The sequence below is a fragment of the Schistocerca piceifrons genome, chromosome 9 (assembly GCF_021461385.2).
Source record: "Schistocerca piceifrons isolate TAMUIC-IGC-003096 chromosome 9, iqSchPice1.1, whole genome shotgun sequence".
Taxonomy (NCBI): domain Eukaryota; kingdom Metazoa; phylum Arthropoda; class Insecta; order Orthoptera; family Acrididae; genus Schistocerca; species Schistocerca piceifrons.
This window is the reverse complement of record NC_060146.1, coordinates 156,687,978-156,760,066: the sequence shown is the minus strand read 5'-3', so window position 1 is coordinate 156,760,066 and position 72,089 is coordinate 156,687,978. Positions and strand designations below refer to the sequence as shown.

The following is a 72,089-nucleotide window of genomic DNA, read 5'->3' as shown; positions in this document are numbered from 1 at the left end:
CGCAGTGCGCATGCACTACAGCTTCAGTGGCTTTTGTAGACCAGCTTGAGGCTGTTTCCCAACTTGATAGTCCCCTATGTCAAATAATTCCTCTCAATTTCCGCTACATCACTGTGGTATATTGTAGACAGATAAGACCGGTTCACACTAGTGGTCACGACACCATCACAAAAAAATGGCTCTGAGCACTATGGGACTTAACATCTGAGGTTATCAGTCCCCTAGAACTTAGAACTACTTAAACCTAACTAACCTAAGGACATCACACGCATCCATGCCCAAGGCAGGATTCGAACCTGCGACCTTAGCGGTCACGCGGCTCCAGACTAAAGCGCCTAGAACCGCTCGGCTACAACGGCCGCCTGACTGACACCATCACATCACGGCACCATAACGTCAGTGTGTACTCATCCTGTCCATCATGCCATGTCAATCCGCTGAAAGTTTGATCATGGGTTACCATCCGTGAAACAAAAAGTTGGAATATAGTACCAGAATTGAGAAACTAACAACGATAAAGTGTATTAATGGCCAAAGCAAACTTCACGACATATGTTCTTTACCAGTTTTGGGGTCTAGCGAAGCAGGTGATGCAACTTGTCGGCTTTGACCAGTGACGTCTGAATTGGCCAAAAGATTACTGGACTAATTCGACTGCATAGAATTCTTTCAGGGAACTTATAAATAGTACTCAATAGTGCGACTGGGCGGTAGTTCCTAGGCTGGTCTGGCGCCTTGCCGGGCTTGAGTATTACTATGATTTTTGATTGCTTCCTTTTTGTGGACCTGAACCAGGCATGATAATATCAGAGAAGAAATCCGCCAGCCATCTTTTTGCGTAGTTCCCATTGTGCAGAAGAAATTCTGGGTGGATTCCGTCACTTCCCGGTGCCTTTCCGGATTTTAGAGTTTTAAGAAAAGAAGAAATTTCAGGTACAGAGAAAGTTCTCGAGAAGTCGGGTTGTTCCTTTGTGGGTCTTTTTTTTTTTTTAGCAATGTATCTTGTATGAGTTTTGTCCCTTGGTGCTCTTGATGAGGACAGATGTGAAGCAATCCTGTTAGCTGATATTTGAGTGTTGTTCCTTACTTTGTTTCCATCCAACTTCCTTAGTAATGACCATGCTTTTCTACTTATGTTTGAAAATTGAGTGAATCAACAGTCTCTGTTCACCTAATTCGTCTGGATGTGTTGAGGTTATGAAATAGGTTATCCGCTACTTCCGGGTCCCCGCTTCTTAGAAATTCATCATACTGTTTCTCAGTAGTTTCATTCCAGCCTGGAATGCATTGATTCTGGCAGCCCCTAGTGATTGCCTTCTTTGCTGCCCCTATCATGGCTCCAACAAGTCTCTCATAGTTTTTTGCTTTTGGTGGAATCCAACCAAGATATTTGTCTAGATTTTTAGCAAGTACATCCCACTTTGCTTTGCGGTAGTTCCATCTAGGTCTTGGAAAGGATGAAACGAGTGGGATATTTGTCCCTATTTCAATTAAGAGTAGACGGTGTTGGCTGTGTGGGAAATCTTGTAATATGAACCGCGAACTTTGGAGACGTAATTTATTTTCATTAGTTGTTACAAAGCATAGATCGGGATTATACTCCTGGCTCCAAGCTGCCGAAACGAACATCAAATACCAAACATAAGCTATTGTCTTCTGTCCAATTTACAATGGCTTCACCATTTTCATCACTTTCTTTACACCTCCATTGAGTATGATGGCTGTTAAAATCCCCGAGATATGTTGCAATACCGAATGACCTGTTGAGGCCAAGAGATAGTTAGGGGTTTGTATACATTAATTACTGTCAGTTATCCTATTTTTACGGTAACTTCGTGGATGTCATTGAGATCGGATACAGAGCATAGACGTGCATTGTTGATTGAAGATCGTACGTATGTTTCCACTCCGTAAACACAGTGGTGTGCATCTCCTAGTAATTCAAAGCGAGGAATTTTTCCACTCTGATTCATTTGCTCTTCATTTTCAGTATGAATTCCCTGAACAACTACAATATCGATTTTTTTGTTTCGATAAAATCTTCTGTAAAGCTTGGCATTTGGATTTACTTATGCCTTGAATGTTGATTTGACATATCCTGACGACCGGTCCAAACCACAACTGTACCATGGAATGCTTACATTCAAAATTAATCCCCACCTGTCGTAATACATTTATCTCAATGGGAGACGAGTCGATCAGTTCTGTTTCGCATAATCCGGTCGGCTGCTGGCAGATCCACGACGGAACCCATCTTGCACTTCGTCGTCCGTCTGAAACTGGCGTTCACACATACCAGAGACATGAAAATCACAAGGCGGAAGATGCGGGCTGAGTGGAGGATCTGCAGAGTCTCCGATGCAAATTGCCGTAGCTTCGTACGATTGTTAGTATGGGGGCAGTCATTATCGTGCAAATTACCAGACCTTATGTGAACAACTTTGTATATCTGTGGCGGGGATGATGTGGAATGTTTCCACTGGTGGCTTTCGAGCGTCGAACCACAATCAATGCACAGCGCTATGAAGAAGACACTTTGCAGAAACTGCGACACGCCATAAAATCAGGACGCCCAGGAACCAGGAATGAATCATCCTGTTACACTACAATGCCCCTCCCCACATTGCCAATCGGACGAAGCGATTTGGTTGGAAAACATTGCAACAACCACCATACAGCCCTGATATTTCACCGCGTGATTTGGCAATCGGTTTCAATTGGACGAGGGGAGTGCAAGAGTGGGTGCGGTTGTGGATCCGCCAGCGGCCGACCCCGTTCTGTGAAACAAGAATTGGTCTCGTCTCCGAGGGGGATACATGTCTTAAACACGTGTGGCCATTACTTTTGAATGGAACCACTCCATGTTCCTGTGGAGCGAGTATTCCTTTTTCATCTGCTCGCTCCTCACAGTATAACTAATGTCAGTATGGTATTTATCCTAGTTTTCATATTCCTCAATGTCAAATTATCAATTTTTTGTCTCTTGCATGAGTCAGTGCTTCCAATAATGACACTTCCTTTTTACTTCGCAGGCAGATTTTGTGATATTTTCGCTATTGTGTGTACTCGTACATGTAATTTTAATTAAACTTGTATATAACATGGTTATTGGCAGGAAGGGGTGAGGGGTCGGCATTGGTGAAGGTAGATCGATCGACTTTGGAACTAACGAACGATCTGAAACCTTTAGAGTGGGATAGATTGGATACAGTGATCATTGAGTGGAAAGCCAGTGGACGAGAGAAAAATATACGTTAGTACTTACGGCATCAACAGGATTAGTTATTTCGTTATTCCAAATCATGATTTGTTGTCCTCAGATAAAAAAAGTACAGTTAACATTACTGATTACAGGCACTAAGCCACTTAGAAGGCTCTTAACAAAACTAGCACGATTTCTTTAATTCCTTCAACGCACTAGCCACACATTAAAAAAGAACAATGTAATAATAACATACAATGACAGCTTGACCTAAAGCCAATGGGTACAGCTTCAGATTTGCGAAATGGCCACCCGCTGCCCTATCTTCAACCTAAGACAAAACAAACAGCCCTTAGTGCACGCGTCTAGATAACAAGTATGAACTACAACGTTGCACAACGCCAGACAGCAGCCCCTTTAAAACTTATTATTTAACTGTGCGAAATCTGTGGTCTACCAAACACAGGGACTAGCCCCTTCGGTAAGGCACAGGAAATTTAAAGACAATTTGCTTACGACTAATAAAATTCTTACACCAAAACTGCATTCCACATGGACACTAGTCGTTGGGAATTAAGGACCTAAAATTTTAATTTCAAATTTAGAAAGTTTTCCAAAATGTCCTGAGATCTAACCCTTTTAAAATTACAAGACATATGACCAATACTGAACCAAGACAGATTACAACACACATTTTTAGATACGGACTGTAAATGACTTAAACTTCCGGTACTAGCCCTCGTTTACAATTTCCCCAAAGCAGCTCAAATCTACGGAAAAATGTGGTTATTCAAACTCCGGCACTAAACAGTTTGAAGTACAGGTTAATAGGCCAATTTTTCTTAAGCGCTATCACGTAAATAAAGAGAGTAAAGATAATTTCACTCCGATATGACAACCACAACTTGAAATGTAACTATTAAATCGATGCTATGAGTTTTTTGTCATTAAAGAGAATGCTCTCCTAGTTTGAGCTCAACAATCCTGTTAAGCAACACGACAACTGTTTGCTCCTTTTAAAATTTTAGCAATTAAGTTTGAACTTAACGTACCCGTTATAGAGGAGAATAAGCCACAACTTTACTCTTAGAAATGATGAAAGTAGAATACGTAGTCACTTACGGTACCCCGGGCCGACAGCCACCTTTTCAGCACTTGGGTATCAAACTTATTTGATTTTGATTCCCGAATGCAGACTGTTTACCAGCGCGTTTTGCTGTAAGCATGGAAACCAGCCGTCAGTAAGCACAAGCCATCAGCTGATAACGTTTAGCAAACACCACACACAGGGCGTTTCGTCGCTTACATATAAGCCTTCCTGCTTTTACAACAGGTAACAGAAAGAAACGTTAGTCCACACTGGAGCACGAAAGACAGCACTCGCCACACGTCTCAAGGCACTAGCGAACAAAATTTTCAACATGCAGTTAATGTGGTGGATCGAAGTAGAACACAGTAGCAACTCAGACACTCGTGGTGCACCCGCAGTCCAACACAGCCACCCCACTGGCCCGCTTCGGCCGCTCTCCGGCACATCAAAACAACTGCCGAGGCGCGGCCGCGTCCGTAGCAGGCGATTCCGTCAAAACCACCTAACAGGGAACCTCTCCCTTTGATGTCTCGCAGCTCGCTGTTCGCGCACAGGGCCAGAGGGCTTTTACTATGCTCGGAACTTTAGCCACATCGATACAACTACACGGCCGATTGACAGGTCCAATCGATACGCACTGTAAAGGAATTGTATAATTTTTTTTTATGAATATGTAGACACTAGTTCAACAACCAGAGATCAATGCGTAAAGCCTTTGCTGAACAAAAGAAGCTTTACGCTCTTCCTTTACTAGTTATAGAATAAGTTACCTTTCGCTGTTATCCTGTCGTAGTGTTAAGACGTGTTGTGCCATTTCTTAATGATAAAATTGGGTTAAATAATGAAAGTGATATTGAAGCAGAGTGATTTCGTCTTTTGTGATACCACGGCTCCCAGCTCCTGAAATTCTGGAAAATTATTACTATTATTTTAATTTTATGCAGAGAATTTAGATGGAGGCGACGATTTTCACGACGACGCTGCTCAACAATAGAGGTACGTGAATGTGCTCATCTTCTTCCTCTCGTGGCCGCTACCGTCAATTTCAATATATTTGCCGCGACATTCAGAACCTGCAGTCTTTCTTTTCATTTAATTTCGAAGTCGACGCATTTACGATCTAAAACGAATAAACACATTTAACTGTAATTCTTTTTATCCAGGCCACGAGGGATGATTGCACTAAAAATGTACGTGGCTCCATCCCGTTCGTATGTTCGCATACATTTGAGTGTGTACAAGCGTAACTATGTTTTCTTTTTTTTTTTTTTTTTTGGTCATCAGTCTACTGACTGGTTTGGTGCGGCCCGCCACGAATTCCTTTCCTGTGCTAACCTCTTCATCTCAGAGTAGCACTTGCAACCTACGTCCTCAATTATTTGCTTGACATATTCCAATCTCTGTCTTCCTTACAGTTCTTGCCCTCTACAGCTCCCTCTAGTACCATGGAAGTCATTCCCTCATGTCTTAGCAGATGTCCTATCATCCTGTCCCTTCTCCTTATCAGTGTTTTCCACATATTCCTTTCCTCTCCGATTCTGCGTAGAACCTCCTCATTCATTACCTTATCAGTCCACCTAATTTTCAACATTCGTCTATAGCACCACATCTCAAATGCTTCGATTCTCTTCTGTTCCGGATTTCCCACAGTCCATGTTTTACTACCATACAATGCTGTACTCCAGACGTACATCTTCAGAAATTTCTTCCTCAAATTAAGGCCGGTATTTGATATTAGTAGACTTCTCTTGGCCAGAAATGCCTTTTTTGCCATAGCGAGTCTGCTTTTGATATCCTCCTTGCTCCGTCCGTCATTGGTTATTTTACTGCCTAGGTAGCAGAATTCCTTAACTTCATTGACTTCGTGACCATCAATCCTGATGTTAAATTTCTCGCTGTTCTCATTTCTACTACTTCTCATTACCTTCGTCTTTCTCCGATTTACTCTCAAACCATACTGTGTACTCATTAGACTGTTCATTCCGTTCAGCAGATCATTTAATTCTTCTTCACTTTCACTTAAGATACAATGTCATCAGCGAATCGTATCATTGATATCCTTTCACCTTGTATTTTAATTCCACTCCTGAACCTTTCTTTTATTTCCATCATTGCTTCCTCGATGTACAGATTGAAGAGTAGGGGCGAAAGGCTACAGCCTTGTCTTACACCCTTCTTAATACGAGCACTTCGTTCTTGATCGTCCGCTCTTATTATTCCCTCTTGGTTGTTGTACATATTGCATATGGCCCGTCTCTCCCTATAGCTTACTCCTACTTTTTTCAGAATCTCGAACAGCTTGCACCATTTTATATTGTCGAACGCTTTTTCCAGGTCGACAAATCCTATGAAAGTGGCTTGATTTTTCTTTAGCCTTGCTTCTATTATTAGCCGTAACGTCAGAATTGCCTCTCTCGTCCCTTTACTTTTCTAAAGCCAAACTGATCGTCACCTAGCGCATTCTCAATTTTCTTTTGCAGTCTTCTGTACATTATTCTCATTCGATGCATGAGCTGTTAAGCTGATTGTGCGATAATTCTCGCACTTGTCAGCTCTTGCCGTCTTCGGAATTTTGTGGATGATGCTTTTCCGAAAGTCAGATGGTATGTCGCCAGACTCATATATTCTACACACCAACGTGAATAGTCGTTTTGTTGCCACTTCCCCCAATGATTTTAGAAATTCTGATGGAATGTTATGTATCCCTTCTGCCTTATTTGACCGTAAGTCCTCCAAAGCTCTTTTAAATTCCGATTCTAATACTGGATTCCCTTATCTCTTCTAAATCGACTCCTGTTTCTTCTTCTATCACATCAGACAAATCTTCATCCTCATGGAGGCTTTCAATGTATTCTTTCCACCTATCCGCTCTCTCCTCTGCATTTAACAGTGGAATTCCCGTTGCATTCTTAATGTTACCACCGTTGCTTTTAATGTTACCAAAGGTTGTTTTGACTTTCCTGTATGCTGAGTCTGTTCTTCCGTCAATCATATCTTTTTCAATGTCTTCACATTTTTCCTGCAGCCATTTCGTCTTAGCTTCCCTGCACTTCCTATTTATTTCATTCCTCAGCGACTTGTATTTCTGTATTCCTGATTTTCCCGGAACGTGTTTGTACCTATGTTTTCCTTCCCAACTTCTGTGATGACCCTTTTTAGAGATGTCCATTCCTCTTCAACTGTACTGCCTACTGCGCTATTCCTTATGCTGTATCTATAGCGTTAGAGAACTTCAAACGTATCTCGTCATTCCTTAGTACTTCCGTATCCCACTTCTTGGCGTATTGATTCTCCCTGACTAATGTCTTGAACTTCAGCCTACTCTTCATCACTACTATATTGTGATCTGAGTCTATATCTGCTCCTGGGTACGCCTTACAATCCAGTATCTGATTTCGGAATCTCTGTCTGACCATGATGTAATCTAATTGAAATCTTCCCGTACCTCCCGGCCTTTTTCAAGTATACCTCCTCCTCTTGTGATTCTTGAACAGGGTATTCACTATTACTAGCTGAAACTTGTTACAGAACTCAATTAGTCTTTCTCCTCTTTCATTCCTTGTCCCAAGCCTATATTCTCCTGTAACCTTTTCTTCTACTGCTTCCCCTACAATTGCATTCCAGTCGCCATGACTATTAGATTTTCGTCCCCCTTTACATACTGCATTACCCTTTCAATATCCTCATACACTTTCTGTATCTGTTCATCTTCAGCTTGCGACGTCGGCATGTATACCTGATCTATCGTTGTCGGTGTTGGTCTGCTGTCGATTCTGATTAGAACAACCCGGTCACTGAACTGTTCACAGTAACACACCCTCTGCCCTACCTTCCTATTCATAACGAATCCTACACCTGTTATACCATTTTCTGCTGCTGTTGATATTACCCGATACTCATCTGACAAAAATCCTTATCCTCCTTCCACTTCACTTCACTGACCCCTACTATATCTAAATTGAGCCTTTGCATTTCCCTTTTCAGATTTTCTAGTTTCCCTACCACGTTCAAGCTTCTGACATTCCACGCCCCGACTCGTAGGACGTTATCCTTTCGTTGATTATTGAATCTTTTTCTCATGGTAACCTCCCCCTTGGCAGTCCCCTCCCGGAGATCCGAATGGGGGACTATTCCGGAATCTTTTGCCAATGGAGAGATCATCATGACACTTCTTCAGTTACAGGCCGCATGTCCTGTGGATACACGTTACGTGTCTTTCCATTGCCTTCTGCATTCCTCATGTCGTTGATCATTGCTGATTATTCCGCCTTTAGGGGCAATTTCCCACCCCTAGGACAAGAGAGTGCCCTGAACCTCTATCCGCTCCTCCGCCCTCTTTGACAAGGCCGTTGGCAGAATGAGGCTGACTTCTTATGCCGGAAGTCTTCGGCCGCCAATGCCGATTATTTATCAAAATTTAGGCAGTGGCGGGGATCGAACCTGGGACCGAAGACATTTTGATTAATCAAAGGCGCTACCCCTAGACCACGAGCCCCACACTATTAACGTTTTGTCTTTTGGCCACTCATTCGCGAATGTACGTCCCCTCTTATTTGATGTAGTCAGTCGGCCGTATTCTTTAATAACATTATTTGTAATATTCAGTGGCTTAGTTTCCACAGTTGATCTTTGCCTGTGTCGCAACAGCGCTTCACGCGAAATATTTAATACGCGACATCCTCAATAACTTTTACACTCCTGGAAATGGAAAAAAGAACACATTGACACCGGTGTGTCAGACCCACCATACTTGCTCCGGACACTGCTACAGGGCTGTACAAGCAATGATCACACGCACGGCACAGCGGACACACCAGGAACCGCGGTGTTGGCCGTCGAATGGCGCTAGCTGCGCAGCATTTGTGCACCGCCGCCGTCAGTGTCAGCCAGTTGGCCGTGGCATACGGAGCTCCATCGCAGTCTTTAACACTGGTAGCATGCCGCGACAGCGTGGACGTGAACCGTATGTGCAGTTGACGGACTTTGAGCGAGGGCGTATAGTGGGCATGCGGGAGGCCGGGTGGACGTACCGCCGAATTGCTCAACACGTGGGGCGTGAGGTCTCCACAGTACATCGATGTTGTCGCCAGTGGTCGGCGGAAGGTGCACGTGCCCGTCGACCTGGGACCGGACCGCAGCGACGCACGGATGCACGCCAAGACCGTAGGATCCTACGCAGTGCCGTAGGGGACCGCACCGCCACTTCCCAGCAAATTAGGGACACTGTTGCTCCTGGGGTATCGGCGAGGACCATTCGCAACCGTCTCCATGAAGCTGGGCTATGGTCCCGCACACCGTTAGGCCGTCTTCCGCTCACGCCCCAACATCGTGCAGCCCGCCTCCAGTGGTGTCGCGACAGGCGTGAATGGAGGGACGAATGGAGACGTGTCGTCTTCAGCGATGAGAGTCGCTTCTGCCTTGGTGCCAATGATGGTCGTATGCGTGTTTGGCGCCGTGCAGGTGAGCTCCACAATCAGGACTGCATACGACCGAGGCACACAGGGCCAACACCCGGCATCATGGTGTGGGGAGCGATCTCCTACACTGTCCGTACACCACTGGTGATCGTCGAAGGGACACTGAATAGTGCACGGTACATCCAAACCGTCATCGAACCCATCGTTCTACCATTCCTAGACCGGCAAGGGAACTTGCTGTTCCAACAGGACAATGCACGTCCGCATGTATCCCGTGCCACCCAACGTGCTCTAGAAGGTGTAAATCAACTACCCTGGCCAGCAAGATCTCCGGATCTGTCCCCCATTGAGCATGTTTGGGACTGGATGAAGCGTCGTCTCACGCGGTCTGCACGTCCAGCGCGAACGCTGGTCCAACTGAGGCGCCAGGTGGAAATGGCATGGCAAGCCGTTCCACAGGACTACATCCAGCATCTCTACGATCGTCTCCATGGGAGAATAGCAGCCTGCATTGCTGCGAAAGGTGGATATACACTGTACTAGTGCCGACATTGTGCATGCTCTGTTGCCTGTGTCTATGTGCCTGTGGTTCTGTCAGTGTGATCATGTGATGTATCTGACCCCAGGAATGTGTCAATAAAGTTTCCCCTTCCTGGGACAATGAATTCACGGTGTTCTTATTTCAATTTCCAGGAGTGTATTTCAAAATTTCGACGACCGACTCAATAAAAATTTTTCTAACGATAACAATAGCAAAACATAATAGTATAAAAGGACGCGTTACAGCACGGATCACTTATTTCTTAACAATTCTTTTGTCTGGGATACAAGTTCTTACTTACAAATATGTCCCAGTATCTTCTACTGGAAAAGGCGCTTTAAATGAAAAACAATTTTTCTATATTCTGTTATATACAATAACAATACATTTAATTGCACGTTCTTTCAAAAGTCACGTAAATTACACTGAAGCGCCAAAGAAACTGGTATAGGCATGCGTATTCAAATACAGAGATATGTAAACAGGCAGAATACAGCGCTGCGGCCGGCAACGCCTACACAAGACAACAAGTGTCTGGCCCAGTTGTTAGATCGGTTATTGGTGGTACAATGCCAGGTTATCAAGATTTAAGTGAGTTTGAACGTGGTGTTATAGTCGGCGCAGGAGCGATGGGACACAGCATCTCCGAGGTGGCGATGAAGTGAGGAGTTTCTGGTACGACCATTTGACGAGTGTACCGTGGGTATCAGGAATCCGGTAAAACATCAGATCTCCGACATCGCTGCGGGCGGAGAAGATCCTGCAAGAACGGGATCAACAACGATTGAAGAGAATCGTTCAACGTAACAAAATTGCAACCCTTCCGCAAATTGCTGCATATGTCAATGCTGCGCCATCAACCAGCGTCAGCTTGCGAACCATTAAACGAAACATCATCGGTATGGGCTTTCGTGGCTGAAGGCTCACTCGTGTACCCTTGATGACTGCACGAAACAAAGCATTACGCCTCAACTGGGCCCATGAACACCGAAATTGGGCTGTTGATGATTGGATACAGGTTACCTGTTCGGACGAGTCTCGTTTCAAATTGTATCGAGCAGATGGACGAGTACGGTTATGGAGACAACCTCACGAATCCATGGACCCTGCATGTTAGCAGGGGACTGTTCAAGCTGGTGGAGGCTCTGTAATGCTGTGGGGTGTGTGCAGTTGGAGTGATATGGGACCCTTGATACGTCTAGATACGATCCTGACAGGTGACACGTACGTAAGCAATCTGATCACAAGCATCCATTCATGTCCATTGTGCATTCCGACGACTTGGGCAATTCCAGCAGCACAATGCGAGAAACCACACGTCCCGAATTGCTACAGAGTAGCTCCAGGAACACTGGATTGGATTGTTTGGGGGCATGAGACCAAACAGCGAGGTCATCGTTCTCATCGGATTAGGGAAGGAAGTCGGTCGTCCCCTTTCAAAGGAACCATCCCGGCATTTTCCTGGAGCGATTTAGGGAAATCACGGAAAACCTAAATCAGGATGGCCGGATGTGGGATTGAACCGTCGTCCAGGAATACTCTTCTGAGTTTAAACACTTCCGCTGGCCACCAAACGCCCCAGACATGAACATTATCGAGCATATCTGGGATGCCTTGCAAATTACTGTTCAGGAGAGATCTCCATCGCCTTGTACTCTTACAGTTTGTGGATAGCCCTGCAAAATTCATGGTGTCTCTTCCCTAGAGCACTACTTCAGACGTTAGTCGAGTCCATGCCACGTCGTGTTCCGGCATTTCTGCGTGCTCGCGCGGCAGGTTTACCAGTGTCTTTGGCTCTTCAGTGTATATGGTAAGGGCTATCGTGTGCCCTGTATTTGTGTTTCTAATCTTTTCTTATTTACGACTTCTGCAACCCACAGTCAGGTTGTATAGCGTTGTCAAAAAGTGCCGAGTCACTTCTAAGAAATAATTGAAGCAGTTATGTGATTATGATCCATTTCTATGATAACGTTGGTTTTTGTTTTTTTGCTTTTCAGATAATCACCAAGAACGGTTACGAAAGAGCACATGTGTCTGTTGTAAGTCTGCGATCGTCCACTTTATCTTATCTGGGCGTGCTACAGGAGTTCACTCGGAAGTTTCGCAAGCCAGTAGTAACAAGAGGAAACGTGCGCTTACCTGTCAATAATTGCCAATGAATCACGCTCCATGCGATCTCCAGAACCACAAGAGACTGTTCAGCGAATCAGAGAAGCAGTCTAATGAAATCCGAATGCGTCAATTCTTCGCTTAAGCAAACAGTTAGACGTGCCAAAATCAGTGATCTCGAAACGTTTACACATTCAGGTGCTTCACAAATTAGACCGCTAAGATTACGCAGCTCGCCAGAGTGTGTGCTGAAATTTGATTGAAGCTACACACAATAGCTCGTGTATCACATTCCGTTCACTGATGGGCCCACATTCCACTTCTGCATAAAATAAGCGTAACTGCGATGTATAGGGTAACGAGCCACCTGGCAGTGAATGGCAAACGAACACACAAAAAGGTGAATTTTCTTCTTGGACTCAGAAAGTCTACAATTTATGGACCATCATTTTTACCGAAGAGGCAATTACAGGGCACTTTTGCCTCGATCCGGTGGAGCAATTCATGGAACTACGGCTTCAGCAAGAAGGCACTGCTAACAATGTTGTGTTCCAAGGTCGTGGACCACCCCTCATTCTGCTCCCACAGTACGGCAGTGGCAACGTTAAAGATTCACTAACGGATGGATAAGCGGTGGTTTAGCAAGACTTCGCTTGGGTGTCCAGAAGTGAAGGATATGCAAACCAAAGGAATGGCATATCTATGATCCAAAAGCTCTAACCCGGTATGCTGCGTCGCCTATTTCACAGGAGATGCTTCAGAAAGTATTCCTGTCTTCTCTTCAGCGATGGGAGCAATGCTTCGAATCGGTCAGAGCTCATGTTCAGGTATGATGGTTGTTTGGTTGATTTGGGGAAGCGGACCAAACAGCGAGGTCATCGGTCCCATCGGATTAGGGGAGGATGAGGAAGGAAGTCGGTCGTGCCCTTTCAAAGGAACCACCCCGGCATTTACCTATGGCGATTTGGGGAAATCACGGAAAACCTAAATCAGGATGGCTGGAGGCTGGTTTGAACCGTCGACCTACCGAATGCGAGTCCAGTGTGCTAACCACTGCGCCACCTCGCTCGGGCAAGTGTGATGAAAATGCACATTATGAAAGTGAACATAGTACTTTGTAGAAAGAGACTGGGACTTTATGAACACCCCGTTTTTTGTGTTTGCCTGGCTGTGTCATTTATGTCATAGAGTGTCACACATATAAACCATGATAATGTCTTTAGGTGATATGCTTCCGCCATCTGGAGATAAATTATATTTCCATCCTGTTTCCAGCGACAGTTCATTCCAACTGGCATTCGGTCTAGGTACACCACACGAATTCAAGATTTTTCATCAGACAGTTTATTTTGAGCTGACCGAATCTCTGTAGTTGTTCCATTTTATGTTGCTAAGTAATTTGTTATCTCACGTTGCTTGATTTCAGGTTATGTAATATGCAATGCTATTTATACCACATAGTCTGAGACATGGTTACTACTGAAATGTTTAACAAATGAAAAAAAATGTTTTCAGTGCAGTCCTTAGAAGCACTTGGTGGCGAATACAAGTCAGAAAGCAGTTGTACAGGCTGTGAGAATCCTGAAACACTTTCGAATTGCAAGTAATCATAGACTCAGAGGGCAGAGAGTAAAAATAGATGCGAAACTAAAAGGAAACAGTCTCAGACTCAGAGATAGGAAACAAATGTCAATTACACTTTATTTAAGAACAGTGGTGCAGCTCGCCATTCTTCAAAATATTATTGAGTTAATACGGCTGAGTGTGTGAAGGGACTGGAGGGATCTTAGGTTTACGAAGATTTTATATGTTTTATGTAGGTGGGCGGAGGGGACAGATGCTTTCCGACACCACTCATCGATACTTATACAGATGACAATAAGAATTAAAGACATGAAGGTAGAAAATAAAACCACTTATGGAAGAGAAAGTAGAGAGAAGGAGAGAAATTCAAGTTAATGTTAATAGGAACATAATAAATTTAATGCTAAGTTAACGCATCTATTTGGAATCATCTTTGAGTGGATATAAGGATACAATGATAAGAAAGAGTAATGTTATTTCGGTACCCAACATATGCCAGCAACGAATATCGATGGTGGATAGTAACGGCTCAGAAGAAACCGAAGAACACTACCTACTTAGGGAATGAGAGATTGGAAATAGTGGCCCTCGGCGAATATGTTTAGATCGTGGAGAAGTGTTGAAACGTGCTAGGCAGCACGACTTATCTCAGAAAACAGACTAAAGAAAGGCAAATGTGCATTTTAAAATTTCTAGATTTAGACAAAGTTTCTTTACGCTATTGAGTGGTGCAGGATGACAATTATTTAACTGTATCGAAAAAACCTAAATAAATGGCGTAGAGGAATAGCGACATTCTGCATGATCCGCTGAAGTGTCGGAAATCGATGCTGTCGATGACGCCTTGAATGGCTGTTTTCAGCTCAGCAATGGTATTGGGGTCATTGCTGTACACCTTGTCTTGCATATACCCCACAAAAAGGAATCGCATGTATTCTGATGCGGAGAATATGGCGGCCAATCGAGGCCCATGACAGTGGCCTCTGGGTGCCTCAGAGCCAGAATGCAGTCCCCAAAGTACTCCTCCAGGACATCAAACACTCTCCTGCTTCGATGGGGTCGAGCTCCGTCTTGCATGAACTACATCTTGTCGAAATCAGAGTCACTTTGGATAATGGGGATGAAATCACCTTCGAAAACCTTCACGTACCGTTCGGTAGTCACCGTGCAATCGAGGAATATCGTACCGATTATTCCGTGAATGGACTTTGCACACCATATAGTCACCCGTTGAGTGTGAAGAGACTTCTCGACCACGAAATGCGGGTTCTCAGTCTCCCAGATGCGACAATTTTGTTTATCGACGAACCCATCCAAGTGAAAATGAGCTTCGTCGCTAAACCAAACCATAATGCGCATACTAATGCCCATCATGCCCCGCTGCCAACCGTGCAGTTTGAACGTCCTAACACAAACCGTTCCGAAGTTATGACGATTTTATTTCATGTAGTTCAATCATTGTCACCTTGTATCAGCTATTCGAAATTCTCCAGGTAATAATGATGGTCGAAGTAGAGAGGATATAAAATGTAGACCGGCAATGGCAAGGAAAGCGTTTCTAAAGAAGAAAAACTTGTTAGCATCGAATATAGATTTAAGTGTCAGGAAGTATTTTCTGAAAGTATTTGTATGACGTGTAGCCATGTATGGAAGTGAAACATGGACGGTAAACAGTTTAGACAAAAAGAGAATAGAAGCTTTTGAAATGTGGTGCTACAAAACAAAGCTGAAGATTAGATGGATAGATCACGTAAATAATGAGGAAGTACTGAACAGAATTGGGGAGAAGAGGAATTTGTGGCACATCTTGGCTATAAGAAGAGATCGGTTGGTAGGACATGTTCTGAGGCAACAAGGGATCACCAACTTGGTATTGGAGGGAAACGTGGAGGGTAAAATCGTAGAGGGAGACCAAGAGATGAATACACCAAGCAGATTAAGAAGGATGAAGATTGCAGTAGGTACTTGGAAATGAAGAAGTTTGCACAGGATAGAGCAGCATGGAGAGCTGCATCAAACCAGTCTCTGGACTGAAGACCACAACAACAACAACAAGAAGCCTAAAATGTAGTAAGCAAAAGATTATTTATAAGCTGAACAGAAACCAAACTATGTTATTAGGTCAGACGAACAACGAAGAGAAACAGTTGTTGAAAGGGAATGAGATGCAATTGTACACTATTCCCGATGCTATCAGATCCGTACACTTCTCGGGCAGTAAAGGACGCCAAGGAGCTATTTTGAAAGGGACTTACAGTTCAGAAAAAAGAAATAAAAATTTTAACATTAGCCGACAACATTTTCATTCTGTCAGAGACTCCAAAGGGTTTGGAAGCTTAGTTGAATGGAGTGGACAATCTCATCCTATGGAATTTATGTTCTGGACAGTTACAAAAGTTAAACTAGGGTAATGGAGTGTAGTCTAGTTACGACACGGACTGTGTCTGGCCAGAGTAGAAATATTTAAAATGCAGACTGGGAATAGCGAAAAAACCGTGGCGAGAAACAGATGTATTTTAACAGAAAATACACTCATGTTCAGAAAAAAAACGGAACACCTTGAACGACTACAGATAGGACGTTCATATTCGCAGGACACGCACACTATTATGTTCTAAAGAAATGATTAGCATTTGAATCATGTCGGCCCTCGGGTTCAAGGTCAACATCAATATCGCGGTGCAACGCCAAGTAACGGTGGCAGCTCTCATTGTCGCTATAAACCGAATGTAATGGATCAGTGTGACTTGAGGAGACGAGCAGCATGCCTTACAGGCTAAGCTGCTGATGCAAACTGCTTGCAAAAGACATTACATCCAATAATGTGTTATCTGACAAAGAAAGAAGGGAAAAAGCAATCCAGTGGAATTTTGACATCAACTCGAAACTGGAGCCGTAAATAAGTTCTGCCGTGTAGTGATTCCCGATGTGGTCCACATCGAACCTCAGAGGCCGATTCTCACCTGCATGGTGTCTATGTCACCGAAAGACATAACTGGGGATGCATTACATGTAAATGGGGATCCGCCTGAGTTGATCTCGCTTATGCAGTTTAACTCTGTAGAGTTCATTTCACAATGAATGGAAATATTAATTGCACGGAATATTGCGTGTTTCGGGAATAAATCGCTTGGTTTCTTATTTCCACGACAGTGTCTACTTCGAATATCTCAAGTGCGCCGATATTGTTCGCATTAGCAACACCGACTTCGTAAAATAAAAAGGAAGCATGTTCTAAATAATTACTGCAATTAGTAGCGATCTTAGTGAGATAGCCGTAATGGTGGCTAAACAGACATCGTGCAAGCTGCTCATTCGCCTTCATACAACAGACTCATCACATGGTTCAAATGGCTCTGAGCATTATGGGACTTAACATCTGAGGTCATCAGTCCCCTAGAACTTAAAACTACTTAAACCTAACTAACCTAAGGACATCACACACATCCATGCCCGAAGCAGGATTTGAACCTGCGACCGTAACGATCACGCGGTTCCAGACTGAAGCGCCTAGAACCGCACGGCCACAAAGGCCGGCAACAGACTCATCCGCAGGTCCACAGCAAAATCTGTCAACAACATAACAAGGGTATTAGTTGTACAAAATAAAACAACATGGCACAAGGTTTAAGCGAAAAAGTGAATTATTCTCCCTCAAAGAAAGTTAATATTGATACATACGCCTTGAAGACCGCAGCTTGAAGCAGGAAAGGTGAAGAGGAAAGTTTGGAAGTGAAGCAAGTCAGACAAAAGACTACCATCGTTATATAACAATGTTGTTGTTGTGGTCGTCAGTCCAGATTCTGGTTTGATGCAGATCTCCATGCTACTCTGTCCTGTGCAAGCTTCTTCATCTCCCAGTACCTACTGCAACCTACATCCTTCTGAATCTGTTTAGTGTATTTCTCTCTTGGTCTCCCTCTACGATTTTAACCCTCCACGCTGCCCTCCAATACTAAATTGGTGATCCCTTGATGTCTCGTAATATGCCCTACCAACTGATCCCTTCTTCTAGTCAAGTTGTGCCAAAAACTCCTCTTCTCCCCAATTCTATTCAATACCTCCTCATTAGTTATGTGATTTACCCATCTAATCTTCAGCATTCTTCTGTAGCACCACATCTCGAAAACTTCTATTCCCTTCTTGTCCAAACTATTTATCGTCCACGTTTCACTTCCATACAGGGCTACCCTCCATACAAATACTTTCAGAAACGACTTCCTGACACTTAAATCTATACACGATCTTAACAAAATTCTCTTCTTCAGAAACGCTTTCCTTGCCGTTGACAGTCTACATATTATATCCTCTCTACTTCGACAATTATCAGTTATTTTGCTCCCCAAATAGCAAAACTCATTTACTACTTTAAGCGTCTCATTTCGTAATCTAATTTCCGCAACATCACCCGATTTAATTCGACTACATTCCATTATTCTCGTTTTGCTTTTGTTGATGTTGATCTTATATCCTCCTTTCGAGACACTGTCCATTCCGTTGAACTGCTCTTCCAGGTCCTTTGCTGACTCTGACAGAATTACAATGTCATCGGCGAACCTTAAAGTTTTTATTTCTTCTCCATGGATTTTACTTCCAACTCCGAATTTTTCTTTTGTTTTCTTTTCTACTTGCTTCTATAACAATAGCATTTTCTAAACTGATTACTCCAGACTTCATTATGATTGCTCGTCTTACACACATGTGTTTCTTCTTCATCGCAAATAACACGTTTATAGACAGACTATTAAATTTTGCTGTAAAATAAAATAGTTTTATTAAAATAAGGAAAAAAGGAGAAAATTACTAATATGTCTTTATAGCAAGTGCCAAACAAAATTCTGAATTCCTGTGACAGAGCTATAGCTTGCTTCTGTGTGTGCCACTCATCGTCTCATCGGCTCAGAGAGAGTGAAGCAACTCCTTAGTTCTTCTCTCCTTCTCACGATGTTCTGCGACAATATCAGTTACTTTTCTAATGATGCGCTGTGTGGCATAATGTTTCCGGCAAAATAGTGTATTTCGAAACTTTATGATGTTCTCAATATCATTCAGCTACCTCTCATCTCATCCCTACACGTTCAAAATGGTATCAGACAAGCAGCAAAGCGTGAAATAACCGTAGAAATCAGTGTGGGACGTACGACGAACGAGTGCGTTGGGAGATTGCGATCAAATTTGGCGTTAATGGGCTATGTCAGCAGACGACCGACGCGAGTGGCTTTGCTAACAGCACGCAATCGCCTGCAGCGCCTCTCCCGAGCTCGTGACCACATCGGTTGGACCCCAGACGACTGGAAAATCGTCAGATGAGTCCAGATTTCAGTTGGTAAGAGCTGACGGTTGGGTTCGAATGTGGCGCAGACCCTGCGACACTACGGACCCAAGTAGTCAACAAGGCAGTCTGCAAGCTGATAGTGGCTCCATAATAGTATGGGCTGTGTTTACATGGAATGGACTGAATTCTATGGTCCAAGTGAACCGATCATTGACTGGAAATGGTTATGTTCGGTTATTAGGAAACCATTTTAAGCCATTCGTGGGCTTCATATCCCAAAACAAATGGTTCAAATGGCTCTAAGCACTATGGGACTTCTGAGGGCATCAGTCCCCTAGACTACTTAAACCTAACTAACCTAAGGACATCACACACATCCATTCCCGAGGCAGGATTCGAACCTGCGACCGTAGTAACAGCGCGGTTCCGGACTGAAGCGCCTAGAACCTCTCGGTTATAGCGGCCGGCGTCTCCAAACAACGATGAAATTTTCATGGAAGACAATGCGCAATGTCACTGGGCCAGACTTGTTCGTGATTGGTTTTAAGGAGAGTCTGTATAATTCGAGGGAATGATCTGGCGGTCCAGATCGCCAGACAAGAAACCCATCGAATATTTATGGGACATAATCGTGAGGTCAGCTCGTACACAAAATCATTCATCGGCAACCCTTTCGCAATTATGGGCCGCTATAGAGGCAGCATGGGTCAATACTTCCAGCGACTTGTTGAGTCCATGCCACGTCGACCTGTTGCACTGCGTTCAACAAAAAGGGGGTGCGACACGATAGTAGGAGATATCACATGAGTTACGTCACCTCAATGTATCGCGCAATGTTATTGACGTACAAGGGGAGCTATAGGGTGGAAGTACGTATCCACAGGCGTCAACAAGCGGTTAATTCAAAATGAAGTGAAATTTTTGCGGTGGGAGGCGAGGGGTAAAAATTCCAGAGAGAATTCAGAGCTTGCCTACAGAACGCAGGCTCGAGTGGGAATGGACCAGTTACATACGTTTCTCTATTTCGCGCTAAAATACACTACTGTCCATTAAAATTGCTACACCAAGAAGAAATGCAGATGATAAACGGGTATTCATTGGACAAATATATTATACTAGAACTGACATGTGATTTCATTTGCACGCAGTTTGCGTGCATAGATCCTGAGAAATCAGTACCCAGAACAACCACCTCTGGCCGTAATAACGGCCTTGATGCGCCTGGACATCAGGTACAGCTGCCCATTAAACTTCAACACGATACCACAGTTTATCAAGAGTAGTGACTGGCGTATTGTGACGAGCCAGTTGCTCGGCAACCATTGACCAGACGTTTTCAGATGGTAAGAGATCTGGAGAATGTGCTGGCCAGGGCAGCAGTCGAACATTTTCTGTATCCAGAGAGGTCCGTACAGGACCTGCAACATGCGGCCGTGCATTATCCTGCTGAAATGTAGGGTTTCGCAGGGATCGAATGAAGGGTAGAGCCACGGGTCGTAACACATCTGAAATATAACGTCCACTGTTCAAAGTGCCGTCAATGCGAACAAGAGGTGACCGAGACGTGTAACCGATGGCACCCCATACCATCACGCCGGGGGATACGCCAGTATGGCGATGACGAATACATGTCCAATGTTCGTTCACCGCGATGTCGCCAAACACGGATGCGACCATCATGATGCTGTAAACAGAACCTGGATTCGTCCGAAAAAAATGACGTTTTGCCATTCGTGCACTCAGGTTCGTCGTTGAGTACACCATTGCAGGCGCTCCTGTCTATGATGCAGTGTCAAGTGTAACCGCAGCCGTGGTCTCCGAGCTGATACTCCATGCTGCTGCAAACGTCATCAAACTGTTCGTGCAGTTGGTTGTTGTCTTGTGAACGTCCCCATCTGTTGACTCAGGGATCAGACGTGGCTGCACGATCCGTTACAGCCGTGCGGATAAGATGCCTGTCATCTCGACTGCTAGTGATACGAGGCTGTTGGGATCTAGTATGGCGTCGGATTTTTGTGCCTTTTTATATTTGTGGTACGTGAAGTTCAGAACCCAAATATCAGTCAAGCAAAGCAGTTCAGTGTAAGTCTAAAAAATGCTCGAGAAAATCGACTTTGAAGTTTTTGAGCGCCTTTAATTCCTGAGGTAAGGTCTATTTCTCAACAGGCAGCGTGGCACTGTACGACAGTGCTTGTTTACCACGCAGGGGGCATGGATTTGATTCCCGGTCACAGTAAGTTTCTAAACATAGAAGCATATGCTACGATGATTTCTGTGAAGCACAAAATACATTACAATATTAAAGAAAAAAAATCTAATATTGTTTAGACTTCAACACTTTTAAATGAAATGACACAATTTCAAGGGGTTTACTGGTCTGATAGAGATATGACCTAATATATATAGATTGAAGCGGCGAATTCCCGGACTTGGTGCAAATTTTCACACGCCGCTTCAGTCTATTCAAAAATCAGTTACCATATGTATAAAAGGTCATCATCTGAGAATGACTTGACCGTTTTGGCTGATTTTTTGTTTTCGTTATTGTAAGGACGAGGTTCGTATGAAAGAAAATTTTTAGAAAATTCAACTGACAAATCAGAAATTAACATCAATTGCTGCATGTATGAAATATCATCAGTTAAGAACGGCTCGGCAGATTTGGTTGATTTTTCTCTTTGTTATATTCGTAATTGTCAGGACAATGTTTGTGTGACAGAAAATTTGTTGGAAACTCCACCAGGAAAGTCGCAATTAAAGGCAATTGTGAAAGATCATTACTTGAGAACGACTCGACCGGTTTGGTTGAGATTTTTTCTTTTGTGTTCGTAATGGTGAATGGTAATGGTATTACCGGTCTGAAAAAGAAAATGAAAAACGAGTTCAGTTTGACAGTTCTGCTGTCACATGTTTTCACAACTAAAAAGAGAAAAAATCAACTAGAAAGGGGAATCGTTGTTACTGAAAATCTCGGAAAGGTCTAGACCGATTTACTACAAATTTTCACACAAGACGAACGAATGTTCGTCGGGATAGAGGATATATATATATATATATATATATATATATATATATATATATATATATATATATATATATATGAATGCAATATACCGGGTGATCAAAAAGTCAGTATAAATTTGAAAACTGAATAAATCACGGTATAATGTAGATAGAGAGGTACAAATTGACACACATGCTTGGAATGAGATGGGGTTTTACTAGAACCAAAAAAATACAAAAGTTCAAAAATGTCCGGCAGATGGCATTTCATCTGATCAGAATAGCAATAATTAGCATAACGAAGTAAGACAAAGCAAAGATGATGTTCTTTACAGAAAATGCTCAATATGTCCACCATCATTCCTCAACAATAGCTGTAGTCGAGGAATAATGTTGTGAACAGCACTGTAAAGCATGTCCGGAGTTATGGTGAGGCATTGGCGTCGGATGTTGTCTTTCAGCATCCCTAGACATGTCGGTCGATCACGGTACACTTGTGACTTCAGGTAACTCCAAAGCCAATAATCGCACGAGCTGAGATCTGGGGACCTGGGAGGCCGAGCATGATGAAACTGGTGGCTGAGCACATAATCATCACCAAACGACTCGTGCAAGAGATCTTTCACGTGTCTAGCAATATGGGGTGGAGCGCCATCCTGCATAAACATCGTATGTTCCAGCAGGTGTTTATGAGCCAGGCTGGGGATGATGTGATTCTGTAACATATCGGCATACCTCTCACCCATCACGGTAGCAGTTACTGACGTTTTGCTGTCCAACGCCATCTGTCGGACATTTTGTGAACTTTTTTTTTTTGTTGTTTAGTTCTAATAAAACCCCATGTCATTCCAAGCGTATAACTTACTGGCTGATTAAAACTGTGTGCCGGACCGAGACTCGAACTCAGGGCCTTTGCCTTATGCGGGGCAAGTGCTCTACGAAATGGGCTACCCAAGCACGACTCACGCCCCGTCCTCACAACTTTACTTCTGCCAGTATCTTGTCTCCTAGCTTCCAAACATCTCAGAAACTTGAGAGGTGGCATGAGCCCCCTCTCATTTTTCCATCTTACGATTTTCCTCTCTAATTGCATGTGGTGAAAAGTTGCTATTCCTTCACACGCAGACTTCCCACGCAGCGTCTCTCGTCACCCAGGTTGTCCGGTGACAGGCGGGCTCTGCTGATCTTGAAAGGTTAAGCCGACGGGTGTTAGGGAGTCGAGTGAATGCTTTCCAGACGCCAACATTGTAGAATAGCGGCGGAGACATGCTCGCAGGGGCCTGAAGTAGCGGCTGGGCTAGAGGTTCCGTTACTTCGCAGAAACTTAGCGAAAACACTTTCTGGTGGGCTACCAGCGAGGTGTGGGAATGACTTGTGTACCCAGGCAGTTTTGGCGGGCAAATTCCCGCACTTTCTGCAAAATCGTAACTGTGATTGGCTTGCTCAGGGCATAGCTCCGTGACGTAGCAAAATCGGCGCAGAAATTGGCGCCAAGAATCTCCATTGGTGGAATGGTAGTGCTCCAGCAAAAGAGTGGAATTTTCTGCCGGTTTTCGAGTTGCTGATTGGAACGGTTAACCACGGCCACTGTCGTGGGGGCGGGAATGTTCTGTGTTCGGTTTGTACGGGTGCTCTTGTGCGGAGTCGGCTCTCGCCTTTCGGTCAGGGTAGGTTACAAGACTGAGCTCTCGCTGCTCTGGACAGCCTGCCTTCTGTAGGCTGTCTAATATACTTTTATTTGATTATAACTGTTTTACGAAGTTGCTGAAGTTTCGACTTCAACGTAACATTCCGAGTACAATTGGCAATTGAGCGTTCTGCATACAAACGGCCTATGTTGTCTGTCTTGCGCAGTTTTGGCTTAAGTTGACTGTATCAGAGTTACTGAGTGACTTCGCTTGTTAAAATCAATCACTGTACCGTCAGTGATTGTGTGGCGAGCCTTCTTCGTCTCCCTCAGAGGCGCATTTGTATTGATAGGAAGTCTTTAGTCTGGAACAACCAGACCAGGACAATTTGTTTCGGGCTATACTCGCGACATTATCATCACCACGACGGGACCTCGAAGCAACCAGCCATTGCTTCCGGTACGCCAGATCGTGTCCTTGCAGTTAAGAAGACAGCTTGGTAATGTATGTCCGCAGCACCAGCAGATTAGGGAATTTGCACTGTGATAATCAGAGCTCAGCAGAGCGCGCCTGTTCATCTTTTTCTAACTTTGTTCTGTCTTGGGTGTTCATTGTCTGAGTTCTCACTACTGTAGCAACAATTAAAGTTGGGTTGGTTGTGTGTTTTCTCTTAAGATTTGAGTTGCAAGGGATTGGCTCCACATACCACTTCGTCATAAATGTCACAATCTAATTTATGGACAACTTCACCTTCACAGCATTTATTTAAGTATCCAATTTGATCCATTTTAATGTATTGTAAATGTTTCATGTGTTTTGTTTACGATTTTGAGTTTAGTCATAATAAATCAAATTGTTATTTTGGACGAACTTTCATTCTGTTAATCAGTAGAGCAACCCTTTCATTTCTCACTACGTTACTGAAACTTTCCTCTGTTTAATTAATGTCTATCAAATTAAATTATTGCAGGTGCCAAACTCTTTTCTACCCCACTTGCAGGGTCGATTACAGTCAGTTCGCGTTTCTTTTTAATCCATGTGCAACAGCAAAAGTCGGAGTTAGAATAGGGGGGGCTTAGAGCATCATTTATATATGAAGATTCTCGAAGAATTTAGTGGTAAATACGCTACTAGCCCCGGCACCCCACAATCTCTCCTGCGAACCTTGCAGAACTAGCATTCCTGGAAGAAAGTATATTGCGGAGACATGGCTTAGCCACAGCCTGGGGGACGTTTCTAGAATGAAATTTTCACTCTACAGCGGAGTGCGTGCTGATATGAAACTTACTGGCAGATTTAAACTGTGTGCTGGACCGAGGCTCGAACTCGGGACCTTTGCCTTTCGCGGGCAAGTGCTGTGCGGAAAGAAAAAGATCCTGCAAGAACAGGCCCAACTACGACTGAAGAGAATCGTTCAACGTGACAGAAGTGCAACCCTTCCGCAAATTTCTGCAGATTTCAATTCTGGGCCATCAACAAGTGTCAGCTTGCGAACCACTGAATGAAACACCATCGATATGGGCTGTTGGAGCCGAAGAGCCACTCGTGTATCCTTGATGACTGCATGACACAAAGCTTCACGCCTCGCTGAACCCGTCGGCACAGACAATGGACTGTTGAATGGAAACATGCTGCCTGGTCGGACTAGTCTCGCTTCAAATTGTATAGAGCGGATGGAAGTGTGCGGGTACGGAGACAACCTCATGATTACATGGAGCCTGAATGTCAGCAAGGGACTGTTCGAGCTGGTGGAGGCTGTGTAACGGTGTTGGTCGTGTGCAGTTAGAGTGATATGGGACATCTGATACTTGTAGATACGACTCTGACAGGTGACACGTACGTAAGCATCCTGTCTGATCACCTGCATCCATTCATGACCATTGTGAATTCCGACGGACTTGGGCAATTGCAATAGGACAATGCTGCACCCCACACGTTTTTAATTGCCACATAGTCGCCCCAGGAACATTGTTCTGAGTTTAAATACTTCCGCTGGACACCAAAGTCCCCAGACATGAACATTATTGAGCATGTCTGGGATGCCTTGCAACGTGGTGTTCCGAAGAGATCTCCACCCCGTCGTACTCTTACGGATTTGTGGACGAACCTGCAGATTTTGTGGTGTCAGTTCCCTCCAGCACTACTTCAGACATTAGTTGAGTCCAGACCACGTCGTGTTGCGGCACTTCTACGTGCCCTACACGATATTAGCCAGGTGTACCAGTTACTTTGGCTCTTCAGTGTATTTTTGTTATATATAAAGGGGAAAAATTGTTGCCAAAAATCTCGAAAAGATCTTGATGGATTTACTTCTAATTTTTACACGATACGCTACTGAACATTCAGAGAGAAATGAGAGAGAATGGCGGGCGAGGGGGTAGGGGGAGGGGGGAAAAGATGGAGAGAGAGAGGGAGGAGGTGGTCATGCGTAGAGAGATGGGGGAGGGGGAGATGTAGAGTGGAGGCGTGAGAAGATGGTCAGAGAGAGGGCAGGCAAGGAATTTAGAGCGTATATGCAAATGCCATACGTATTTAGCAATTACGAAGCATTGCTGGGTTTGTTAGTCTTTTATAAAAGATCGGTAGTTACGGATTTATATTTGCAATGAAAACTGCATTATTGTGTGCGATATGTAATTGGAAATAAGAAGGCGTGCACTTTTTATAAAAAATGACCATCGTTAATTAACGCCGGCCAGGGTGGCCGAGCGGTTCTAGGCGCTTCAGTCTGGAACCGCGCGACCGTTACGGTCGCAAGTTCGATCTTGTCTCGGGCATGGATGTGTGTGATGTCATTAGGTTAGTTAGGTTTAAGTAGTTCTACGTTCTAGGGCACTGATGACCTCAGCTGTTAAGTCTCATAGTGCTCAGAGCCATTTGAACCATTTTTCGTTAATTAGCATAAATTTGATGAATTTTATATTTAAATGACAGATACTCGAACTGAAGGGAAGAAAAAAACGAACGAAATAATGACTGAAAAGAGCCTTGCACCAGCTCATGCCAGTCTCCAGTTCTCTGGTACCTTTCGTATTTTTAAGTACGAGGGTGAGTCAAATCAAAACCATAAACGTGTAATAAGAAATCGAAATTTGGCGCCGTTATCCTGTAAGTTGGTAAGCGTGCTACAAACAGCGTGCAGAATTGCCTGTAGGTGGCAGCATAGTGCAGATGCACACATACCGTCGCAGTATCAGTATAAATGTGGCCACCCCACTCGCAAGTGGGGTGGCTTGCACCAAGGAAGAACAGCGTTCTGTTATTCGGTTTTTGCGTAGTGAAGGTGTGAAACCTATTGAAATTCATCGACGTATGAAGGTTCAGTACGGTGATGCATGTTTGTCACAGCAGTAAACCTACGAATGGAGTAGAAAGTTCGCAAATGGTGTGACTTCAGTAGAAGATGCTCCTCGTCCAGGTCAGACACAACGAGTTGTGACTCCACAGAACATTGCAGCAGTTGAAGCCGTAGTGAAGGAAAACTGCCGAGTGACACTGAATGACATTGCAGCATGTTTACAGATTAGTCATGGGTCAGCACACCACATTGTGCATGATGTGCTCCAGTTCCACGAAGTGTCTGCAAGATGGATGCCACGGCAGCTGACTCCTGAACTGAGAGAACGGCATGTTGATGCTCGTGAAGAACTTCTTCGGCGCTTTGAACGAGAAGGTCGTGGCTTCCTTGCAAGAATCATTAGTGGGGACGAAACCGGGGTTCACTTCCACCAACCGGAAACGAAGAGAGCGAGCAAGGAATGGCGTCATTCCTCATCACCAAAATCAAAAAAGTTTCGAACCGGACCATCAACAGGGAAGGTTATGCTGACTCTCTTTTGGGACGAAAAAGGCGTAATTTTGGAGCATTACATGCGTAGAGGGACCACTGTCACCAGCGCATCATACACAGATCTCCTAAAAAGTCATCTGCGGTCTGCAATCAAATCAAAGCCACGTGGATTGCTGTCAGCAGGTGTCCTTCTGCAACATGACAATGCAAGGCGCCACAATGCCCGTACAACAGTTGCAACAATCACTGACCTGCATTTTGAGTGTCTTCCTCATCCACCATACTCACCAGATTTTGCCCCAAGTGATTTCCGTATGTTTGGACCACTCAAAGACGCAGTGGGAGGCAAGAAGTTACATTCTGATGAAGAGGTATGCCATGCGGTGCATGAGCTTTTTTTCTAATGAATTTAGGCACTTGGTAAGCGCTGGAGGAGTTGCATTGAGCGTAGGGGAGATTATGTTCAAAAGTTATACAGCTTTGTACCACTTGCACACAATAAATAATATTTAAAAAAATATTAAAGGTTTTTATTTGACTCACCCTCGTATTTTATACTTCACGAAAATGTTCGTAGAACATGCTCCACTGTTTAAAAATTTGCATGAGCGTGTTGTCGAACCCTCCAGGCTATCTACGTATCACACAATCTCACGCTGCCGATAGAGAAAGTTACCTTATATTACGATACTACAGGCGCCAGGAAAATCGGAAAACGTTCTAAAACGTTCAAACGAGTGTGAAATCTTATGGGACTTAACTGCTAAGGTCATCAGTGATGTGTTGGCAGAAGAGCCAACACCGTGTAGCTAGAGGAAACCGAAATTTACGCGTTTAAGCTCACGCAAACTGGCGTGAGGTCTGGAACAGGACAATGTAATTAATATAGCCAATAAGGTACGTTGCTGCTGGAATAAACTTTAATCCATAATTGGTGTACATCGCTCTTGACGGTACATTAATAACAGTCTCAATATAAACTGGTAATGGCGCCTTGCTAGGTCGTAGCAAATGACGTAGCTGAAGGCTATGCTAACTATCGTCTCGGCAAATGAGAGCGTAGTTTGTCAGTATAGCATCGCTAGCAAAGTCGTCTGTACAACTGGGGCGAGTGCTAGGACGTCTCTCTAGACCTGCCGTGTGGTGGCGCTCGGTCTGCAATCACTGACAGTGGCGACACGCGGGTCCGACGTATACTAACGGACCGCGGCCGATTTAAAGGCTACCACCTAGCAAGTGTGGTGTCTGGCGGTGACACCACAATCAGTCCCTAAGCTTACACACTACTTAACCCAAATTATCCGAAGGACAAACACACACACCCATGCCCAAGGGAGGACTCGAACCTCCGACGGGACCAGCCGCACAGTCCACGACTGCAGCGCCTGAGACCGCTCGGCTAATCCCGCGCGGCTAAGCGGAAAACTTCGATTTCCTCAAGAATTTTTTGAGAGATGCCTCGAACTGCTTTTGGTGGTATATATAGTGCCGGGAAAAAGCGCACCTGGAAAGACGACGTCGGTTTTGAGCTGATGACGGCATTAACCACTTGGAGGATGGTAGATATACTGATAATGTTTACAACTTGTCCGCTTAAGAGATACCGTAGTGGCACAGCAACAAGCAGGCAATCACTCGACGGAGATGCACTCGTGCTTCCAGCAGCCAACTGAGCGATTTGGAAAGGGTGTCAAATTGTGGCTTTCCGAGTAGCAGGATGGTCCTTTAGGAGAATTGCCACACAAGTTGGGCGCATTGCATGAGATGTGCAACGATGCGGGTGTCACATTCTCACACCCGTAGACGAGGTTCTGGACGTCCACACGGCACAGTCGCCCGCCAGGATCGTCGTATTGTATCGGCACCACTGACAGATTGTAGAGCTACCACAACACAGATGAGAGGGCTTTCGAGCCCCGTCGTGTCAGAACTGGTTATTAGCAGTGAGACTACGGGCACGCACACCTCCAGCCAGCCAGTGACAGATTGTAGAGCTACCACAACACAGATGAGAGGGATTTCGAGCCCCGTCACGTCAGAACTGGTTATTAGCAGTGAGACTACGGGCACGCACACCTCCAGCCCATCTTCCACTCACTCCACAGCATCGACGTGCACGGCTCGATTGGTGCCATCAGAGAATCTCTTGAAAGATGGAACGGCGCGCCGCGCACTTGAACGATGAAAGCAGACTCTGCCTGGACGCAAGTGACGGTCATCGGCGCGCACGACGTAGACCTGGCTAGCGCATTCGTCCAAGACACACTGGTTCTACCTTAGGCCTTATGGTCTACGGTGCGATAAGCTACAACCCTCGTTCATCTTTGCTGTTTCTGTAGCGGACGCCAACCAGCCCTCAGTTATGTGCAGAATGTTGTTAGACCCGCCCTTTTTCTGTCCTTGCAACAGGGAGGTGACGTATCGTTCCAACAGGATAATGCTCGCCCACACACTACCCGTGGAACTCAACGTGCTCTACAAGACGTGCTGCAACTTCCCTAGCCAGCAGGACCTCCAGTGGAATACGTCTGGGGTATTATGGGTCGATAAGTGACCTGTGCGACTCGTCAGCCAACAGCTCTTACAGAACTACGTCAACAGGTCGAGCAGACATGCAGTAACGCATTCCAGGACAGTATTCACCGTCTGTACGAGACCGCCTGGATGCCAGAGTCAGCGCCTGCATTGCTGCCCGCGGAGGCTACACCACGTAATAATATAGGTGTTCCTTGTCACTGTTCGCGCGGATTTCCCCATTGGAGATTCCAAATCTTCCTCGGGTATGAGAGTGTGTGTTGTTCTTGGCGGAAGTTAGTTTAAGTTAGATCAAGTAGTGTGTAAGCCTAGGGACCGATGACCTCAGCAGTTTGGTCCCATAGGAACTTACCAAAGATTTTCCAAAATTTACCATATAGGTGTTTCGGCATGGTTTCATACCAGGTAGCTCAGAAACGCTTCTGCTATTGAACTGTTGAAAGTATTGATTTATTTCCTATCGGGCATCCCACCTCCAGATATCCGCCGTGAATGTGCATCCAGACTGGAAAAGTCTAAGGCATTGATTCTGAAGACCAACGCATTACATGGGTATCAGCCAACAGTACCAAGGCTCAAGGAAAAGCTTTCTCCATTTAACTGAAATTCTCACTGAATCACCTTCGAACTCCAGAGTCAATTCATGGTGTTCCAGATCCATCCATCTTGCAGGATGGATGATCCCGACCGAAAGCCTCCCATCAAGTCGCGAAGAAAGCTTGTCAATATGGAAGACCCTCAACAGGTAGCGTTCTGGAGTTGTATGAGCGAAGACCAACTTGATAAAGTGGGGATTTGTATCCAACTCCACAGCATGTGAATGTGGTGAAGAACAGACAATGACTAGTCATCTTCTTCTATGCAGCCTATACCCAACGTCATGCTCGTCGCAGAATGTCAACGATGCCACCAAGGAAGTATGCGAAGTTGCTGCATACTGGTCACGCCGCATTTAATTGCAATTGTAATGCTTATAGTACCATGTTTTGGAACATTTTGTATAGCTTGTAAGCTACAGTGTGTGTTTATGATAAGATTAAATAAATAAATGTATTCCGTATGCACTGTTGCAACAATAAACGTTGAGTGAACGGAAACCTATAAAGGGTGCACTATTTTTTTCTGCTAGTGTATTTGAGTTCTGAACTTCACGTACAGTAAATACAAAACATTACAAAAATCCCATTTCTAGGTGGTCCCCTTGTATGATAGATGAGTGTTATAAGGTCCCAGTTATGTTCCTATACTGTAAAATTAATATTTCCAACGGGTTTTCCTTTCAGGTCGCCGGCCGGTGTGGCCGTGCGGTTCTAAGCGCTTCTGTTTGGAACCGCGTGACCGCTACGGTCGCAGGTTCGAATCCTGCCTCGGGCATGGATGTGGGTGATGTCCTTAGGTTAGTTAGGTTTAAGTAGTTCTAAGTTCTATGGGACTGATGACCTCAGAAGTTAAGTCCCATAGTGCTCAGAGCCATTTGAACCATTTTTTTTCCTTTCAGGTCGATAATAGCGATGACCGACACGAGATAAACTACAAAAACTTGAAGTCAGATCTCGGGTTACAATCGTTATTCAAATTTTTTTTGGGAGAAGGTGCCGGCGGAATGTCGATATACACTCCTGGAAATGGAAAAAAGAACACATTGACACCGGTGTGTCAGACCCACCATACTTGCTCCGGACACTGCGAGAGGGCTGTACAAGCAATGATCACACGCACGGCACAGCGGACACACCAGGAACCGCGGTGTTGGCCGTCGAATGGCGCTAGCTGCGCAGCATTTGTGCACCGCCGCCGTCAGTGTCAGCCAGTTTGCCGTGGCATACGGAGCTCCATCGCAGTCTTTAACACTGGTAGCATGCCGCGACAGCGTGACGTGAACCGTATGTGCAGTTGACGGACTTTGAGCGACGGCGTATAGTGGGCATGCGGGAGGCCGGGTGGACGTACCGCCGAATTGCTCAACACGTGGGGCGTGAGGTCTCCACAGTACATCGATGTTGTCGCCAGTGGTCGGCGGAAGGTGCACGTGCCCGTCGACCTGGGACCGGACCGCAGCGACGCACGGATGCACGCCAAGACCGTAGGATCCTACGCAGTGCCGTAGGGGACCGCACCGCCATTTCCCAGCAAATTAGGGACACTGTTGCTCCTGGGGTATCGGCGAGGACCATTCGCAACCGTCTCCATGAAGCTGGGCTACGGTCCCGCACACCGTTAGGCCGTCTTCCGCTCACGCCCCAACATCGTGCAGCCCGCCTCCAGTGGTGTCGCGACAGGCGTGAATGGAGGGACGAATGGAGACGTGTCGTCTTCAGCGATGAGAGTCGCTTCTGCCTTGGTGCCAATGATGGTCGTATGCGTGTTTGGCGCCGTGCAGGTGAGCGCCACAGTCAGGACTGCATACGACCGAGGCACACAGGGCCAACACCCGGCATCATGGTGTGGGGAGCGATCTCCTACACTGGCCGTACACCACTGGTGATCGTCGAGGGGACACTGAATAGTGCACGGTACATCCAAACCGTCATCGAACCCATCGCTCTACCATTCCTAGACCGGCAAGGGAACTTGCTGTTCCAACAGGACAATGCACGTCCGCATGTATCCCGTGCCACCCAACGTGCTCTAGAAGGTGTAAGTCAACTACCCTGGCCAGCAAGATCTCCGGATCTGTCCCCCATTGAGCATGTTTGGGACTGGATGAAGCGTCGTCTCACGCGGTCTGCAAGTCCAGCACGAACGCTGGTCCAACTGAGGCGCCAGGTGGAAATGGCATGGCAAGCCGTTCCACAGGACTACATCCAGCATCTCTACGATCGTCTCCATGGGAGAATAGCTGCCGGCATTGCTGCGAAAGGTGGATATACACTGTACTAGTGCCGACATTGTGCATGCTCTGTTGCCTGTGTCTATGTGCCTGTGGTTCTGTCAGTGTGATCATGTGATGTATCTGACCCCAGGAATGTGTCAATAAAGTTTCCCCTTCCTGGGACAATGAATTCACGGTGTCTTATTTCAATTTCCAGGAGTGTAGGTTTCCGCTGCTATGCAGAGAAGAAGGTGCTTGCATGCATACACTGAGGAACAGAGTGGCGTGAAAGCAGTGCTCGGGATGGAGACCTCAACGAGAACAACAGCGTTAAAGACATATAGCGGTACAAAATTTAAATTTTTGATTTCAAGACCACCCTTGGAGGGGGTCAAACCCCTTAATTTAAACGTAAGACTGTGATTTCGCCAGGAGACAAAAAGTTATTTCAAGAATTACAGAAATCACCGTTGTCTCCAGACCCTAAAATGTACTTCAATGGAAATAATTAGGCCCTCTGCTTCGTTTCTTATTTCGACAGAGTGCAGGTGCTCAATACAAACACTCACACTCTGTGAGAGACCATTGTACGAAGTATCGAAAAGACATCACACAGACTCCCGTACTGCGGACTTAGTAACAGGCATTCCCTGCGTAGAGAAGCAACCGCAGGAGCTAACAGCAAATACATCGCCAGACCCGTATTGAATTTTTTTTTCAAAGAGTACTCTATGGCACTGGCCCCTTACCTAGCTTGCATTTATTCCGAATCTTTCGCTCAGCGCAAGGTCCCAACCTACTCGGAAGAAAAGCCGCATGCGACTCCTGTATATACGAAAAGTAAAAGAATGGCTCCGTAGTATTACAGACCAGTATCTTAAACATCAGTTTATTGAAGAATTCTTGAAAGTATTCTCACTTCGAATGTAATAAATTTCTTGAGACTGAAAAGCTTCTCAGTAGAACGAAAGTCCAGTGCAAGTTGCAAATTTTTATTTTTTATTCATTCGATGATTAGTTTCGGGCCTAGATCCAACTTCAAATTATCACAACATAGTCGAAAACGGCATTTCCGAAAATGTCTGTATGCACTGTAAATGTTCATTGCACAATTTTGACATCTTCGCAAATGTCATTTTTAACTGTTTTGATAATCTGAAAATGGGTCTCGGCCCGAAACTAGTCATCGAATGAATAACAAGTAAAAATTTCCATTTGGACTAGTTTTTCGTTCTACTGGTTAACAGAAGTTGCTGAACCAAGCTACTGTAGCGTGCTGGAAGTTCGTGAAACGCTTCTATCCACAAATCAGCAAGAACCATCGCTCGTGCGAAACTCGGCTTGCCCATTTCATTTCCTGCAAACCACGAATCAAAGGCAAACAGGCTAAGTAATACACTAAATTACAGGCCCATATCATTAACGTCGGTATGGAGCAGGATTCTGGAACATATATTGTGTTCGAACATTATGAATTACCACGAAGGAAACGGTCTACTGACGCACAACCAACACGGATTTGGAAAACATCGTTCTTGTGAAACACAACTTTCTCTTTATTCGCATGAAGTTTTTAGTGCTAACGACAAGTGTTTACAAATTGATTCCGTATTTCTGGACTTATGGAAGGCTTTTGACACTGTACCACACAGCGGTTTGTAGTGAAACTGCGTGCCTACGGAATTCAGCATTCTTCTGTAGCACCACATTTCGAAAGCTCCTATTCTCATCTTGTCTAAACTGTATATCGTCCATGTTTCACTTCCATACATGGCTACATTCCATACAAATACATTCAGTAAGGACTTCCTAACATTTAAATCTGTACCATATGTTAACAAATTTCTCTTCTTCAGAAACGCTTTTCATGCCACTGTGGTATTGTGGGAGGCAAGGTGAAAGGTCGACTGTGGTTTAACTGAGAGAATTTTGGGAAATATTGGTTCACTTGTAAAGAAGACCGCATGTAGGACGCTGGTGCGACCTACTCGTGTTCTTGAGCACTGCTCGAGTGCGTGGGATCCCCGCCTGGTCGGATTAAAGCAAGATATCGAAGCAGTTCAGAGGCGTGCTACTAGATTTGTTACCAGTAGGTTCGAACAACACGTAAGTATTAGGGAGGTGCTTCAGAAACGCAAGTGGGAATCCCTGGAGACAGGGCGACGTTCTTTTAGAAGAAGATTTAGAGAAGTGTTGCTAACGTACACTTCGCTTAAGAACAACGAAGATAAGAGAAACCAGGACTCGTTCACAGACATAGAGACACTAGTTTTTCCCTCTCTCTTCGAATATTCGAGAGTGGAACAGGAAAGGAAATGACTAATAGTGGTAAAAGGTACTTTCCGCCATGCACCATGCTGTGAATTGCCTAGTGCGTATCTAGATGTGGACATAGATGTAGTTTTTCTAGTTTAAATTTATTTCTTTTATTTTATAAATCATCCTGTTTCATCGTTTTCCACTGTTGCCGGCCGCTGTGGCCGAGCCGTACTAGGTGCTTCAGTCGGGAACCGCGCTGCTGCTACGGTCGCAGGTTCGAATCCTGCCTCGGGCATGGATGTGTATGATGTCCTTAGGTTAGTAAGGTTTAAGTAGTTCTAAGTCTAGGGGACTGATGACCTCAGATTTTAAGTCCCGTAGTGCTTAGAGCCATTTGAACCGTTTTTTTCCACTGTTGCCCAACCTTACATGATGATGTCTCTTGACTCCTCCATTCGGTTCGCATCAGTTCTCTATCGAAGTTTCTTATCAACAAATGAAGTGCGTCAGATGTCTCTTATCTCCGCGGCCAGCTCTTCGTGTATGTATGTCTGAACGTTGGGAAAAACCTGAGCCACGTGCAAAACAAGAAACAATACGGTGCAACTTTGTGTCGATTATTCTTTTACATCCTGTACTCACTTGACATTGGTGAATATACGACAGTATTCCGCATTCAGAGATTCACGAAAAGTACAGTCAGTGCTTTATAAAACACTCTTAAAACGTTTATGCGGAAGCAATTTTCCTGTGGGATATTTACAGCTAATTGTTTTTATGGCTGAATTATTTTCGTAACCAACTGTCATCGAAATAAATTAGTTAGAAATTTCCCAAAGTACTATTCCCTTGCTGCCCCCAACAAGTTCTTTTATCAGTTTCTTACTTTTTCAGTAAGATATATTAATTTTTTGAGGTCATCAGTTGCCTGTTTTTTCAGTACCGAGTATTAATTTTTGAGGTCATCAGTTTTCTGCCTGGTCTGACATGCCCCTCAACGATTTGTTCCCCGATGCCAACCTCTTTGTATAGGAGTAGCACTTGTACCCAACGCCTTCAACTATTAATCGTGCATATTCCAACCTCTGTCTCCTCCTACCGTCTCTACCCTCAGCAACTTCCTCTGTTTACAAGGAAGTTACCCTGTGATGTCGTAACAAATGGTTGTAGCATCCTGACCATTTTTCTAGTCCGCCTTCTCCACACGTTCGTTTCCTTTAAGATTCTATGAAGGACCTCCAGATTTCGTATCTTATTTATACACTGCATTTTTAGCATTCTTCAGTAACATTTGATCCCAAATCCTTCATTTTCTACTATTCTGGTTTTCACACAGCCCGTAATTCACTTACACACAATGCCGTGTTCCAGATGTACATTCTGAGAAATTTCTGCCTCAAGGTAAAGTCCATGTTTGGTTATACTAATCTTTTCACGGGGTAATGTTCTCTTTTCCATTGCTGATTCTTACATCCTACTTGCTTCTTTCTATTGTACTCTAGTGACGTAAATAATTTTTCCCGCACTTTACATTCCACTCATTTAGAAATATACAGCCGCGCGGGATTAGCCGAGCGGTCTCAGGCGCTGCAGTCATGGACTGTGCGGCTGGTCCCGGCAGAGGTTCGTGTCCTCCCTCGGGCACGCGTGTGTGTGTTTGTCCTTAGGATAATTTAGGTTAAGTAGTGTGTAAGCTTAGGGACTGATGACCTTGGCAGTTAAGTCCCATAAGATTTCACGCACATTTGATGAATTTTTTCTTTTTCTTTTTTTTAGAAATATATAGCCGCAAGCTGTGCTAAACGCGGAGTGGCATAGTCGTTACTGTCGATACTGGCATGCTGCGGGTTGCCACTTCAAACCCAACGAGCTGCATTTTTTTGTGATTTGGTGTTTAGGTTACAGTAGGGCTATAAGAATAATTTGAACTTACGTAATATAGTTCAAATGGCTCTAAGCACTATGGGACTTAACATCTGAGGTCATCAGTCCCCTAGACTTAGAAATACTTAAACCTAACTAACCTAAGGACATCACACACATCCATGCCCGAGGCAGGATTCGAACCTGCGACTGTAGCAGCAGCGCGGTTCCGGGCTGAAACGCCTAGAACCACACGATCACAGAGGCAGGCGAACTTACGTAATATTTTTTCGGGAAATTGTTAATTGAATTTTCCTTTTAGGCATGTAGTAACACTTCTATGAGTACACCTATCCTACCTGTGAAAGAGGGTTGTACTGGATCGTCAGACATTTATGTTGCGCTGTTACCGTATTCGATTTACTGTCTCGATTTGACAAAAATGCCTTAGAGTGGGGCTATTTAGATAGTGGTCACAACTGTTTGGACAAGTTTAATAATGGACAGATATACCATTAAATTTCGTGGATGTTTAGCTGATAGTAATGCTTATCTCTATTTAATACGGATTAGCCGTAATGGTACAGTAATAATTTCACGTTAATAGAAATTAATCTTCGTTAAATGTACCTTTTCTCGTATAAATCGTCTACATTGTCTACAGAGAAATTTGATTGCGACCTCTCGCACCGGTGCAATATCCATAATACCAGGTGGTACACTTTTGGGCACTGTAACTACTCCTTTTTTTTTATCTTGAACTGAAAGGTTTGACCATTGTCCTGTAATGTCCCCACAGAAAATATCCTTTACCACGCACCAATTAATCATTGTCAATCAAATCATCCACATTCATTCACTTTGGAAAAGTATCTGATCTGATTTTCTCGTAACATATGCGGCGACAGCTCGACGACGCCAAAGTATTTTCTAGTGCGTTTATTCTTTGAAATAACAGAGATGCATATATGCATTCTCCTTGGTTGTGAGAAAGGTAACTAGAACATCTTCTGGAGTATCTATTGAGGGATTGACGTGTTTCTGAGAGATACATATTCTGTTTTTCTTCTTGCTAAAGCGAGCCAATTAACATTTGTGCCGCTAGCGATTTGTTTGAAGAGAAAGAGACTGTAAAAGGAAAATAATTAAGGCGTGGAATCACCGGAGATCTGGATATGTAATGGAGATGGTTTTAATACACAATTTCCTTCATAAATAAGGTTTGTGACTTTTTTGTTCGGGAGTGAATGAACGAATGAGTTTTTTCTGAATCATTTGATAATCACGTTGGCCCTGTATTTAGTGGGGAAGTTTCAGCTGTGTCGAAGAGAGCCTGCAATCACTGAGTCTGTGTTAAATCGTCCAAAAAGGCTTCGTACACATCTGGAATTCGCAATCTTTCGTAAAAGGAACAAATTGTCCACACGATTGATTCTCCCGACTGAATGCAGTGTTTAACAGTAATAATAAATGTAAAGATCTCTTACAGCAAGCCAGCCGCTGATTACCAAGACGAAGGACTCCACCAAAGATCCTAATTGGCTGATTTCACGTAATGAAATATTATATTAAAAACTGTACATAGATGAAGGAGAGAAAGAGAGAGAGCGAATGAAAATAGAGATAATACTAATAATCCTCCATTAGTCTAACTTTTCGCCTGTCTTATCACGGATCAGCCAAGAAATGGGGGGGCCCTTACTTTACTGTATAGATTTATGTGTGAAAAGGTGAAGGGATCTTAAAGGCAACAGATACACGTCTATACAGACAAGACATTACCCAAAGTTAGCGGCTACCTGCATTTATAATCTATTCTTAGATGAAGAGACGGCAACTTATTATCCTTAACATTTAAAAAAAAAATGTTGAAGTCCCTCGCAAAATCCGCATTCCCATTTCATCGCCTGTTCTTAAAAATTTTTTAGGCTCACAACAACGTCGAAAGTGCAATCTGAATCGGAGTTGGTCTTTTCTTTTAATTTTGATAGCTGTCTTCTTGGTTAGGACTACACGGCTCTCTTTCTGGTATCTGTACTATGTTTTGAACCATCATTACGTACAGAAGGTTTGTTTATTCTTCTTTATGAATTAGCAGCTCCATCTTTGCCCTCACTACAGCAATGTTTTTTGGAGGTGCTGTGTGACGAGCGTTTGGTACAGATCTGGAGGTTTTTCTTTCAGGTTATTTCAGCGGACAAGGAAGGACATTCTGAATGGAGACTTCTTGGGTAGCTGTTAGCGGACTACGGTTTCTTGATCCATTTTCTATGGTTGTTTCCGTGGAAATTTCCAGGCCTAAATCGCATTTGGGTTAAACAGGTACGTCACCGTAGTGGAAAACCCACATACTGCTAAGCGGACCGACCCAGCTGGCATCCGTATTTCGCAGGAAGTGCCGATGAAGTTAACATTGTCCAATGGTGTAGCGATTTCTTTGGTGTCATTTTGTTGCCATACGAAAGCATTGAATCTAGAGGAGCTAAGAAACACGTGTCCAAAGGTTTTAGCACATGGACTGTTTGTGACGGTAAACAGAACATGTTGATCTCATTATCCCAGAAAAATTACAACGCTGCAAGTGAAGAATCTGACTGACGCCCATCCTAAATAAGAAGTAGTTCCTCCAGCACTCTATTTTCTTGAAAAAGTCTGAGCCATTTCAGAAATTCCTTGTTTACCCATCCACTTTCACTCGTACATGAAATAGCTCTATTGGGCAAGTTAACGATTGGCTCCAACTTGTGTCTTTGGCCCTTCAGGACAACAAGCGGCGGTAGATATGAACCTGCTGCATTGCAACAGGTGATAGCCGTAACGTTCCCAGCTGTTTCAGCGCTGGTCACAGAAAGACTTCTCTACAGTGACTTCTGAAGGTCTGCTGTTGGGTGGCAACCCCCAATCCTGTTTCACATCGGCGAAAAATAGTTACCAGCCAATTACAGACCTCCGAAAGTCACTGCAGAGAAAGGAAAAAAAGAGGTCCTTCTTATAAATCTCACTCTCCGTTACAAACAACCTCACAGAGACACTACTGGCCATTAAAATCGCTACACCACGAAGATGCCTTGCTATAGACGCGAAAATTAACCGACAGGAAGAAGATGCTGTGATATGCAAATGATTAGCTTTTCAGAGCATTCACACAAGGTTGGCGCCGGTGGGACACCTACAACGTGCTGACATGAGGGAAGTTTCCAACCGATTTCTCATACACAAACAGCAGTTGACCGGCGTTGCCTGGTGAAACGTTGTTGTGATGCCTCATGTAAGGAGGAGAAATGCGTACCATCACGTTTCCAACCTTGATAAAGGTCGGATTGTAGCCTAGCGCGATTGCGATTTATCGTATCGCGACACTGCTGTTCGCGTTGGTCGAGATCCAATGACTGTTGGCAGAATATGGAATCGGTGGGTTCAGGGGGGTAATACGGAACGCCGTGATGGATCCCAACGGCCTCGTATCACTAGCAGTCGAGATGACTGGCATCTTATCCGCATGGCTGTAATGGATCGTGCAGCCAAGTCACGATCCCTGAGTCAACAGATGGGGACGTTTGCAAGACAACAACCATCTGCACGAACAGTTCGACGACGTTTGCAGAAGCATGGACTACCAGCTTGGAGACCATGGCTGGGGTTACCCCTAATGCTGCATCACAGACAGGAGCGCCTACGATGGTGTACTCAACGATGAACCTGGGTGCACGAATGGCAAAACGTCATTTTTTCGGAAGAATCCAGGTTCTGTTTACAGCATCATGATAGTCGCATCCGTGTCTGGCGACATTGTGGTGAACGCAAATTGGAAGCGTGTATTCGTCATCGCCATACTGGCGTATCACCCGGCGTGATTGTGTGGGGTGCCACTGGTTACACGTCTCGGTCACCTCTTGTTCGCATTGACGGCACTTTGAACAGTAGACGTTACATTTCAGATGTGTTACGATCTGTAGCTCTAGCCTTCATTCGATCCCTGCGAAACCCTACATTTCAGCAGGATAATGCACGACCGCATGTTGCAGGTCTTGTACGGGCCTTTCTGGGTACCGAAAATGTTCGACTGCCACCCTGGCCAGCACATTCTGCAGATCTCTCACCAATTGAAAACGTGTGGTCAATAGTAGCCGAGCAACTGGCTCGTCACAATACGCCAGTCACTACTCTTGATGAACTGAGGTATCGTGTTGAAGCTGCATGGGCAGCTGCACTAGTACACGCCATCCAAGCTCTGTTTGACTCAATGCCCAGGCGTATCAAGGCCGTTATTACGGCCAGAGGTGGCTGTTCTGGGTACTGATTTCTCAGGATCTATGCACCCAAATTGCGTGAAAATGTTATCACATGTCAGTTCTAGTACAATATATTTGTCCAATGAATACCCGTTTATCATCTGCATTTCTTGTTGGTGTAGCAATATTAATGGCCAGTAGTGTATATAGGGTTTGTCATGGAGAGAGATTTGTAAGGAGCTCATTTAGAAGTTCCGAGTACCGTAAAATGAGGTGAACCCTATCAGGTGGTCTCAATCCGATCATTTAGCGGTTTTTCCACGTTTGGATAACTGAGCGTAATATTTTAACAATTGCATTGCAGCTGACCATTGTCATGAATTCTTGACTAACCTATCAACAACAATGGCGCGTTGGAGTGCACGCAACCAGCAAATCGGATTGTCTGCAGGTGTGTGATTCTTATGCTACACTCAGTAGTCAACACAACAGTGCAAAAACTTCTGTTGGCGCCTGTTACTTCCAAAGTGTATATGATAATCTGCAATATTATTGCTTGCATATGAACGTCTTAAGCGACACAGTTTCGTTTTTTGTTCATTGCTAATACTACTTAGTCACTATTCAGGCCTAATAAAAAATTGCGTTTTCGTAGGGTGAATCCGATCATGCGAGTTTACCAAAAGGTTCTGGGACCGACATGGAAATCTAACTACGAACCAGAATTTCTTCTAAATGCTGTCAAAAAAGCGAAATTAAGCATCCCGAAGGCTTCAGAGCAATACGCAGTTCCCTATACCACATTTTAGGACAAACTCAAGGAAGGGTACAATTACAAAATAGGCGGCCAACTACCGTTAACCAATAGTGAGGAAAAAAGTCTGGTTGAAGGATTATTGTGCTGTGCGAAATGGGGATTTGCTTCGAGGAATAATGATGTTAGGGACATTGTACAGGCATAATCGAGCAGGGATAATTGAGAAAAGATTTCGTGACAATTGACCTTTGCACAAATGGGTAAAATATTTTCTGGAAAGGAATAAAGAACTAACGGATAGAGTAAGTGAAAGTGTGAAGAGGGAAAAGGCAGTAGTTACCCAAGAAAAAGTGACTGATTATTTTAAAAACCTTGAAGTGACCTTGAGTGGTGTCCCTCCCTCCAACATTATAAACTATGACGAGTTAAAGTTTTATGACGATCCTAGACAAGTGAAAGTAATAGTGAAGCGAGACACAAGACATCCTGAAAGGATAGTGGGTAGTTCTAAGTCAAGTATCAGTGTGATGATAGCAGCTGCCAACAGCACAGTCTTCCCACCATACACAGTTCATAGGGAAAAACACCTCTATGACCATTGAACTGAAGGGGGCATAACTGGTGCAGGTTATAATACGAATCAAAGTGGTTGGTTTGACCTAACAATTTTTGAATCATGGTTTGTTGAAATCGTCTTGCTTTATGCCCGGCAATTAGGAGGGGCCTAAAGTGATTATAGGTGACACTCTCGAGTCATTTGTTATATAATGTGATTAAACTGTGCCAGGAACAGGACATTAAATTTGTGCTTCTATCACCTAATTCTACTAATTTGCGTCAGCCGCTTGATGTGGCCTTTTTTAGACCTTTAAAACTTCCTTGGAGAAATGTGCTAGATGACTGGAAATGCAAGAATAGTGGAATGGTTCCAAAATCCGAATTTACTATCTTATTGAAGAGAACCTTTGAAAATATAGCTATCACATCCAAATCAAATGTAATATTTGGGCTCAAGAAGCAACCGATAACAATGCACATGGGACCAGCTCTTCAGAAGTTTCTTGGGCAGCAGCCTTTGAAATGTAGAAGGAAAGCCGCGCCAAGGAAAGCGTTTTTCATTAACGCCAGGAAAAGGAATTATCAGCGACTTACATGAAAACAGATAGTGACGGGTCTGCAAGTAGGGAGTTCCTATCCGGAACATCTAACAGTCATCTAGATCAGAACAAGTCAAATGAAAATGAAGAAATGGAAAGGAGAAGGATAAAGATTGGCATGAATTTAAAGTAAATGATTTCACCATAGTAAAATTTCCTACAAAAAAGGTTCAAGTTTTTTATTGGTAAAATTGAAAGCATCTCTAATGACACCTATGAAATGATATTTCTGAGAAAGAAAGTTGTCAATGTTTATTTTTGTCTTTCCAGAAAGTGACAATGCAACTGAGGTAGAAAGAGCCCAATCTATAAGAAAAGTTGTTCCAGAACATAGAAGCCGAAATCAATTTATTTTTTAAGGGATAGATTATTATGTCATTGAGTAAATACTTTTCACATTGATTTTGATGTACAATAATTAAAAATTAATATTTGTTTGTCAATTTTCGTGAATGCAAATGTTTTTACAGCAAAAATCTCAAGTTTAATGTGTTTGTGAAAATGTGTTTAGTCAAGAAATCGTAAAATTTTGTTGCAAATATAGCAAAACATTTTAAAAAAATAAAAATAGTGATCGAATTCACTCCACTGGAAGTCTGATTCCGTTCCTGCATGCAGCATACAATGGTGATCGTATTTTCCCCAACAGAGGAGGTGAAACCGATCAACAGTTAACTTAAAATAATAATTGCTACTATATATGACGGTAGTATCTGTTCCCGAAAGAACAGTTACCGTGGATGACCATGCAGCTTTGCTAGAAATGAAATGATAATTAAATAGACACCCTAACTGCAAGCAGGCGTTGATACACTTCATTGGGGACATGTTGAAAATGTGTGCCCCGACCGGGACTTGAGTCAGGGATCTCCTGCTTACATGGCAGACGCTCTATCCATCTGAGCCACCGCGGGCACCGAGGATAGTGCGTCTGCAGGGACTTATCCCTTGCACGCTCCCCGTGAGATCCACATTCCCAACATGTCCACAACACTATATTCGTAGTGCGCCTAATAGATGTTTGCCCATCATATTCATCACTCGTGGCAGATTAATCTACCAAGTCCCGTACGAGTTCGGGCATAGCGTGTGCGTTCGCACAAGAAGGTCAAAGGCCGGGAACCCATATTTTAAACTATATATGACGGTAGTATCTGTTCCCGAAAGAACAGCTACCGTGGATGACCATGCAGCTTTGCTAGAAATGAAATGATAATTAAATAGACACCCTAGCAGCAAGCAGGCGTTGATACACTTCATTGGGGACATGTTGAAAATGTGTGCCCCGACCGGGACTCGAGCCCGGGATCTCCTGCTTACATGGCAGACGCTCTATCCATCTGAGCCACCGCGGGCACAGAGGATAGTGCGTTTGCAGGGACTTATCCCTTGCACGCTCCCCGTGAGATCCACATTCCCAACATGTCCACAACACTACATTCGTAGTGCGCCTAATAGAGCGTCTGCCACGTAAGCAGGAGATCCCGGGCTCGAGTCCCGGTCGGGGCACACATTTTCAACATGTCCCCAATGAAGTGTATCAACGCCTGCTTGCAGCTAGGGTGTCTATTTAATTATCATTTCATTTCTAGCAAAGCTGCATGGTCATCCACGGTAACTGTTCTTTCGGGAACAGATACTACCGTCATATACAGTTTAAAATATGGGTTCCCGGCATTTGACCTTCTTGTGCGAACGCACACGCTATGCCCGAACTCGTACGGGACTTGGTAGATTAATCTGCCACGAGTAATGAATATGATGGGCAAACATCTATTAGGCGCACTACGAATATAGTGTTGTGGACATGTTGGGAATGTGGATCTCACCGGGAGCGTGCAAGGGATAAGTCCCTGCAGACGCACTGTCCTCTGTGCCCGCGGTGGCTCAGATGGATAGAGCGTCTGCCACGTAAGCAGGAGATCCCGGGCTCGAGTCCCGGTCGGGGCACACATTTTCAACATGTCCCCAATGAAGTGTATCAACGCCTGCTTGCAGCTAGGGTGTCTATTTAATAATTGCAATTATAAACTAAAAATAACGTAATGTACGAATATATCAAGGTTGTGGAATTAAGATACTGAATTAATGTTCCGATATCACAAGAGTAAAAGGACTAAATTAAAAAAAAGGAACTGCCGTTTTTGATCGGATTCACCTCATTTTACAGTACTGTTTAACAGACAAGCTACTTAGCAGGAATGGTCTTGCTTTTTCAGCTATGCCTCTCCAGGGATGTCTGATGTTTTGCTGGACAAGGAACTTCAAGGCTGCAATATGCATACCTTTATCTGTGAGTCCAGACCCTCTTTTTTCCAAATACCTAGCGTCTTGGCATGATAGATTTCCAGATCTCTAGAAAATAAATTTGGGTACCAGCAGGGCTGCCACATGCATATTTTTTGATAAAAGGCTAATCATTCCTATACTGTAATGATTTTCCTTTTGATGAAGTTTGTTCAAACCCATAAATGGCTCTCTAGAATTTTTAGTGGCTTCTCATATTGATGTCCTTTCCACCACTGCTTCAGCTGCCTCTTTCACCGACCCCTCATTCTACTCTAACCTGCCTCCTTTCTTTATTTAGGTCCTCCACATCTGAAGCAGATGAAGTAATAGCCCCATAATATTACAAAATATAAAATACAGGGTGAGTCAAAAAGGACTTTACAACTTTGGACATACAGAAATCTATTGAGATAACTTACAGAATTGGTAGATGTGGCACTTTGTTTGATTCACATATTGCATCAGTACCCCATTCTGCCACCAGGAGCGCCATAGTAGTGCACAGTTAAAATGGCTGCTTTCACTGGTGTGGAGTGTGCTTGCTGTTTGTTTTGATTTCATGAAATCAACTCTGCAACAACTGTTTGGAATAAAATTTGGCAATAAGTACTCTAAAGAATCTCCAAGCAGACCTACAATTTGCTCTTACATAAGAACTTTGTCGAGACAGGCTCACTGTGACATGATAAGTCAACAGTTCATCCCTGTGTTGATCATTATATCGCACAGGTTAGATCGTGTTTTGCCTGCGTTCCACAAAAAGCAATGCGACAAGCGTCTTGCAAGACTGGCATTCCAAAAAAGACTATTTCACTGCAATAACTACAAACCGTAACAAAATCAATGCCAGATAGATTTTTTGAGATAATTTCGAAGAGTGGAAGTTAGACAAAGAATCCAATAACACTGAGTGCCTTTATACCAATTTCCACCCAGGAATTATTGTAAATGTCATATTTTGTTACTCGTGAAATGAAAGAAACTATATAATTCTGTCATGATTGTGTATAACCTATATGTATCTACTACTCTCATAATAAATTTGTACTACTAATTTAGTGGAAACCCTGCCTTTATACTGATTTCCACTACTGTAGAACCATTGGAAAAGCTCACGAAGTTCTGATTTGACCCTATCCTTCCTCTCTTGCAGAATGTCACGTACGAACTCGAGGGTTATGGCCCGTCATCATGGAGACCATATCCTCTGCATGAAGCCCTACTTCATTCTCGATTCACAGATGCACTTTAAATTTAGTATTAAGTACAATAAGTGTAAAAGATAGCCATGGCCTGGTGCATACATGCTTTTAGTATACAGTCCACATTACAACAGCCAAATACACAAACTCAGACGCATCTTGGCGTGCTAATGGCGCCAGCACTCCTTTGTGACTGGCACATTGTGAGACAGTGGTCACTGGGAACCCAGTCTGGGCAAATGCTTTCCACTCCTCCAGTTCCACAGGTTATGGTGGGATATTACAATAATCTGCTTCTGCAACATTTTTACCAATATACTCCTTCCCATCAGAACAAGCGTCAGAATGCCCAATGGTACGAACTGACTGTAGTGTCATTCTCAGTTAAAGAGGCGTCACTGGATGCGGATACCGAGGGGCAGCATCCCGCTCTCCCAGCCCTTGTCAATTTTCGTGAGCAGAGCCGCTACTTCTCAGCCAAGCAGCTCTTGAACTGCCCTTACAAGGGCTGAGTGCACGCCACTCGGCAGCAGCGCTTGGCAGCCCCGGACGGTCACCCATCCAAGTGCTAGCCAAGCCCGACAGTGCTTAACTTCGGTAACCTGCCGGGAAACGGTGCTATTATTGTGGCAAGGCATTTGCTCCACCAATCTAAGCGTATATAAAATTTCCTATACTCGCAAACCGTTAGCATTTTGAGAAGAAAGGTTTCTGGTAATCTGGCCTCGTACCTTCTTCTCCTTCAACTTTTTCTTGTGCCTTTGCCGCAGGGTCAGCATGCTTATGAACGGATTGGGCGTTGTTAGTTCAAGTGTTGGTCACCTGGCCTTCCTATCGCCATCCTTTTACCCCCTGGGATGGAATATGTATTCCCCAACTGTCCACGTGTATTGTTATTTGTGTGAAAGTGAGCGAAAGTTTTCCAAATGCTTCCTATTCGTGTAGCAGAGGGCAGAATGACAAATGGTCAGTGAAGAGGACTGTGTCGGAAAATAACAGGACGCCAGCTGCAAAATCACCACAAAACTGGATGTCACACTTGCGAATCTTGTCAGTGCCAAAACAAGACGAAAGGAGCATGATAAGCATGGAACTTTAGGGCGAGTTGGAATTTCAGAATCACTCATCACTGATGAAAATGTCTGTAACAGAAAGATTGGGTGCCTAACCCATAAGATCTAGACTATGCAGCATTGGCAGAAAGTGTCAAAGCCATAAATCTAGACCATGCAACAGTGGAAGAAAGTCATTTGGTTGGGTGAGTTTTGTTTCACACTTTTCCCATTTCTGGCCGAGTTTACATATGAAGAGTGACAAATGGAGGTTTGGCGCCGGCCGCTGTGGCCGAGCGGTTCTAGGCGCTTCAGTCCGGAACCACGCTGCTGCTACGATCACAGGTTAGAATTCTGCCTCGGGCATGGATGTGTGTGATGTCCTTAGGTTAGTCAGGTTTCAGTAGTTCTAAGTCTAGGGGACTGATGACCTCCGATGCTAAGTCCCATAGTGCTTAGAGCCATTTGAACCATTTGAGGAGGTTTGGTGAAGATTGTCGCAGCCATATCGTGGTGTTCCATAGGCCCCATGTTTACTCTGAAAGTCGCTCTACTGCCAAGCAGTATGTAACCTCTTTGGCTGATTAGGTCCATCCTATAGTGCAATGTTTATTCCCCAGTGGTGATGCTGTGTTCAAATACGACCGGATCCTTGTACATACAGCTTGAATTGTCCAGGACGGGTTTCGTGAACATGAGGTCGAGTTATCGTATCTCCCCTGGCCACCACAGTTATCAGATCTCAGAACTATTGAGGTTTTGTGGTCTACTTGGAGAGAAATGTTTGTGATCCTTTCCACCTCCATCACTGTTACCTGAACTTGGCAAATGGTATACGATTCCTTGAAGACCATACAGGGCCTTTCTTTATCCATTCCGAGACGCCTGGCACCTGTGTTGAATGCCAACGGGTTTCGGACTCCGTTTTAGGGATAGTAATGTGTTGCCTTTCTCGTGTTTCCATGTCTTTGTCCGACCCCTGGTCGTCTGCTGTTGTTGTTAACGTAACTGTCTAATATTTTTTCCTCAATTTTCTCCTCAGTAATTACAGAGACACCACGCTGAAATATTCGAGTACATTACACAGTAGATGATCGACAGTATGAAAATATTACACTTTAAAAAGAGTCGGTGCGTAATGTTTTCATAGTTATTACGGCACATTAATCGTCTCAGAACGCATAAATAGGAATATTAGTTTGGCAGCGGAGTTACGCCACGTCCATTGCAGGTGTGTCTCATTCCTTCCATTTCTTCATTTCGTCCTGTCAAGTTATGGTGGCAATTAATATCTCCATCTAACAAACACGCGCTCCAGATAGGAGAGTAATCCGTGTGTTTGTGTTTGTGTGTGTGTGTGTGTGTGTGTGTGTGTGTGTGTGTGTTTGTGTGCGTGTGTGAGTGTTTGTCGTCAGATAAGATATTACAGCCGCTCCGTAAACACTCGAGTGTGGATGGCTCGGGCCACGTGCAATACTCCATTCTGCTCACAAACAAGCGAGTCCCACCGTAACAATAAGTGAGGATTAAACGAATGCACGAATGGAGGACGTCTTCTGTTCATGCACGTGCACTCTGTCAACCCAGTCTGTAATGTAAATCGGTCTGAGGTGTAATACCGCAACATTCGGATCGTTGCAGACCTCCGTGAAGCCTTTGACCATAGCATTGTGATGACCTTCGAACATAAGTCCCCCTCCAGTTTACTGGCTGGTCAGACCGTCTTCCGACACTTACAGAGGGTCATTAGGCTTCACCTCTTTAATTTTTATTGGCTCTTAGTGTACACGCCATGTAGCATCAGCAATAAAAAAAATCTTAGGACACACAGCTCATAGCCGGCCGGAGTGGCCGAGCGTTTCTGGGCGCTACAGTCTAGAACCGCGCGACCGCTACGGTCGCAGGTTCGAATCCTGCTTCGGGCATGGATGTGTGTGATGTCCTTAGGTTAGTTAGGTTTAAGTAGTTCTAAGTTCTAGGGGACTGATGACCACAGCAGTTAAGTCCCATAGTGCTCAGAGCCATTTGAACCATTTGAACACAGCTCATAATAACAACATATTTACTGGCAACAGATACCCTACTTTTAGACTGCTGCAAGATATTATTAAAAATAGTACAAGGACACTAATTTATTCTCTTAAACAACGGATCCAATGGTAAACACGACGCAATCCCTGGTTCTAATAACCCAATGGAAACGTTGGACAAACAATTATAAGCTATCATGATTCATGAAAGTTATAATAATATTACCCCAGGTGATACACAGTCCACCCACCAACAGGCGGCAAACCAGACCTTCGGAGTCTGGGGGACCTGGACAGTCACGAACACAGAGAAAGTCAAGAGTTCTCTGGCAGACTTCCATCCAAAACTATCACTTATAAATGTACATTTAATGTCAACACTCTAATTCAACCGGGAAAATTACACAACCTAGTACAGGAGATAGATCAACAAAAAATTCAGATTTTAGCACTTTAAGAAACGCGATTCATAGACAAAGCCACAGTAGATTATGGAAATTACCGCGACTTTAAGTTTAATACAAAAAAAGGTATTGCTAAAAGTGCTCCGCTTCTGAGAATGGCTTTTGTCATACATAAAAATATAACAGACTCCGTAAGAGATGTGTGCCCCATACGCAACCGCCTTATGGCAATGCTCATGCAGTGCGCTAACAAGAAATAAGCCTTCATTAATGTTCCTGCTCCCACCAACATTGCTAACGGAAAGGATCCACAGGCTGTGGAGAAATTCTGGACCGATCTTGAGAAGGAAATGGCTAAAATTCCAAAGCAGAAGATCAAAATCTTATTGGGTGATTTCAGTACTAAGATAGGCAAAGAAAAACAGTATTAGAAAACTGTAGGAAAATATCCCGCCAATAAATTTACTAACAAAAACGGAAAACGGCTTATCGAACTATGCAAACGAAACAACCTTAAAATCATGTCAACATGATAGAGGGAGAATCACCAAAAACAGAAGACCTGGAGATCCCCAATAAAAGAGCTCGATGGATATCAGATTGATCATGTTGCCATCTCGTATCCTCTACAGAAGGAAATTCATGACATAAAAGTCCGTAGAGGTGGAAACATAAATTCAGACCACTATCTAACACGGATAAAAATGAAATTTATCCCAAAGAGAGTCCACCGCAAGAAAGTGTACCAATAGAAATTTGACACCAGAAGATTCAAAGAAACTAAGATTGGAGAAGAACTGGAAAACGTCCAGTCAGATACTTAGTAAAAATCCAGAAGGCTAAAGATTTAGTCCTCCTGAAGAAAAACACAAAACATCCAAGGTGGGATGCAGAGTGTGATAAAGCTTTGGAAAAGCGAAAAATGGCTTTTCTTACCTACAACAGAAAGAAAACACCAGAAAATCTTGAATACGTTAATGAAACTAGCAAACAAGTAGCGAAAATCATTAAGCAGACCAAAAGAAAATACCTGAAAAACCAAGTGAACTTAATCGATGAAAACTTCCGCAATTACAGCACACGAGATTTTTACAGAAATTTTGCAGACAAAATTCGCGGATACAGCCCACAAAATTTATGTTCCTAGAAATCTGACGGAAAACTTGCACTCACTAACCAGAAAAACTGTAGGGAACTGGTACATTATTTTTCAACACTCCTTAATTGTGCGGAACCACCTTCGAGATTCCCTAAAGAAAGACCCACTTACACGCACCCTCAATCATCCCCACCAACACAAGAAAAAATTCACAAACACATTATTAAATTAAAAAACAATAGAACATCTGGTGAAGATGGGATTATTGCTGAGCTACTGAAAACTGTAGCACCAAATTCTCTCAGAGAGTTAACCCAAATCATTGCAGATATTTGGGAGACAGGAAAATTACCCCAGGAATGGAAATGTGCGCTTATTCATCCGTTACACAAAAAAGGAGACAAATCTGGTGTAAATAATTCAAGAATAAAAACTGCTAGTAACCTATACAGATGAGACGAAAAGGATGACATAATTTCATGTTTAACTTTTGCTGACGACTTAGCCTTACTAGCGGATGATGAGATAACAGCAATCGAACAGGTTGAATTCTTTGTGCAGAGCAAGTTGATCTGCAAATATCTTTCCTAAAGTCAGAGTTCATCGCCAAAAAAACTGACACTCAAAGCTTATCAATAGAGTCCCATATTTCAAATACTTAGGTGAAGTCATTGAACCTACGGGGTGCGAGAAAATAGCACAAAACATTCGCCTCCAAAAACTAAAGATAGCCTATGGAAGAACCTACAAAGCGTACAATAAAAAATGCTTGTCCAAAAACACTAAAATTAGGAAAAACAGTATTAAAATCTGAAGTCCTGTATGCCACTGATACCCTGACAGTCTACTTGAAATGTGACCTATAAAACGTATTAAAAGAAAGAATGTAAAATCGTCAGAAAGATACCAGGACCAAAGAAAACAAAAGAGGGCTGTAGACTACAATCTCGTCAAACAGCTGAGAAATTGTCCAACCTTGCAGCAGACATTAGAAAAAGGCAATTAAAATTTTATGGTCACGTCTTTAGGCTTCCCAAAACAAGACTTACGCACAAAATTCTTAAATACATAGAAGGACTTAAAACCATACACAGGTTACAAGAGGTTAAAATGGACCTACAAAAAGCTCAGATAAATTATTCAGATATTTTGACAGAGAGGTATTTAAGCAGAAAGTTGACAGATGGGAAGTTAAGTCAGAGAACAAGTCTCCGAAGAAAGCAGGAACAAAATGGACAGAGGAAAGGAAGAGAGCCCCTACAGAAAAATGAGAGCAGTGTGGTAAAAGAAAAGGAAAATGAATGAAGAAGCTTTGCGTGACCGAACAGGCTCTATTCACACATATTAAAATTATATATATATATATATATATATATATATATATATATATATATATATATATATATATATATATATACCATGTGTCGGTGTGTGAACCAGTAAATGCCCGATTATTTAAGGAATCGATCTCCTGTGTATCAAACTGCTGCAAACTTCCGATTATTTTAAATGTGAACAGATGTGTTCAGTATTTGACATTAGGTCTGATTTCACGTAAGTAAGCGAGAAAAACCATTGGGAGGGATTGAAATTGATCTAAAGTCGGTTGGAAGTCGATAATAACTGCTCTCATATGAAACACTGGATGAACACAGTATGCGTAATTTGCGCTCCCTTTCAAGCAACGACTAGTTATTCAAGCTGTTCGGTGTTTTGACTGGCCCTTCCTGCAATCATGTAAGGAGCCACAAGAAATTCATTTAGATTTACAGTCAAACCACGGCAGACAAATATTTTGGAGCGCCAAAGAAACTGTTACAGACATACGTACTCAAATACTAATATATGTAAACAGCCAGAATACGGCCTTGGGGTCGGCAACACCTATATAAGACAACAAGTGTTTGGCGCAGTTATTAGATCGGTTACTGCTGCTACAATGGCAGGTTATAAAATTTAAGTGAGTTTGTACGTGGTGTTATAGTCGGCGCACGAGCAAATAGGACACAGCGTCTCCGAGGTAGCGATGAAGTGGGGATTTACCCTTACAACCATTTCACGGGTTACCGTGAACATCAGGAATCCGATAAAACATCAAATATCCGACATTGCTGCGCCCGGAATAAGATCCTGCAAGAACGGGACCAACGACGACTGAAGATAATGGTTCGATGTGATAGAGGGGCAGCCGTTCCGCAAATCGCTGCAGATTTCAATGCTAGGCCATCAACAAGTGTCAGCGTGCGAAACATTCAACGAAACGTCATGGATATGAGCTCCTCATGTACCCTTGATGACTCCACGGCACAAAGCCTTACGCCTCGCCTCGGCCCGTCAACTCCGACCTTGAGCTGCTGATGACTGGAAACATATGCCTTATCGGACGAGCCTCGTTTCAAATTGTATTGACCAGGTTGACGTGTACGGGTATCGAGGCAACCGCACAAATTCGTGGACTCTGCATAACAGCAGGGGACTGTTCAAACTGGTGGAGGCTCTGTAGTGATGTGGGCCTTTGTGGTTAGAGTGATATGGGACGTATGATGCGTCTAGGTGCGACTCTGACGGGTGACACATGTGTAAGCATCGTGTCTGATCACCTGCATCCATTCATGTCCATTGTGCACTCCGACGGACTTGGACAATTCCAGCAGCACAATGCGACTCCCCACACGTCCAGAATTGCTACAGAGTGACTCCAGGAACACTTCTGAGTTTAAACGCTTCCACTAGCTGCCAGACTCCTCAGACATGAACATTATGGAGCATATCTGGGATGCCTTGCAACTTGCTGTTCAGAAGAGATCTCCACCCCCTCGTACTCTTACGGATTTGTGGACAGCTCTGCAGGACTCATGGTGTTATTTCCGTCCAGCACTACTTCAGATACTAATCGAATCCATGCCAAGTCAGTAGCGGTACTTCTGTATGTTTGCGTGTTCCCTACACAATATTAGGCAGGTGTACCAGTTTCTTTGGCTCTTCAGTGTGTATATATATATATATATATATATATATATATATATATATATATATATATATATATATATATATTCGAAAGTATTCATTTACTGTGTGTGGTTTGATTGTAATCCGTAAATGATTCTCCTTGCGATGTTGTTGTATTATACCTCAGAATATTTTATAGCTCACTCCCCAACGTCTCAGTTCACATTACAAAATGTAGCGCTAACATTGGAATATCGTTTGTTGATCTTAAGGACATTTCACGCATATTCTAGACCCATTGTTGTGGTTAGATGCATACTCAACATCACCCTTGGTTCAAGAACAGCAGCATGTGGAATGACCATTTCTCGGTGAGATTACAGTACAGAACTGAAGTCAAATTGTGTAGGCAAAATTTAAGCATTCTCTGTTACGGATTTGTGTATTGTTTTTCCTTTTTAACAGGCTGATGAAATGTTTTGAAAAGGTGATGATACTAATCTAAGTTTGAACAGGTCTTGAAGACCAAACGTTTCCGACCGACCGCCATGTCATCCTTAGACGACAGGCGTCAGCAGACTGGAGCGGTATGTGGTCAGCGCACCACTCTCCTAGCCATTGTCAGTTTTCGTGACTGGAGCCGCTGCTTCCCCATCAGGTAGCTCCTGAATTCGTCTCTAAACGGCTGAGTGCACTCCACTTGCCAATAGTGCTCGACAGACAGGACATTCAGCCGCGCAAGCCAAGCCCGACAGCGCTTAACTTTGGTGATCTGATGGGAACCGGAGCTACCTCTGTGACACTGTGCGTACACCAGATTTGGAGGTCTGGGTTCCACAGGATGTTGAGATGAACCCTAGCACAAGCTCCAGGCAAGTTGTCTGCCAACATGACGTAAGCGAAAGTATGATTATGTGTGTCCTGCATGACATTGTATCCCATGGTGATCACTTTGAAGATCTGTTGTAACTTGGATGCAATGCAGCTCTGCAGTTTTATATATATATATATATATGTCCTATAGAAAAAAGCTTATTTTCGGGTGGTTCAAAATGGTTCAAATGGCTCTGAGCACTATGGGACTTAACATCTATGGTCATCAGTCCCCTAGAACTTAGACCTACATAACCTAAGGACACCACACAACACCCAGCCATCACGAGGCAGAGAAAATCCCTGACCCCGCCGGGAATCGAACCCGGGAACCCGGGCGTGGGAAGCGAGAACGCTACCGCACGACCACGAGATGCGGGCTATTTTCGGGTGGCTTTGGTAAGAATTTACGAAGGGCTCACACAACTCACCACGTAAAATCACTCTCGTCATAAATTAATTCCAACGTTTCCTAGTCGAACCTTCTTTGATTCTACTGCAAACGCAACTTTGATTCGCTCAGATTGAATGGGTAAATCGGTTGGCATCTTTGGTTTGTGGGATAGGAGAGAGATCTCTCTAGGTGCTGGATCTATGGTGATAGTAGCTTCAATAGCATTGTTTTGAATAGTTTCACTTTGCAAATAGGTAGCATTACAAAGTTTCAGAAGACTCCCATTGCATACTCAAACTGGAATAATAAGCCATAAACACAACTTTTCTAATGTACAGGTTTCTGTTCAAACTGACTGTGACATGGCAAAAACAACACGTTGTTGTGTACACAAATTGTTCGAAAAATTATGTATACAGAAAACAATATGAAAGCGAAAAACGATTATTTAAATGGTTTAAATACCCTGCTATCGTAGTTAAAACTGACTGCGGCTGCAGTTTTTGATAGCAGAGAACTGCGCTGCACAACATTTTATTTCTCGATATCGATTTTAACAGAAAACCTGTATATTAGGAAGGCTGTATTTGATGCTAAACGGTTTACATTTCGAATACTATTGAACAAATGAAATCATTGTAAACTTTGTAATGCTACCCATTTGGAGATTAAAGCTATGCGAAGTAACAGAAAACGAAAGTACTGCTTACATGAAAGTATAGCCCATGTCTATAGCATTGTTTGTTGGAATATAATGCAAAAATTTCATGTAAATCTATCGAGAACTTTTAAGAGGTTTTTGAATCAGCGTACGTTAAAACTGACGAATAACGACAGCTGAAAATCATGAAGAAGTTACAGGTAGAATGTCACCACGAATCATTGTGAACAGATGACTGGAAGCTGGGTTGAGACGTCGAGTTGGCATGCGCTGTTTACCACTGACACCGTACCACAGAAAACGGACCCACATGATGTAGAGCATGATATACTGCCACGTTACATGGTTTTCTGTGGTGTTCGGTGATGAGTCCGGGTAGATCGACGTCAGCGTGGAGGTATACAGCATGGTCAAAGGTCACAGGAAGCAAACGATTCTCGAAACCTATACCTCTCCAACTAGCGGAGTCATGATGCAAGGAGCTACTGAGTGTAACAACAGCATTGGCAGTTGTTGAAGGAAGACAGTATGTGAGAAGAATGTTACACCCTGTTGTCATACCCTTGATGGACAGGCCACGAAATGACATGGTCCAGCAGGATAATGCGAGATCCCACACTGCAACTCGTATAGTCTGCGCAGGGTACGGTGGCCGATGCGCAGTGACGACCTCTCATCGGAAGTGCTGGGCGCGTTCATTTGTTTGTTCGGAAGGGGAGGTCGACATTTTTTTGCCCTCTTCGGCCAGTTGGTGACGACAAAATAGAGGCGCACGTCCTGCAGTCTTTCTCAGACGTTTTTGCAGGAACTATTCGGTAACAAATTTCATTTTTGCATTACTTATATAACCTTACATGTCAGTTCACAATGGTGTGTCCATTATTTCGTTGATGGTCACAGTTACTGTGATACTAGCATGTTAGTAAGACACTGAGCGAAATTCGAGAAAGCTTGCATGAAAAACAGCGGTCGCTATGTTTTTGCATTTGGTGCACATTTCATAATATGTTGCTGTGTGTGAAATTTAGGTAACATATTTTTCTTTAGACTTCTTTTCTTTAGACTGCCACCAATCTCGAGAAAATTGATCTGTTGTAGTACACTCAAAGCGATTGCTCACCAGTAATAAAGCAAAAATGAAATATCCACAGCATTCCTTATATTTCACAAAAGGTTTGAGATATCGAATGAGATTTTGACAAATGATAGTCCGCAAAGAGGAGAATATTTTGCCATATGGTTATTATGTAAAACTTCGATAATGTTATTCCTCTTACTAAAGACTTTTATATGAAAGAATGTAATTTTTAAGGGCCATCGATAGCTGGCGAAAGGAGAAATGCAGTGTGTTTTGGAACAGTATAAGTGAAGACATTACACTTTGTACCAAAGATTGGCATTTTCATAAGCTATTGACCTTACATTTCCTCAGCTCCTCACTTAATGAACTTCATCAACCACTGTTTCAGAATTCTGCACGACATGTTAGTGAGGTGACTGTGTGTAAACTCCGCTGTGTTTTGGCAAAAGAAGCAAATTTTAATATGGCAACAAGAAAAATGTCTATTTCACTCAAAATTCGCCACTCATGGTGCTTCTCTGTAAGTTACGAATGGTTAGCAGCCAGGCTAAAATAAGTCACAGATTTTGTTGAATATTCAGCGGAATGCTTTTTAGATACTAACCAGTGCAGTGGTGAAATGAAATACCGTGTGGCTAGGGCCGCCCGTCGGGTAGACCGGTTACCTGGTGCAAGTCTTTTGAGTTGACGTCACTTCGGCGACTTGCGCGTGGATGGCGGTATGATGATGATGAGAAAAGCACAACACCCAGTCCCTGAGCGGAGAAAATCTCCGAGCTAGCCTGGAATCGAACCCAGGCCCCTTTGCACGGCATTCCGACGCGCTGACCACTCAGCTAGCGGGGCGGTGACAGTATATCCTTTTGAATGGTCACAATGCAATAATAGGCGAGGAGGGATTCCACTTAATGTTTACAAAAAATTTGGCATAGGCATCAGTTTAGAATGGCACTTACCTTCCAGTGCTCAGCTTTCCCCTATTTCGCCTCCCAGCAACCCCCACCACTACTGCTCTCTCCACGGCTGCCCTACCGACTGCGCATCTACTGGCCACATTATTTTCCGTACACTCTATCAAAAACTACTTCGAAAACGTTCTCATCCTTGATCAGCAATCCCCTGCTTTGTCACATTTAGTAACTGTCTGAGATGCAGTGGAAAGACCTACACTTTCTTACCTGCCTTCAGTCGACAATCTCCAAGGGCTGAATCAGAAAGTGTTTCAGGTATGGCAAGAAATTCCTCGAACTGACAGTCGGAGACTGTTTGCTTGCATGCCACAACCAATACAAGCGTGTATTTGTGCCTGTGGCGGTCTAACCTCATGCTGATGTAGTGATGGACATTAGTTCAGAATGAAATGAAAGTTTATTCATTTAATACCTGTTGCTATTTGGGGAGCAAGATAACTGATGATGGTCGAAGTAGAGAGGATATAAAATGTAGACTGGCAATGGCAAGGAAAGCGTTTCTGAAGAAGAGAAATTTGTTAACATCGAGTATAGATTTAAGTGTCAGGAAGTCGTTTCTGAAAGTATTTGTATGGAGTGTAGCCACGTATGGAAGTGAAACATGGACGATAAATAGTTTGGACAAGAAGAGAATAGAAAGCTTTTGAAATGTGGTGCTACAGAAGAATGCTGAAGATTAGATGGGTAGATCACATAACTAATGAGGAGGTATTAAATAGGATTGGGGAGAAGAGAAGTTTGTGGCACAACTTGACTAGAAGAAGGGATCGGTTGGTAGGACATGTTCTGAGGCATCAAGGGATCACCAATTTAGTATTGGAGGGCAGCGTGGATGGTAAAAATCGTAGAGGGAGACCAAGAGATGAATACACTAAGCAGATTCAGAAGGATGTAGGTTGCAGTAGTTACTGGGAGATGAAGAAGCTTGCACAGGATAGAGTAGGATGGAGAGCTGCATCAAACCAGTCTCAGGACTGAAGACAACAACAACAACAACAACCTGTTATATGGCAAACATCAACACAAAGTTTGATAAATATCGGACTGGTGCTTCATTGTTCATAATACTTTTCATTTCAGTAAGTGTGTACAGGGTATCCCAGAAATGTTGCGACAACTTTCGAGGAGTTGTAGTGAGTATCTTGAGGAACGAATCGAGGTTACGAACCCATGTCTGGGAACGTCATCCAACGACGCTACGTGGTGCCTGCCAATAGGCCGTCCCTTCAGCAGCAAACGTAACTTTGTACGTTGATGGATTGTAGCCGGAACGTCTCGCACTGTTGTTCGTTATTCAGTGATTGTCACAATCGCCACTGGAGAAGATAGACCTGGCTGCTGCGTAGATAAGCCTTGTCTGCTATGAATGCAATGACATGTTACCTTGGTGGATGACAGTTACAAGCAAGGGTTTCCATCCACAGTGTAATTTTCTCTTGTGTACACAAAAACATTCAGGGTTTTAGAGGGTTGCAGGAGGAAAATAAACTGCGGATGGAAACTCATGTCTGAAACCGTCATCCACCAAGGCAAAAGACTGTCGCATTCATGGGAGATATAACAACATAATAGTATTTTTGCTTGTTTTTTTTCTATGCTATCGAAATTATTATTTTTTTCTCAGTATAATGTGCTACTTTTGCACTGTGGCATTGCTGATAGAAAAAGAGTTTTATATATAAAACATGAAGCCATAGTGTTCCAAAAATTTAGAACGATAAGTTGAAATTACTCTGTCTTTGCGAAGTAATCTCTGTTATTAATCTGAAATTCTTTTATTGTTACTTCCTTCGTTACCTTTTCTCCTCCTGGCCTTGGTCTGTTAGGATGTATGTATCAGTGTAAGCTCATATAACTAAGAATAATTATTTTTTCCTTCAAATATTGAATCGTGTCTTATTATTTATTACTGTTAATCTCTCTGACGTGTTACTGACAATTCCACAAGTGAAAATGTGAGTGAGTCGTGTTGCATGAACGTGAATAACCGGCTTGGGCGATGTCTGCTTAGCCGCCAGTACAGCTATCTCACTGAGATTGCTACGAATTGTAGTAATTATTCAAGAACTGCTTGTTACTTAATTTTACAAAGTTCGATTTGCTAGTGGCATCAGTATTGGGGCACTTGAAATATTTAAAGGTGACACGGTCACGAAAAATAAGAAACCAAGCCAGTTATTCTACTGAGTAACAAACAACACTGATAGACATTTCGACTAAGGTTCGTCAGCTCACGAAGTCACGTGTGCCGCCAGCGGATGTAACTTCGGCGCCTTCCAGCGTCCTTAGGTGAGCTGTTCGGACACGGTTTCCTATCCTCGATATCTTCCTCCAGATTCTCTCTACTACCCATCGAAGTTTGTCACAACATTTATGCGATAGCCTGTGTATCCCATAATTTCGAAAGAAGTGTCGTTATCGCGTACAACTGCAGCCAGTCCGAAATAGAGGATAGATAATGCAAATGCGCTACGTGGTAGAAATGGAGGAACGGAGTAAAGTGGTAGGTGAGAGATAAGATTATATGTTACAGAGGCCAAACATGAGGTTACACGTCAGTGACACCGTGTCTTCCACGACTGAAGTTCTAGTGATACGTAAGTAGGCACAAAATAGACATTAGTCGTAATATTGAAAGTTGCATGCGTAACGAAGCAATCTATATGGCAAAGCAAGCTTAATACCAACGGGGAGAAGTAAGTACGAGAAGTAAGCTTAACACCATCAGTTAAAGACTAAGTGCTGCCGTGACATCCAGTGTGGTCTATGTGATGAATACGGCTAATTAATATATAGGTACAGAAATGTTTTATGTAGGTGGTGTACAGCTCTAATGAATGTTAAAAACTGCAAATGCAATACGCAGCTCCAACGGTATACTTTATTAAAGGCGTGTATCATCGCTCTCTCTTCTTTGGTGTTAAAGTGTTTTGATTTTACTGTAAGATAAGGTCGGGATTGTTTGCAAAAAGGCAAAACTGTTGGTGTCGCATATATTCTGCACGCTCCTAAATGCGGCTCACATATACGCCGACGATAATGATAGTTGCTACGCAGGCAAATGTGTTAGTAACAATGGGTACAGTTTCGCTTGTAATGACTTAATTACGTCATCGAAACTCGCGGGTAGCTAAAAGATAATCAGAAATAGCATAAAACTGTTATTGCCCGATAAGTTGTTGCGAAGAGAGAGGCGATGTAATCAACTACATAGCGTAGGAATTTGTACTTACGATAAATAATTTCATTTATATCACACTGGTTTCAGTCTGGTTAAGTTTTTACTTCACAGAAATGAACTTAATTGCAAACTCAAAGATATCGTGAAGCAAACCGAAGCCTTGATCCCTACTGCGGTTAAATTTATCTACGCAGTTCCGTAAAAATTCTGATAAAATGAACTTCTCAAATATTAATACTTGAAAATTGTCCTCAATATTCAAAGTATTTATTATGTTAACTTGAGGATGAAGCCCAATATTTAATATTTTAATTAAATTCCATGTAAGGGCCGCCTGAGCGCCATTACGACAAGAGAAAGCCATTATTTTCACTTACATATTTCGACAGGGAGAGAGAGAGCTTTTGAATAAAAACAGGAGAAATTCACTTTTTACCACAAATTGTAACACAAAATACCTACATTACATTCTAAACTATGAAACGGGTTCTTTTCAGATCCATGTTTAACGGAAGTTTTTGATTCCACTATCGTATTCTTTCACCTTGGCCAGTTTTCGCTATTAATCGTGGCTACCCTGTATAAAGTAATAACAAATGTTTATTATAGCGTTTATAGATAAGTAATAAATCCGGTGTGGATCACAGATTGGGTGCAAGTATTTTAATCTTAAAAATTCGTCGGTGAGTACAGAATATTTTTTACTTGCAAACTCACTGCATCTAACGTGGGTTGGCATTGACTGTTTACTTCTCAGGTGAATTAACGCAACATCTTAAGGTCTCAAAAATACAAATGTAATTAGTGCGTGAGAACATCTAAGCGACTTAATTCTTCAACAGTGGAGACAGAAGTAGGATTACATCTTCGAACAAGGTCTTATAAGATAGGGTTTCTATGGTTACGTAGAATGTCTTTACATTGTGTGGTTATTCTTTGATACTAAAATACATATTCGATTAACATTTTTGACACAAAAAATATCATATTAGCGAGTTGTAGGTTTTATAATTATCTGCTGTGTTAGCTACAGTTTCGGTTTTTATCGACAGAATTACATTCAGTTTTGTACTTTCCTTACACTTCACATTTACACGTCTGGTATAGGTTTAGTTTAATTTTTATAGGTTTTCCCAGGAGACGTCACAGACGATCTATTGCGGTCTAGGGCCAGAGCATATGAGCTGTGCATTTGCGTATTTGGCATAACAGTTACCAGATTTACATTGTTCCATCATTGACGTTGGCTGTGAATATGTAACATTCTGTCCATTTAACTTCATATATCTTTATGAGGTTTATGAGGTTAAATCTATAGAGTGTTACGTGTTTACAGCCAGTATCAGTAACGGAACAATGTACGTCTGATAACTGTTATGGCAATTTCTGCAAATGCAAAGTTGAGATGCGTTTTGGACCCTAAGACTGTCTGATGCTGGACCGAAACCGATCGCCTGTAACAAAATATACCGTTACAGCTTTTACTTCATCCTCGCCTTCCCTCTGACGACAATCGTTAGCCATCGAAACCAGTTCTTATTGGTGAGCATTGGCAACTTCGTGCAGCAGGATGCAAGATGACCGAGAAGTTAGGATAAATTTTGAATTGTTAACAATTAAATGAATTAACCAAGGAATTTACAAATTTGACGTAACATATCGTGTGAGGGTATACCAGGTACTTATAGCTCAAGAAGAGAAATATGTTTGCTGCAGTCTGATGCTGTGCTGTGGTACCCCCAAGTACCGAGCGAAGTGGCGCATTGGCTGGCACACTGGACTCTCATTCGGGAGGACGACGGTTGAATCCCGCATCCGGCTATCCTGATTTAGATATTCCGTGATTTCCCTAAATCCCTTCAGGCAAATGCCGGGATGGTTCCTTTGAAAGGGCACGGCCGACTTCCTTCCCTATCCTTCCCTAATCCGATGAGACCTATGACCTCGCAGTTTGGTCTCTTCCACTATATCAACCCCCAACCTCCAAGTAAGACCGGTGTAACGCCCGAGCAACACAAGCGCCAGAGGCACCCATGGCCAAAATTTCTGCAGCAAACTGACATGGGTGAAATTATAGGATAAGAGAAACCAAAACCTTTCAATAAAAATGGTTCCGCCACTGACTTCAGTATCAAATATTGTCATAGTTAGAATTTTAGCTCAATTTGATGGGAACTTAATAGAATAGTTCAACTCCCAAATGCTTTTTTACAAAATCTTATACTGAAGGCTGTGGCGGGTTGTAGCCACGCATTCTAAACTATGAAACGGGTTCTTTTCAGATCCATTTTTAAAGGAAGTTTTTGATTCCATTACCGTATTCTTTCACTCTGACCAGTTTTCGCTATTAATGATGGCCACCCTGTATAAAGTAATAACAAATGTTTGTTATAGTGTTTATAGATAAGTAATAAATCCCGTGTGGATCACAGATAGGGTGCAAATATTTTAATATTAAAAATTCGTCGGTGTGTACAGAATATTTTTTACTTGCAAACTCACTGCATCTAACGTGGGTTGGCATTCACTTACCACTGTTTACTTGTTAGGTGAATAACGCAACACCTCAAGGACTAAAAAAATACAAACGTAATTTTGTACATTGAAAATACTGCTTGCGTGGAACAATGGTATCATTTTCTGAACACAAGCCAAATGGCCATTCCGATCACCACGATGTTCAGAATATATGATTTTGTTTACTAACGAAGCCATGTTAAAATGCTGAACCCACAAAGTAGTAATATGTTCATTCCCCCTGAGACGAGCCAACTCATTCTGAAATTTATTTAAAACTGATGCCAAACAAGCAATCCCCACCGTTTTTTGTACAGTAATATCTTCTATATTGCTCAAAATGTTGATAACACACTCTTTTCTTCTTCTGAGACACTGACGTCGTCCAGAATGACCTGAGTTACAACAGCTTGAACAAGTAAGTGTCATCGAATCCCTCTGCTGTTAGCGTGTCCAGTTAACATCTTGTCAAACGAATTTGCAGCATAAAGCAAACTTAACCTTTCTTTCAGACCAGACCATGCTATTGTGTGACCAGTACACCCCACGTAGGACGTGAATGCATGAAATCTTCCCAGTCTCACGGAAATAATCGCAGACAGGATTTCTCGAGCTTCTATGTACAGCAGTAGTCACTTGATGGTGAATTATTGAATTTTATGAAATTTACTGCACTTCTCTCAATATTAATTGTGTTACTGGCAGACTTCGTAAATCTTTTCCATTCAGGAAATGCCAGCACTTGGACTGTATCGATGGAGCCGCTTACCACAAATCCATAGTATATCTGGCATGGTGGGCGTTATGTCAGATGGAATGGGACTAATCATGTACAGGTCAAGGACAGTAATCTGCTGTAATTCATTGTTTGCCTGACGTTCAAATATCTGAAATTCCAAATACCCACGAGGTCTCCTTCTGTTGCGGAGTGAGCCGATTTAAACTTCAGGATCCCTTCATGTGGTGGGAGACCTGAGGTTCGGGTGATGCGTTTGACACCCCTCCATGCTGTGAAAAGTATTCCAACCATCGATAGTACAGACGCTGAACTCCTTTTTTCCAGGAGTGCTAGTTCTGCAAGGTTCATAGAAGAGCTTCTGTGACGTTTGGAAGGTAAGAGACGAGGTATTGGCAGAATTGAAGCTGTGAAGACGGGTCGTGAGTGGTGCTTGGGTAGATGAGTCGGTAGAGCACTTGCCTGCGAAAGGCAGAGGTCCCGAACTCGAGCCTCGGTCGGCCACACAGTTTTAATCTACTAGGAAGTTTCTTTTTAATTTGCGACAAGGTGGAAAAACTGAACTATCATTTGCCATTGACTCAATATATTCTGAGATAATAGTGGTAACTGGTTTTACAGTTCTTTCCCGTTTTGCTTGTTCGTCTTTGCACTTCGCAGAATAGCGTGGATCACTCAGAAATTCTTTTACCTGATCTGCGAAAGCACACAACAGTTTTTCTGGTGCAGATTTTGCTGAAAATAGCGTGGCCTTTATACTTTTATCTCAGTCTGTCCTTGACTGTCTTTATACAGGGTGTTTCAAAAATGACCGGTATATTTGAAACGGCAATAAAAACTAAACGAGCAGCGATAGAAATACACCGTTTGTTGCAATATGCTTGGGACAACAGTACATTTTCAGGCAGACAAACTTTCGAAATTACAGTAGTTACAATTTTCAACAACAGATGGCGCTGCGGTCTGGGAAACACTATAGTACGATATTTTCCACATATCCACCATGCGTAGCAAGAATATGGCGTAGTCTCTGAATGAAATTACCCGAAACCTTTGACAACGTGTCTGACGGAATGGCTTCACATGCAGATGAGATGTACTGCTTCAGCTGTTCAATTGTTTCTGGATTCTGGCGGTACACCTGGTCTTTCAAGTGTCCCCACAAAAAGAAGTCACAGGGGTTCATGTCTGGCGAATAGGGAGGCCAATCCACGCCGCCTCCTGTATGTTTCGGATAGCCCAAAGCAATCACACGATCATCGAAATATTCATTCAGGAAATTAAAGACTTCGGCCGTGCGATGTGGCCGGGCACCATCTTGCATAAACCACGAGGTGTTCGCAGTGTCGTCTAAGGCAGTTTGTACCGCCACAAATTCACGAAGAATGTCCAGATAGCATGATGCAGTAATCGTTTCGGATCTGAAAAATGGGCCAATGATTCCTTTGGAAGACATGGCGGCCCAGACCAGTACTTTTTGAGGATGCAGGGACGATGGGACTGCAACATGGGGCTTTTCGATTCCCCATATGCGCCAGTTCTATTTATTGACGAAGCCGTCCAGGTAAAAATAAGCTTCGTCAGTAAACCAAATGCTGCCCACATGCATATCGCCGTCATCAATCCTGTGCACTATATCGTTAGCGAATGTCTCTCGTGCAGCAATGGTAGCGGCGCTGAGGGGTTGCCGCGTATGAAATTTGTATGGATAGAGGTGTAAACTCTGGCGCATGAGACGATACGTGGACATTGGCGTCATTTGGACCGCAGCTGCAACACGGCGAATGGAAACCCGAGGCCGCTGTTGGATCACCTGCTGCACTAGCTGCGCGTTGCCCTCTGTGGTTGCCGTACGTGGTCGCCCTACCTTTCCAGCACGTTCATCCGTCACGTTCCCAGTCCGTTGAAATTTTTCAAACAGATCCTTTATTGTATCGCTTTTCGGTCCTTTGGTTACATTAAACCTCCGTTGAAAACTTCGTCTTGTTGCAACAACACTGTGTTCTAGGCGGTGGAATTCCAACACCAGAAAAATCCTCTGTTCCAAGGAATAAACCATGTTGTCTACAGCACACGTTGTGAACAGCACACGCTTACAGCAGAAAGACGACGTACAAAATGGCGCACCCACAGACTGCGTTGTCTTCTATATCTTTCACATCACTTGCAGCGCCATCTGTTGTTGAAAATTGTAACTACTGTAATTTCGAAAGTTTGTCCGCCTGAAAATGTACTGTTGTCCCAAGCATATTGCAACAAACGGTGTATTTCTATCGCTGCTCGTTTAGTTTTTATTGCCGTTTCAAATATACTGGTCATTTTTGAAACACCCTGTATGAGGTAATGTTCCCGAAACTTGGTTCAACAACTCTTATAAGGTGAACTGCTAGTTGTCATTTGCCTCTATCTAACTGAAAATTTTCTCTATTGACACAATAATTTCTTCATCCTGAGGGCGTCCATTTTTTCTTGCTGTCGTACTGATATCTTGCATTTGCAGCGTGTAGATCCGCAACAGAGTGAATACGTCCTTGGATGGTGTCTTTCCATTCGTCCTTCATCTCTCTTCCACAAATGTCATTGTAGAATCATAACTGAGGAATCGAATTCTGCAAACCTTTCTCCGTCGTTTTGGAGGGTTTTCTTCTGTTTACCAAAAATTCAGCATCAATAGCTTCCACACAATACAGACAGCCAAGTTCAAAATCAAGTTTTGCTTCAAAGCAAACGTTTGACTCCAGCTGACGTTGAAGGCTGGCCCTCTGAAAGAGACTATCTTATAAATCTTTGAATTGACTTAGCATTGGTGTACCCTTTTCTGCAAGATGCATGAACAACACCATGTTTTTTCCCTGAAACTGTCAGTTTCCCCAACTTATATTAAAGAACTGGCATTTACCAATCGACCTACTCCTTTCTCTTCGTCATTGGAATAGGTCACTGACAACATCATTTTCACAAATTAAACACTTCTCTATCTTTGTTTATAGGAACGTATTTTATTTAAAAATTCTCTTAATTAGAGCTAACAAGTACTCGCTTAAGAAACTGAAAAGCACTTCACTATTGAAACATGAACACAGTGAAGTTATTTGTCTCGTCACATAAAAAAAGGAAACACACGCCGTTATGAGAACTACAGGACCATTTCATTACATACCAGCAAGATTCTTCTAAATGTCATCCAAAACTTCTGAGAACCTACTTAGATAAGGTTGGTTGGTTGGTTTGGGGAAGGAGACCAGACAGCGTGGTCATCGGTCTCATCGGATTAGGGAAGGATTGGGAAGGAAGTCGGCCGTGCCCTTTCAGAGGAACCATCCCGGCATTTGCCTGGAGTGATTTAGGGAAATCACGGAAAACCGAAATCAGGATGGCCGGACGCGGGATTGAACCGTCGTCCTCCCGAATGCGAGTCCAGTGTCTAACCACTGCGCCACCCCACTCGGTTTAGATAAGGAGATACCACCAGAGCAAGCTGGGTTTGTGCACAATAAAGTAATACGAGAGCAGATTCTGAATGTCAGACAGCCAACTGAAAAATGTAGGGAATTCAATACTCCATCAGTTCTTTGTTTCTGACTTTCAACTGTGTTCCATGGATAAGAACTGTGAGGTGTACTAGCAGAAGTGGGCGTTCCTGATCATCTTATTACCCATAAAAGAAATCTCCACTCTAATTGTAAGGCAATATTCAGACTAGATGCAAGTATTTCATGTTCTTTTCAATCATGTAAAGGAATTAGACAGTGGTGCATTCTATCAACGGTTCTGTTTAATATGTGTGGAGAATATGTAGTGAGGAAAAGATTTCAGGGCTGGACTGGTGGGATCCGAATTGCAGGATGAAGAATCAGTGATTTGCTGAAGACACCATGCTGCGCGCAGAATCACAAGAAGAAACCACTGGGTAGAGTTAAGGGAGGAAGCGAGAAACTTGGAATATCAGTGGTTAAGAAAAAGACCAAGATCATGATAATTGACAAAGGTGAGTCACTACCAACTACTGATGCACAATCAGGATATGAAGAAGTTGATCATATTGTTTACGTGGGCTCAGTGGTTCAGAAAGAGGGTGGCTTTATACACGAAATACGACGTAGGATTGTTCTAGGTAAGAATGCTGCATCGAAGGTGACAATGATTTGTAAAGACTCAACACTAACCAGACATACTGAACTGAGAGTATTAAAACCTCTGGTGTTTCCAGTTTTCCTTTATGGCGCTGAAACATGGACAATAATTGAAGGGGACCGAAAAAAATGATGCTTTTGAGATGTGCACGTGTAGGAGATTGCTAAGGATATCAAAGATGGACAAACGGACAACCAAATCAATCATTCAAGAACGCAGGGTGGAGAAGAGGTTCAGTAGTTATTTCCAGCGAATCCAGCAGCTTTTTGGTCACATAACTCGATGACAGGAGGATAACTGGGAAAAGATGATCATTCGAGGCATAGTTCGAGGAAAAAGATTGCAGGAAAGACCACTAAACACCTTGGAAAGCTCAAATAAAGGAGAAGACACACAAAACATGGAGCCAGTTACTTCTAGATGCAGAAGACCGGGAATAATGAAGACAGACTGTTAACAAGATCGTGTGATGGGTCACCAACTTTGAACTATGAAGGTATGTTGATGATGATGGTGATGATGATTAGAGAAGTGGACAGAAAATGGTGACGGAAGCAGAGTTGATTATTCTGTGTCCGCAGCTCGTGGTCGTGTGGTAGCGTTCTCGCTTACCGCGCCCGGGTTCCCGGTTTCGATTCCCGGCGGGGTCAGGGATTTTCTCTGCCTCGTGATGACTGGGTGTTGTGTGATGTCCTTAGGTTAGTTAGGTTTAAGTAGTTCTAAGTTCTAGGGGACTGATGACCATAGCTGTTAAGTCCCATAGCGCTCAGAGCCATTTGAACCATTTGATTATTCTGTGTGTAAAGTGACGAGCGAGTAGTTCCGTAGTGGGGAACTGATCTTCCCCAGAAGAAAGACACAACAGTCGTATTGGAGGACTTACAATCAATTTCCCAAGGCGGTGTGTGGAGACTTACGTAGTTTCTCTTCGTATATGTAGTATTAGTAGCTAATATCTGTATTTCATTTAGTGTTAACACATTTTGTGGAAAGTGATCACACTCCAGGTGTGCCTGCATACTGTCACCAGTGATTTACCTTTTTTCTATCCTGTCTAACGCAGAAACAGTTCTAGAGAAAAAAATGAATAGAACTTTTCTTATAGGAAACTTAATGTAGTTTAATTCTGTACTGGGAATAAGGTGTCCCCCCCCCCCCCCCCCCTCAACACCCCGCAGGTGGGTATTTTCAGTATGTTATTCACTACACTCTCCACTAGCACTGCGAAATAATTTCTGACTACACGATTTTTCCCCTATTCGATGTTTTTTGGTCTTCGTTGACTGGGCTACAGTGTCATTAGAAGGCGATTTATGTAGGTTAAGAAGAGGAGTGTGCCCATTAACGAACCTGGTGGGACCTCATACTTTATGTTCCACTAATCTGAAGTTAGTTTCATGCCTGTCATGCATTCTGTGCATTCTGTCCTTGAGAGCCTCGGCTTTATCTTACGAAGTGCAGAAAGTTACATACGGCAGGGATTCCAATAATGCCAAAACAGTTTAGTTTGTCTGGGATCTATTTTATTATAGGTCACAGAATAAGCACATGGGACAGTTTTCTTGTACAGAAGAGAAGCTCCTTAAAGAGTTACGTAAGGAAAGGTAATACACAAGCTTATCTTATCGAATGTGAAGATAATGCTGTACAGATATCAATACTGTCAACAAGATACAAATGGAATCAATCGTGAGCTGAAAGGTTAAAATTGCGCAATACACTACTGCCACTTCTTCGACTCAGAGGTGAACAGTTTGAACGTGTAAAGAATATGGATTGTCTCCCCTCACTTAGATGTCAGTCTACACCACGCAATGCAGATGTACGTTTCGTTCATGAACCCTGGCAAACCCCAGAGCCGTTTTCACTGTGCGTCATGTAAACGCATCGTTTCTTTGACTAGGAATTGGGAAACTTACTGTGATGCCTGTAAGAAGCAGGCATTCAGTCTGTGATACCGAGATGTCTGAGAAAGTGCGCTGAAGGACGTAAAAATGTCCATTGAAAATTTAGGAGTTTTTAAATGACACAAGAATTGTTGGAAGCGGTTGAGGCTGCAGTTACATAAAACACTCGCTTTAGAAGTGATAACTCTCGTATTTCCATTATAGCTTTTACAGCAGATTTCGAAGGAAAACCTGAACTCATGTTTTATGTATTTACAAATCTGTACTCATCTTAACGTTTCAGAGATCAGACAGAAACATCAGGAACACACTGATGTTATGGCGTCATTCAAGAGGATCCCCTGCATTGAAACTATTGGAATAGCGAAATAGTTTGGAGTTTACACCAGTAGTATTTGAGGATACACTTACTTTCATCTTTCTTGAAAGTCATACGACCATCTCTGTGGCGTGGCAAGGCGATTTAGGTTTGAGTAAATCTTTCCTTTTATTGGGGGGTAGGAAAATCCCCTCCATGACACCAGGAAACGGTAGCGAAATTCATAAAGACCTGCAGAGCAAAGACGTTTGGTGCAGATACTTGCTATTGATGCTCAGCGTTACGTAAATGTAACATACCGCACATAAATGCATGGAAACTCCCAACATTATTACATTACACTGTTCATTAAATCAATTGGAATTATATCAGCTATGAAATATTTACTTCTTACCTACCTTTCATTATATAAGTGTAGTCGATGTCGCTATTTTGTGTTCATACACTTATAGAAATACGTGTATACTTTACGAGAAAGATATTGTAAGGCACAATTCGTAATAACCATTACTGACTTCAGACTACTTATTCCCTCATACAGTACATGACATATTCATTACCTCTGCAACATTATTAAATAATACTTCAGGACACATTTCGAAGTCTCCTTTTCCACTTAGCCATTTTCGTAGGGGGTTTCTGAACGTTTTAAGTGATACACTAAATGTCTGTATTGGACACCTATTAAATAACTGCCAACCCATGTTGCAGAACTGTTTTTTCTTAAAAGTGCTAACAGGGATGTCAACATGTGAGTGTCATGTTTATGTCGGTTACGCTTAATCCGAAGTCAAACACTGCTCCCTCTGAGAATATCTTAATTTTGATGCTTTAATACTGCTATTTCTTGTCCAGCTGTAACAAATGTTGTTTCATCTGCACATAACGTGAACTTATACAACGCAACACTAGGCAAGCCATTTGTATAGATTACGAATAGTGAAGGTCCAGATATAAAACCTTGTGGTACACCGCATGCAACATCCAAAATGTTTTCTTATTGCTGAACTGTACAGTTTTTTTTCTGTCACTCATC

General features: G+C 43.2%; 2 non-coding genes across 2 annotated transcripts; one reads left to right on the top strand and one right to left on the bottom strand.

The window, feature by feature from the left end:
* Window positions 1-44,535: 44,535 nt before the first annotated feature.
* On the bottom strand, window positions 44,536-44,610 carry Trnat-ugu. Its single transcript has one exon. It is a non-coding gene; the product is annotated as a tRNA-Thr (tRNA).
* Window positions 44,611-45,129: 519 nt separating this feature from the next.
* Window positions 45,130-45,204, top strand: Trnat-cgu. The gene has a single exon. It is a non-coding gene; the product is annotated as a tRNA-Thr (tRNA).
* Window positions 45,205-72,089: the final 26,885 nt, after the last annotated feature.